The sequence below is a fragment of the Dreissena polymorpha genome, chromosome 12 (assembly GCF_020536995.1).
Source record: "Dreissena polymorpha isolate Duluth1 chromosome 12, UMN_Dpol_1.0, whole genome shotgun sequence".
Taxonomy (NCBI): domain Eukaryota; kingdom Metazoa; phylum Mollusca; class Bivalvia; order Myida; family Dreissenidae; genus Dreissena; species Dreissena polymorpha.
This window is the reverse complement of record NC_068366.1, coordinates 47,214,659-47,286,747: the sequence shown is the minus strand read 5'-3', so window position 1 is coordinate 47,286,747 and position 72,089 is coordinate 47,214,659. Positions and strand designations below refer to the sequence as shown.

Here is a 72,089-nt window from a genome sequence, read left to right as displayed (position 1 = left end):
TCTCCGGTCGTTCCGGTCCGGTGATTTTCAGAGAGTTATTTGTATAGCGACGGGGAAATGCCGTTCGCGTGCGAGGTATAGGGAGCTAAAAAGCAAAGTCAAGAATCGTTTATATGCCGTTTCCTGGTTAATTAACCCATTTATGCCTAGTGGACTCTCCCATCCTTCTTAATTGGAACAATTTATTTCCAAAATTAGGGATGTGTAGTATATTTATTTCTATATTTAGAATATTTCTTACAGAAATTCCTTTAAGCGAACAGCGCAGACCCTGATGAGACGCCGCATCATGCGGCGTCTCATCTGGGTCTACGCTGTTTGCCAATGCCTTTTTTTCTAGACGCTATGCATAAATGGGTTAAGAGGTCATATTTAAAGTTATGGCCCTGTGTCTTTTCAGTCTACTAATGCCATTGCCCGGTCACGTTCTAAATGGAATAAACTATTTTAATGATTCGTGCAAAAGTAAAAAATGGGAACTATTGTTACCAATTCCCCTGTAGTTGTTATTTGTGATATGGGACATAAGATGCATTGAATTGTTAACTCTTTCTTTAAAGAAAAAAGGGGTGTTTAATGTAAAATGTAATTTGTTAACTATGTAAGGGATGAAGTGGGATGCCCTCGACCCTTACATACCTATTGACGAGGATAATAAAATATATTGAACGGAAAACAAATGTCTTGTCGTGTTTATAATTAAACAATATATGATTTTAGGAAATATTTTCATTTACGAACGAAAATTTCTCAACACGGATTGCATAAATGTATGTCACACCAAAGCAAAGATCAAAGTTTCAGTTCAATGAAAAACAATCGCTTATTATGAAATATGTTTTATTTCTATTTGGGCTCTCATTAACTTACACGTCGAAATTATGCATTGAAAAAGTATAGCATCTCTATGAAGGGGACAGCGACTTTTGTCTGATCGTTTTAGTTTGATAACTTTGATCGGCTAGAATGAAAGTCGATCAAAAGGGAATTAGTTCGAAGAACTGTCTGCGTTCAATATGGTTTATTAGAAAGTTTAAGCATAAGAACTCAAACGCTTGAGTATAATTACGTGAAATCGCAAACAACATAAACACAATAAAACAAAACGCATTTAATCCCATTTGTGTTCGAACCCTTGTGTCTTTTCTATTATTCGGCCATTCCAGATTGTACAGTATATATAAAGGTTCCAGCGATCCACGTATCTGCAGAAATGTAAGCAACAACAACAAAACATGTATTTGTGCGTGTTTATAGTAAACAACGATTTATTATTTTTCAGTTTTTCAAAGGATTTTGACTCATCCAAAACATGTAATAATAATATTGTCTGTGTCTTGAGCGTTATTGTTCACTCTTTTAAAATGCTCTATTTCTTTATATTTTGGGAATTTGTTTCGCATATGTGACATTTTCATTTATATTTTTTCATTCCGACATTCTGATTAATTATCTGGCATACATGTTTTCAGCATATATTAGATCAAAAGTCAATGACACACACTTAACGAGTTTGTGCTCCAGCGGGTCATGGATTCAAACGACCTGATACTCGTTTGCGTGTTAAAGTCTTTCCGACAAAATGAAATGCATTTGAACCGGTTTAATATACGGAAGGGTTTATTGAAGTACATAAATACATTATTATGGTGCAGGATCACGTGACTGTGTGGGGTTTTCAATTGAAAGTTAATGGTTGTAAACACAGCGGTAAGTGGGTTTATTTTTTCCAAATAACAATTATTCATAACAATTTCAACTTGTGCATAAAAAACAGTTTTTATGCTGCTAATGGCAATGTGAAATACATTGGAATTACTTTAAATATTAAGCCTATGTTCTTGGCCAAACTTTCGATGTGTGTTGCAACGCAACGTAAAATTTTGGCATCGATTTCAGACGTATACAAGGATTTATTATTAAATCTTAAGATATCGACACAAACAGCAAGAAACACTATCTTTAATGCAATATTTTTTTTTACATATATTTCAATAACTTGAGATGTTTGTATAATCCTCCTCCTCCTCCTCCTCCTCCTCCTCCTCCTCCTCCTCCTCCTCCTCCTCCTCCTCCTCCTCCTCCTCCTCCTCCTCCTCCTCCTCCTCCTCCTCCTCCAGCAAATCTCAATCTCAAGATGGGTCTGTCACCAATTAAGATGGAAATGTGGTGATCTTTAAGGGTCTCCTGCATTATTTCCTCGAGGAAAAAATACATACGACGGTGCAGAGGAGACACCCTTGACGGATGCCCACTTATGTTTGCAGATGTCACCCATCGACCCATGAATTGTACTGCGCTGCTGGCGTTTCCGAAGAGTTTTTGAACGGCTTGCACGAGCCCTTCGTCTATGTGGAATCCTCTCAGTATCAAGCGTCATGCCACACGCGGTCGAAATCTTTCGTTAAGTCGATACAGTTGTGGAAGAGCTCACGTTGGTGTTGCAGGTGTTTCTCAATGATGACAGTTGCAGATTTGTTTCACTGCGCTCCGTCCAGCTCTTAATCAAGTCTGCTTTTCCTTCAGCAGTTCCTCGGCCTTACTTTTCAGGATGATTCGTAACACGACTTTACGGGGATGGCTGATGAGGCTGATGGTGCGGTATTTCTCGCACAACTTCATGTTTCACTTTTTTTGGTAGGGGGGGGGGTTGACCAGAGATTTGGTGAACTCCTTGGGTCACTACTTCTCAGAGATTTTCTGGCGTAGTGCCGTTCTTGCTGAAATCATTGCGTCACATCCGTGCTAAATCAGCGCCGAAGGGATGATAATGGTCGCCATACATTGATTGTTCTTCCTTCCTCCTCTCCCAAGAACTTCGGCCGATGACAACAGGAAAACATAATCTGACGACAGAAAAGTGAGCCGATCGAGAGGCTTTCCGTGCCACAATGAAAGCGAAAGTAGGCATTTTTTACGCAAAATTGATGAAAATTACCATAAAGCGAACATTGAACGTAAAGATTTGATCATAAAGATGACATCAATGACATTAGATAGTTGACACATTACGGAAAAGCTATGTTAAAAAGCCATCAAAGTGGCATGTATACACGATTGTTCCACCACCCTCGTCATCATTCCATCTTCGATAGAGTTTGTGATAAGTGTTTGGACCTGCGGAATACTGTGAACCTGTTGCTGGATATATGCTTCAACTCATGGACCACCTCTTTTTATGCACAAATGTGTTAACGAGTTTTAATTTAATTTTTTTTACCTGTTTTGTGAATTCCGAGCATCCATTTTTCTTGTTTATGGCAGAGAGGCAGCGAAAAATGAACAGATAGGCGACCGATATACTTCTACACCGTGGTTATTTATATTAGGCGAAATTCTCGTGTGTGTTTTTTCCGTTCTAAATGTATATGAACCGGAAAACCGGGAAACATTTTAATCAATTATCTACAGAAACCAACAATAACCCTGTATAATTCAAACATTTGACGTGTTATAACTGTTACACGGCCGTTAATCACGCGCGCCACCTCTTTTTTGCGATGCATTAATAAATGAGCCAATGCAACTTCCGAGGTGGCGCTCAGGCCCGAATGTTTTGAAATTTCATGGACAATTTTACAGGGTGATTAGGTTTTATATGTGTGTTTTTTTTCAACATAATTCGCATTATTTTTTAAATCGGGCAATGTAGTGCGATTCAGCGAAGATTGATTCGTCCAAAAATGTACAGACACGTACATTCTCAACCAATTTAAAAACGCGAGAACCTTTATAAGTTGTGGCATGGTTAAGTTTAAAAAAGCATTTCGATGAGTTTTTCTGTCTGACGAGAAAATGTCCACCCAATTAAATCGCTACCGGCATCAAACGATTGCGTACAACATACATTAGATGCTACATGCACACACAAAAAATGGCTTCTTGCCGACGTAGTAGATAATTTTGCATTTTTCCATAAGAGATGAAGCCAATGCTTAGGAGGTGGCGCTAATGATAGGAGGTGGCGCCAATGCAGGATGTGTCAATTAACAGTCGTATCGCAATGGCATTATCACATGACGTAGATTTGATAGATAATGTTATTTATTATATTAAATTTATTTTTCAACGTACATACGAAGACCCCAATCTTTACAGAACATAAACACAATCTATAATAAATAAGATGTAGTTTTTTAAATATATAAGTGATCAACTCAATTAAGAAGTCGCCAATATGAATAAAACATATTTTACGATGTATACCAAAAATTTGTTATACTCAATCAAACCAATAGTTTAATGTTCAACATTATCAAAATAATTCTTCGACATAAATAGTTGTATGCAGTATGATAATTCACGAAATAAGTATATGATAACACTTCTTCTTGAAACTATGATTTGTGGCCGTTAATCCAAATGCTCAATTTATTAAAAGGCCAAGGTCAACGAATCTTAATTAGGCTCATTTTTGTTGTTTTTCCCACTATCAACTCAAACAAAATTGAAGATACATGAAGCTCGGTCTTTTTCCGTTACAATTTTTTAATAATACATGTTAAATGACGAAGACGAACGTTTAAATCCATCAATACATTATTAGAAAACTTCTTTTTAAAATGAAAAACGCACGCGACTCAAATGTGCTGAAGTAGTCAACTTACAAAAAATAATGTAAGTCCTGTAAACATAATATCAAATATTTCACTTTAAAATAGCTATAAATGTTCATTGGCGCCACCTCCTTATTAGATCGCCACCTCCTTGGCATTGGCTCCATCTCTTTTTGAAAAATGCAAATTTATCTATTAGATCGGCTAGAAGCCGATGTTTTTGTGCACGCATCAACTTGTACAGGTTCAAAGCAATCGTTTTATGTAATGAGAGATTTAATTGGCAGGGAATTTAGTCGTCACACAGGCAAAATATATCGATTTACTTTTACGAATTCTACCATACCAAAACTTATAAAGGTCCTCACGTTTCCAAATGGGTTGTGATTGTATGTTTCTGTATATTTTTAGATGAATTTATAATCGCTGAATCGCACTACATTGACCGATTTTTTTTAAATATTGCGAAATGTGTTGAAAAACATATTAAACCTAATCACCCTGTTAAATTATCCGTTAAATTTCAAAACATCCGGGCCTGAGCGCCACCTCGGAAGTTGCATTGGCTCATTTATTAATGCATCTCAAAAAAGAGGTGGCGCGCGTGATTAACGGCCGTGTGTTACACGTCAATCTGTTTAAAAGATAATATAACAGCTAATCGGCGTGTACCCTTAATATGGGTTATCCTTCCTCTTAAGCGCAGGTACAAATATAAATAAGCGATAACAGGTGCAAAAGGAGTCAAACTATTATGGAAATGGTTATGATTTCATATTTTTGACGGACGAAATGCCACACGAAATCGACGTGATTTACGCAACTCTGTTCTGTACATTTCTGGTTACTGTTACTGGTAAGTCCTTTAATCAAGTAATCATGTAAAATATGCATTGTTATGAGTAGTTTCAATTTACCTAACTTTTAACTAATTTTGTAAAAATAACTTTACAAAATAAATGTAATCATTGGAACATCTGTTCGTGTATACATATTTCATTGAAATATGTTTTATAATTTTTCGGCGTAAGCTGTATTAAGCCAGCTTTTCACCCTGACTTGACCTTTGTAAGTGTCCAATAATACTCAAATAAAATTTCCCGCGGCTAGGTACGAATGAATACACTTCATTTATTCCATTGGCTGATTTGAGTATAACACCAGAACATTGGAAACATATCCGCGTCTTTGTAACACTGTTTTACTGCATGAAACAATTTTATCTCTTATGAAAAGGCTCAATAGATAGAACAGTTTTACAATCAATTTTCCAAATAAATACAGTTTGTGCGTTCACCTTTTATTTTCAGAGAATTACCAGCGCAAAAGCGGCCATTTGTGAAAGTCAGAGTTTATATACAGTTCATCACCGGAGTTCGAGAAGGGGTTGCGATCATTGTGTTACACCGGTCTTACTGACAATAACGTAGTGACTGTAATGCATTGCATTCAATCCGCAAGGTATCAAGGTCAGTTTGCGGTCAGTTGCAGAAATCTTTATATAAACGCCGTCTCGTAAACTTTGTGCACTTGAAGTCTGTTTTGATCAGAAAGATACTAAATAAAGATATTCGGCGATATTATTGTGGTATATCAATCATCGATTTTTAATATGGTTTCAACATTTGCATGATAAGGACCAATTTTGATAAAATTAATTAGAAATTTTTATCCATTTAGACCAGTTTATTAAGCATGAGCACAATAATTCACTATACTATAATTATTCAATTAAATAAGATTCGAGTATTGCCGGCTGACCTATATGCACTCGTTTATTTTCATGTTGTGTTTTTCTATTCTGTAAATATAGATATCTGAGCAATAATATCACATAAAGCAAAATAAGCCACGAAATCTGGCGCAACACCCCGTAATTGATTTGCTTATGATGTAGCTAAGAACTGGGCAGAAAAAAGGCATCCGCTACTTTTTATCTCATGGAGATAACTTTTGATCGTTCATAAACATCGACCACAATCAACGCCGTATATCTTTTTTAAAGATATTTCTTGTTATTTTTATACCTTATTTAAGTATTTATAATTTATAATAATTGCACGTACCATCGGACTCAATCTAGTTGCATTGCTTGTATTTTTTACTCGATGATATTTCATTAGTGCTGGTAGCCTTAGAGTTTACTCATAGGTCGGCGACGGGAGGTCAGATAGGTAAAATACATCGGAATCGGAACTATATGTTGGCTGGCTTTAAGCGGATGGTGACTTTACAATATTTACATTTTATGGTATTGTCTTGCCTTGCACTCACATGCGCTCATAAAGATACCAATCGATGTACAATTACTCATAAGAAATCAGTTTTGTAGTGATATGTTCATGGGCAGAATTCATTTCTGTTGAAACCAAAACGGAATTAAAATTTAAAAATATGCTTTGAATGTTGAACGGAAAAGTTCGATACATTTAATCGTATACTAAAATAATATATATACCGTGTTTAGGTCTCTTGATTGATTTCTTGCAAAATTCGTTTCTTTGTTTAATCCTTTGGTACAATTTGGTTTACCTATGAATTTTTGACATCGCAAGGAAACACATGTAATAAAAAATACATCACGATTGAAAACGGTTTTATTTAATATACCGCCCTTGAACTTTAACCCAGTACAAATGTACTTTATCTCCACAGTAATCTTATTTTTCACGTAATCAAAAATAAGAATACCCTTATCCGCGTTTTTATGAACATATTGATTATCTGATATAAGTGTTTCATAGAATTCGGGATCTTTCTTTAAATCTACGTCTCACGCAAGTCTACGTAGAAAAGTAAAGATTGTCTTCAGCGAAAACGAAAGTATAACCGAAACTAAACTTATTGAGTGTATTTCAAGCAACTTTATCAGCGTCGGTTACGTAAGCATTTTAAGCTGAAAGATCAAAACAACGACCTCATTGAGCGCAAATGAAATGCGTTTGCGAAATGTAGATGTGTCAATAGATTATAGAAACGGATATAAATATTCATGTTAAGTACAGAATTCAACACCTTATATCATACACTGTTGATTATCTTGATTAGCCAGATCAGCAATTAAAACATTGTACCAGCTTTAACATAGTTCCTCGTCTCAAATGCGTATCAAAACATGAATTAAATACATTGATTAATTTTCAATTAATCGAAAGAACTAGGAGGCAAAATATGGCAGAACATTTCTCTCAAAGTATGGTCCCTTAGTCCAATACCTAGTAAATGGTAAACTGTCCGGAACATTTATATTTTTTTTAAAATATAGGGATATTCAATTACTTTTACAGAAGTGATAAGCTTTGTAAGATGCCAGAATCCAAAAACATTGGTTCAAGATCAGTGTCCTGAGATTATGTTCTAAAGACTTTTTATCTCCAAACTTTTACTAAGAAATAAAAAAGTATTCATTTTCAGCTTTTTTCAAATTTGTTTCAAGGATTTATCACCAGCATTGCCTACGAGAGTAACACTAAACTCGATGTAGCCTAGCATAACTTGTCCGCTTGATTTAGTCTTAAGTTTACAATTTACAGGTTAACATTTATATAATATATTAGAAACTACTCAACTGCCACTCAGAATTTATCTTGTACTGTGAACTTTACTATAGTTCATACGACAAAATGCTGCTTTTTTTTCAGGCGTGGTGCCCAGCTGCAATGAGATTTCAAACAGCACAATACAAGGTAGTTCATTATAAAAATACGTAAAGTGAAAAAACAATATGAAAAAGAGCATATATTTGTATTTCAATTAATTACAATATTAAATTTGAATTTATGCTACGTTTAAACATATGTAATATAAGCGTTTGCTTTTTTACATGGCACTGAAGGAAAGAAACACACGTTTCAGGTTTGTCATAAACATGTTTAAGTGCCGGATAAATTATGCATGTCTTCAGACTTGTTTTATTCATATCTTGGAATCTTTGAAGTAAAAATTATTTTCAATAACGAGATACATATGGCACTTCCGACAGTTGCCCGGATGTGTCACAACAGCGTCGTGGTCGGTACGAAGGTCTATATCGAGGCCGACGACGCCGGCAACACCACTCTGTCGTCGGGAGTTTCGTGCACGTGCACTGTGACCACGCAGGTCGGCAAACAGATGGAGGTCAAGTTGAAGTTCAATGGAACCTCAAACCAAATGTAATAATGATATACAATAATTACACATCACCTGTTCCTGTATAATTATTTCACCTGAGGTGCTCTGTGGCTATATTTTAGCTCAACATTTTGAAGAAAACAGTATATTTATCGTTGTCACTTGATACAGCTTAAAAGTATATCAATGCAAAACAGACACGCAACACTTAGATATGTATTAACTTGTGATTTGTTGACATTTTCTGGTACATTTTTTACATTTGTGCTAAATACTTGTTTTAACATCTTCTAAACCATAAATAAACTTTATATAATAAACTATCAATTCTGTGCGCTACAATATTACATCGGCCGTTTACAATGCAGTCAACTGCAATCTCTCACATGTTTTGTATGTTCATTATGTAGTGTAAAACAGTCCAAACTTCCTGTTCATATGATCATGTTTGTTCTTACGTATAGATGCGGCACCACCATAGAGTTCACAGGTCTGGGCCTAAGTGACGGGCCTGAATCACACTCTTGTAATGACACAACTTTCATCGTAAACACGCACAAAAACAGCACCATGAACTTGGAACTACGGAAAACACAGGCACCACACCTGTCTGCCTACTGCATATCGTTAGAGTTGCGTAAGTACACACACATATTTTCGTTTTCGTAACAGTTACACTTGACCTCACACGACCTGCAAGAAAAATAGTTGCACAATATGGATTACATCTTCATAAAATGTACGCGTCAATAATTCTTGGATACTGAAGCTTCGATAAAGCAGCCATATTTTGGTGATCGAGTGTTAAAGCGAGATTATACGATTTTTAATATGTGTAAAATTGTAATATATTGATAAAATATGCTACAATAACACATAATAGGCAAGCAAAATTATACATTGAAGACGAATTTCATAAAATGCAGCAAAAACAAATTAGCGCCCCGAGCCGATTTTGACGAAGATATTTCGTACATATTGTCCTTCAATAACCGAAGCATTCGGCTTTCTAGTTAGTGTTCGTGTGACGTATGAATAGATATCGTTGCAGGAATTTATCTGCTGAAGGCACTGTAGGTGTTCGCTGTTGTAAGTTTAGACGCAACTCAGTTTTAAAAACTATGTTATAGCTTTTTATATTGCAAGTTTTAAATGAACGCAACCCATTCAAATTTATAAAGAATGTGTCTTAAAGCACTTGTCCAGATGTGTTTTTAAAATCATTAATAAAAAATACAATTTAAGCTTCATTGTGGGAAAACAGGGCTTAATGCATATGCATTAATTGTCATCCCAGTACCAGAGACTGTCTTTAAACGAAAAACACCATACAATCAGAAAGTGTCGTCCTTTATAAGCTTGTGCGAATTGAACAGCTAATTAGTGTGAACAGCTAATTTTATCTGACATGCATTAAGCCCCGTTTTCCCTGAAAGCAGCCAATATGTACAGATTTCAATGAAAACACCAGAGAAGTAGTATAAAAGGGCCACAAACTCACAAAATGTCTACTTTTAAGTTGTACACTAGTGTGTTAACAGCAGAAAACAAAAATGATTATTTTCATAATATTTAAGTTTGTATTTAATATATTCCAATGAAATTTGGCATACATATACTTTAGTATACAAACAATATGTATGTGTAATTTGGTGGTTGCAAGTTATATAGTTTTTGACTTAAAGAACAAGTTTTTTGTTGTCTTTTTGAAATTCAAATTTCCCTGTAAATGCACTTGAAAGGTTATGAACTGTACCAGTAGTTAGCGAATGACTCAAATCAAGTTTACATGTAAATACAGATTCAATCCTAAACCAAATAGCTGTCTGCTCAAACAGTGTTTCTATTTATAAACACTCTAATGTTAGCAGCAAATCACTGGCAAATAAACCCAGCCCACAAGTTAATGCAGGTTAACATTTTACCACCGCAAAATCAAGCAATTGAGATCCGACTTGGTGAACTATAAGCAGACAGATGTGGCGGTTGAGGCACGAATGACAACTCTGCTAGGAGAATGGCATTTGTCGTCTGCATTACAGGCAGTGGTTGTCTTTTGATAGCGTAGTTAAGCCTTCTAAGCGCATACTGATTTGCAAAATATGCTCTGTAAAATTAGCGTGAGCTAACGCTCATACTAAAAATTAACCGTTGAACTAAATTTAGATTCACATCGTGCATGTATGATTTACATGCTGGCGAATTCGACTGTACAGCCTTTTTCGATTTCAGAATAAAATATCTGGCTTATTTCGCATTTTTCGACACATGTTCTTCTTAACTTGAGTTTTTAATTTATATTGAAATATTTGTTTAATAAGTTTCTTGCACATTTTATATAAATTAATAAATATTTGACAAAATCGTATAATCTCGCTTTAATTGGCGTCGCCCTGAAGGGCGGCGACTAGTATGTAATGCATTTTTTTTGCTTTTGGGAGAAGTTATTTTACGGATCAATGTATATATTTTTGTTTTAAGATTATCTTGCATAGTGGTGATTTTTTTGTGTAAACAAGTGTAACAAGAAATATCTTTAAAAAAGATATACGGCGTAAATAGTTTAATGAATGAGATCAAGGATAGCGAATGTCTTTTTCTGTGCAGTTCTTAGCTGCATCACACGCAGTACGGGATGTTACGGGGAGTTTTCGCGACTTATTTTACATTATAACATATTGCTGGTCATAAACCTATAGATACAAAACAGAAAACCACAAGAAGAATGGAAGTGAAATTTAAACATATGAGTCAACCGGCCACACGAGAAGTATCCGTATTTATAGGCGCGTTCTTCGAACAAACCTGTTTTAGTGGTTTGTCGGGCATTGCTATTTGATTCGATTATTAACAGTATCAATTATCATCGTGCTAATGCTTAAAGTGATATTATGGGCATTTTGCACTGTTGAATTGAGCTGAAAAGAATTAACAGGTCAAAATAGTTAGTTAAAATGTGGTTACTGATTAATTATCTGCAACTCACCTTGCTACCAGTTGTTTATAAAAATATATTTTATATTCGATATTCTTACGTGACCCACCCAGTCCTGTAAGCTGAAATGATCCGTAAAACAATTTCGTGTCTTTGTGTCGTATGAACAAATCTGCACTAAAACTAAATTTAGGTTCAACTCGTAAACGCATGATCAGTTGTCAAACGAAAGTACGGTTGATATTCAAATGCATTATTTTTCTCTTTCTGGTATATTGTTTTAGTATGATGATGCTGCATTAATTAAAATAAGTGTATATGAAGTAGAAACATCAAAAATAATCAACGGTTGCGATAGACACCTATAAACTGTTACATGCTCATAATATCACTTTAGTACATTAGGCAATATGGACGAATAATTATTGTTAAATTTATCAACAATAATATTTATCATTGTATTGTTGAAAACACATTAAGAATCTATTATTTACATACCATAATTATATTGCTGAATATCTTCATTTAACATATTTCTGGTCTAAAGAAAATTCCAGGTCACCTAGTTCACGGATAGCGTCTTTATTATATAACGATTATTTTACTGGCCGCCAACTCCGGTGATGACCTGTATATAAACTCTGAATGTCCGCGAATTGACCCGATATACCTCGCGGGTTGAAATGCAATGCTTTAAAGTGAGGCCTCGCTTCCATTGCTCTTTATACTTTTACATGTTAACATGTTGACAGGAATAAGGAAGTAAGTACTAAATATGAGAACATAGCCTTTTAAGTATAAACGCTCTTGCGCTGGTAATACTCTGAGAATAAAAGGTGTACGCACAAACTGTATTGATGTCGAGAATTGAGTGTAAAACTGTTCTATCTATTAAGCCTTTTCATTCGAGATAAAATTGTTTCATACAGTAAAACAGTGTTACAAAGACGCGGATATGTTTCCAATGTTCTGGTGGTAAACTCAAATCAGCCAATGGAATAAATGAAGTGTATTCATTCGTACCTAGCCGCGGGAAATTTTATTGGAATTTTATTGGACACTTACAAAGGTCAGGCTAAGGTGAAAAGCTAGCTTATGCAGCTTACGCCGAAAAAAAAGTACTGCATTTGTGCATATTACATTTATTCCAACATTTATTGCCAATAATGCAAAGCTAATAGTTTTAATTAATAACTGATCCACAACTGATCACAGTGAGATCACAGGGGAGATATCACAGGGACTGGGCAAATACGCGAAACTTTCTTGTTTTGTATAAAAACAAATGATGTTTTATATAAAAATAAAACATAATCAAAATATATTTATTTTGTGTTTTTTCTAATTTGCTTATTTAGTGGAGAATCAATGTAGTACGATATTTGACGACCTATCGCGCAAGCAAGGAAGGCGTAGTGGTACGAAAACGTACAATGTATTAGTTATAAATAGAGATATAATAACGGTCGCTATACACAACTTCACCAAATAGCAGTTCATAAGTGAATGTCAGCCGAAATAGCTCAGTTGGGAGAGCGTTAGACTGAAGTTGTTTACGCAACAGTCATCTAAAGGCCCCCTGTTCAATCCCGGGTTCCGGCACGAACGGAACAGTTCGGCGGCTGACAATTTTTTCAGTCAGGTTAATAAATATAATAAAGCTTTATTTTATGTAGACATTTTAAAATCCATTTTTCTACAATTGGACATTTTTCTTAAAATTAATGGATTCAACGTGGTGACAACGTTAATGTAAATTTCTTCAACCCCTTAAATATATTATAAAATATACACGTGTTTTTATATGAACAAATAAATGCAAACAACACATCTCATGTATTTTTATGGTTGCTATCATAGGTCTATCCCTACCACATATAGAGCGCGAAGCGCGACACGTATTATTGATTGTAACAATTAGTTGCGATAAAGGAAGCAGCCGCTTATCAAGGAGGAGCTGTGTCCCAGCAACACGTTTCCCTAGAGTCAAGCACTCCTCGGAGTTTTTTTAAGAACCACATATAGAGCGCGAAGCGCGACACGTATTACTCTACAGGTGGTATTGGCCCTTTAGCATTATCCGACCATTACGTCCATAGTTATCTTCCTTAGAAGTTGAGAAAGTTTGAAATCCTTGTTCGAAGTCCAAAATTTTCATCCGATTGTTCCCAAACTTTCACATGTTTTTTTTTATCAATGAGGACCCAACCCAAACTCTATATGAGCAATATCGGACCATAAGTCCAGAATTATGTCTCTTTGAATTTAAAAATAAAAGTGAAAAACTGCTTGGTTAGGTGATTATGTCAACATTTTTATCAGATTCTTTCCAAATTTACAGTGTCTTCATATCGATGAGCATTTTTACCTCATTTAAAATGAGAAACATCGTGACAATAAGACCAGCATTTTTTTCTATTAAATTTGACAAAATAAACAATTTCCACTTGTTTTAAAGATTTCACAACTTTCGTCTGAATCTTTCCAAACTTGTTAAGTGTTTTTATATCAGTATAACTCGAACCCTATTGAAAATGATGAATATCGGAGCAATAAATCTATTATGATCTTTTACTGAATTTCAAAGTATTGTGAAATGCAGCTTCTTTATACAATTTACAGTTTTCATTCAAATTTTTTTTCAAACTTGTACAGTGTTTTCATATCAATGAGTACTCAACCCCTATCGTAAATGAGCAACGTAAGAATAAGTTCAGAATCATCTCCCCTTGTAGTTGAGAAAAATATGAAATTACGCCAACACGATGAAGCAGATTTTTTAAAACCTATACAGTTCTGTTCATTTTAATGAAAACTGCACACGGATACTAGTAAAAAAAGGAAACCAATGTAAATAAAATGAAATATGAAATATTTGGGGGGTTACAACACAAAATCATAGATAATGGCTATTTGGGGGTTATAACACAACATCATAAATAATGCTTATTTGGGGGTTATAACACAAAATCATAGATAATGGTTATACCAGTATCTTTTTCTATTTTGTTAAAAATGATCGGCCAATATATTAATATTTACAGTAGAAAAAAAAACGTTCCATGTAACTTCATTGAGTGCCTTTTACACTGAAATTCCCGACGCCCTTTGATGCTTTGTAGCTCTATGTAATGCATGTATCATATATACATATCTATAACCAATGTATCCTGACAGTTAAGCAAGCATACACATCAATAAGTATTATGGGTAATCATGATCACATGAATACTTTGTGCTATATTTGCTGTGTATTTCTTATAATAAATACTCGCTAATTTACCTATCAACATTCTAATCTAATTTTACAGACATAATCTTATGGTCGGATTGTTAGGTAAAGATTTTAAATATGAACAAGTACATGTATTCAAAATTTCTTATTTCAGACTACTGTAGGGAATATGAATTCCAGTGCAACAGTGGAGAATGTATACCGTTTAATGACACGTGTGATGTCAATCCGGATTGTCGAGATCATTCCGACGAGAACTGTACTAACGGTAATTATTGCATGTCATACAGTATTTACTACTCAGCATTCGCTCGTGCTATTTAAAAATAATAAACTGATATTAATATTTAAAAAGGGTATACAGTCACGTACAGTAATCACCATAATAGTCTGTTGGTCGGTCGGTTGGATGGTTGTTAGCATTTCATGCTGAATATAATTCGAAACTTATTGAAATTCTCACTTCATATTCAAAAGAACTTGAGCGTGCGTGATATTTTCGATTTAAGGTTCAAAATGGCTGATATCGGCCATCTTGGCAGATGCTTTACACGAAAGTTAATGAATTTGACGAGCAAAATGCAAAGAAATATTGAATATGAATGCCTAATGGTCGAATGGTCATACTTAATGATGTTATTATGCTATTTCGGCCAATTGTGCTATGAGAATATATATCCCTTACAGGCGATTTATGTAGTTGTAATAGAGCCTTTTCAATAATTTATCTGCTTTATCTTTACAAAATAAAATGTATGTTAAGAAAGAAAAAAAGTACATCAGTTTTCGTTTTTCTTTCAGGAATTGTTCATTGTATCGAGGGACTGATTCCATGCCCGAGTGGAAAGGGCTGTATGGGATCTGCGGGTAGATGCAACAATCAAACCGATTGCTGGGATGAATCTGACGAAGTAAACTGTACTTCAGCGGGTACGTTATTAGTGGGATACTGAACTTTTTCTACACCAATTAAAAAGTTCTAGCAATAATTTTGTGTGAAGCTATTCAATAATTGTTTTATATAGTATTGTTGTAGGCATTTGATAAAATGAATTACCAAGAGGTACACTCGTATTTGGTATCAGTGATATGTTTTCAATTCGTTTATTTCAGTTGGTGTGAAGAATGCTGAAGAACCCGGTCAACGTCAGTATATATTCATATTTTAAAAAACTTCAAAAGGGTTGAAAATATAACAAAAAACTGTTGATGAAGAGTACATTCGGAGTACGGTGCAAAATAAAATATAGACAATCAACTAACCGTCAGAGCTACTTATCTCAAAATTAGTATAACATTAATTGTCTTTCTGTGGATGATCAACCTCAAATGGGGCTGCTTGGTCGTTTACTTATTATAATCCATGCTCCTATTCACGGTACTAGTCTTATTGTCTAACCAATATAGTTTAACACACATGTTGTGAGTCTTCCTTTGCCGGTTGCCCGAGCTTGTCGCTTTTCCTGTACCATAGAATGCAGTCTTCTGTGCACATTACTCAGCAGACAAGCCTAACAGAAATAGCCAAACGATATTAGTTTGTATGACATAACTGTATATCGCAGGAGAACTAATCCATGTCTCGAGATCTTTCATCGTCAAGAATCAAATCACAACTAAACATTGTGTATGTATGTATGTTGTTAGTTCCTCCCACGCCTTCGGGCGCACGCTGACATTGAGTGTGTCCCTGCGCTACTATCTAATAAACTTACAAGACTCACGAAAGTGACGCTTTAAGAATTAAAGCTCAAATGCCAGCTGTTTAGCTTTAACTGAAAGATATTAAACTTAGGTGTGGACTTTCGCTGTGGGGAAACCGGAGTAGTCAAGGCAAAGCCATCTGTACGATACTAAGATCAACCAAGGCCACATGCGCCGGGAGTGGTGATTGAACCCGAGTCGCCTAAATGACATTCGGGTGTACCAACCACTGCGCTTACTGCCCCGTTTTTTAAAACATCGAACTCTCTTATACTCCCCACATGTGATGGTGCTAATACGTTTGTTAATGAATGCGTTACAAAGCGTTCATGGGATTGGATTCAAAACAACGGTCTCACTCAATAATATTGTATATGCCTATTCCGCTACATAGACTGTTAATTTGTCTTGTTCAAAAGTAATATACAAAATTGTAAATTTCATTCCGTTACTATTACAAAATAAGAAACATCGGAAATTCATCCTTTTGTTGGAATCAACCCGTTTTGTATTCCGGTTTTTCTACGCAGATGAGCAGTCGACTCCTCTCATCACAGTCACGTGCACTGAAAGCAAATTTGAAGCTCAAACGACAACCGCCCCTACAACAACCACAATCGGTGCGCCAACAACAGCACCTTCAACTACAACCGGTCCAACTGAAACGATTACCGGCAACACGGACGCGTCATTTTCTTCTCCAGACCAAACTCTGCTGGTGATATGTAAGTACACGTCTGTTGGAAATAATCCGATACATATCAAAATTCTTTTGCAAATCAAATAAAAATGACTCTTATGAATTTTATTATGAACTAAACTGACTGACTCTTTTACAGACAAACATCGAGGATGCATTTAAGCCTCGCTCTGGGAAAAAGGGACAAAATGCATGTGCGTAAAGTGTCGTTCCAGATTAGTCTGTGCAGTCCGTACAATGTTATCAGGGACGACACTTTCCGCATTTATGGACTTTTTCGTTTTGAACGAAGTTCCTTTTTTAACAACAATCTAGTGTAGGCGGCAAGTGTCGCACAAACAGTAACAAAATACGTTCGAAAATCAGTTTGATTTAGTTACGATGTAATTATGTTAAAGACATTAACTTTACAACACACCGGAACAAGTTAACTGTGAACATTCTCAAATCGAACAAACCATATTTAGAAATGCGCGTTGAACATAGTTCTTTATAATAATTACAATTATCATTGTGGTTTGAACATTATTAAATATGCTTTTCGTTTGCAGTTGCTGTCGTGGTGTGCATATGCGTGTCGGCACTCGTCGCGCTCTGTGCCTGTTCAAAGAAAATTGAAGACAAAAATAAGAAGTAAATGTTGTTAATGCTTTTGTTACTAATGTGTTTTTCTTAACTCGCGTATATTATTTGATTGGCGGTGTGCATTCTAGTTTGTGTATCACTGATAGGTGAGCCAATCTTCGTAATAACCGTATTGCAATACTAGCCTATAAGAATGACCGATGTAAATGTGTTCGAGAGAAATGCAAACATAGGTTTATATTCGCTTACCTTTGCGTAAAATGTATTTGTAAGATATATAATTGTTCTAATTGACTTGTTTTATCTTTTCAGACGTGATAAAAGCAAGGTGGACAAGTTTGGTCGACCGTTATAGATGAACGAAGCAATACACGTTACTTATCTTACAACCTCTTCTTATACTATACTTAATATTTATTCTTCTTAGTCACGGCAACCCAAGTTTAACCTTCGACATTGTCTCTCAAAAGTGTTACAGTTTTAAAGTATAAGATAACAAGTTATAAAGACAGTCTGCATACGAACTGACTACAAAGCCGATGTTTCAAACGATAAAGAGAGAATATTCTAATCCTATTACAATCATTACTGTCCACGAATAGTCAACATTAGCACATATTCCATATGACACGTACTAAACTGCATATTGTATATACTTTTTACCAAATATATATTATGCATAATATAAATAGATTATTTGTGATTTAGAAGTTTTTCAAACGCGGATGTACAGTTTTAATATAATATGCTGCTAATTTTAACTTTTTTATAATTGGGTTTGTGGGATCATTAATTATGTCAAGTGAATTCGCATTAAAAGTAAAATAAACATTTAAGTAGGAATTTTAGTAGGATTTTTGTGCATTTAGGCATGTGTATAACACAAGTATACCATTTGCAAAATGGTATAAAACCAAAAACAAATTCAAAAAGATAAAATATTATCCCTACTCGTGATGTGAACCATAGACCTTCGAGGAATGCACCGATTCGTAACCAACGGGTCATCTAGTGAACGTACATTATACACAGTCGGACTATGCAGCCTGATTGCGAGATTGCGAAGTATATATCGTGTTATCGTATCGTGATCCCGAGTTTTCGCATCGTGCTGTCGTATTCTCGTATCGTGATTTCTATCCTCAGCATCGTGTTCTCGCCCCACAGAGATCGACAACGCGAAATGAGCAGTCCTGACGAACACCGTATGAAGGTGCCGTGGTGACACATCTTTGTACGCTCAGCGAAGAATTCCCTGAAACTATGTACAATCCAAGCGAACACGTGGAACATATGTAACTATAAATAATCCAGAGCGTCGTGTGGTGCCTTAAAGCAAAGAAGACTAGTTATGGCAAAATTACCAAATAAAAAGTACGACACGTTTGATAGCCAATGCTGATTCAACAGTACCATGGGTCTTTGAAATAAAACCTTTACTAGCAATACATGTACCTAATGTGTGATGGCATTACTATTATGAGTGAAACACCCACATCATATAGTTGTATTATTAATTCACTGTTACCGGTATATCGTTTTTGCTTAGGGTCGGGCGTATCCAATGTCTGCACTTGTTTATGCAGCTTGGTTGCTATTGCGCTTGTATTAAATTTACGTTGTGCTTGGCCATGTGATCATAATGTTTTAGTACCTATCCATACACTTGATATTATGTTATGTTCCGCATGTGGCCTCCAACTCACTATTATGTTCCATTAATGATTTCCTGTGATTTTTTCTAAACTCATCAACAAAAGTTCTGGATCATACTGGTACCAGTACCAATCTCAACGGTTTCGGGTGAGGTTTAAAGAACGTTAATTGCATCGGAAAGTGATTGATCTTGTGCTCTGGTCTGCATATTACCATTATGTAGTTATATAGAAATATCGTTCAAAGGTAAAGTCTTTTATTGCTACTTAATTTGGAGTATGATGCTAAGAGGTTAATTTCAATGCATGCATACTTAAATGTTTTATTGATCGTTATTGTCCAAGTGTGTGGTTTCGGACTCTTCAAACCGGTTTTAAACTCCGGTACTTGTTCAATGACCATTCCGAGGCTTGTTTCTGCCATCTTAGATAGATAGACTTTTATTTTCCTCCATTCACGAAGAGCACAACATATACTACTAATAAAGATTATAAACAATGAATCACAATCGAGTATATACACATACAAGAGATCAAGATGGAGCAACTCAATACAGCCATTAGATTATTTACAAAGATAAGTAACAAGACTAGAGTATATATATATATATATATATATATATATATATATATATATATATATATATATATATATATATATATATATATATATATATATATATATTTATATATAATTGTTAATTCTTATGGAAAATAATCAGATTGAAATAATTATAGGAGACGGCGTTTTTTTTCTGTGTAACTTATTCGCTGAGGATATGTCTTAAAGCTAAAACGAAAATAAAGACATAGTAGGCGAATATACTTAATATAAGTCACACATTTTGCCTTCAACGGAATACTGCTATATAGTGTAAAGATACACTAACATAGACTCGATCGACATGTCAACATCATATGTGTAAAACAAAAACTGGCTCAGAGCGTCCAACACTAGTTCAGGATGCTAACAGCAGCTTTGCACATTGTAAATGCACAAAGTATAAGTCAACAGTTTCAGATATCATTTTCAGCAACAATGCACTTTGTTCTAAGCCATTTAAGTGGATGAAGCGAGAAAATTCCGTTATTCCGATGCATTCAATTAGAATTGTCAATTAATGTTTCCGCTTATCCTCTAGCAAGTGAGAATAACACATCTTATGAACTACATGATTAACTGTTTTCAAGCAACAATGTCTGCATTCTTGTTCAAATGCTAGCAGCACCTTGCTTGAGAACTTGAATATAAGTAAAGTTTTATACAAATAAATATACAGTTTTAACAACGAACATATTGCTCTTCTGTGGTTTATAGGGAAACATCTGTGATTTAAAAATGATGATTAACAGCTTCAAACAGTAAAAAAAAACAAATAAAACTATCGAAAATTGTCATTGTTTTACTATGAAATAATGCCGTTTTTATATAAGTCGAAATTCTCGTATGTATTTTTATTTCTAAATGGCAAATAAATTGCGGAAAACCATAGAATATTTAAATCGATAACCTATAGAAACCAACAGTAATCCTGTTTATATACAAACGTTTAACATGTTATAACCGTAACACGTTAATCTGTTTAAAAGATAATATAATCGACCGCTAAGCGTCGTGTACCCTTAATATGGGTTATCCTACCTCTTAAGCGCAGGTATTTATAAAAGCGATATTAAACAGGTGCAAAAGGAGTCAAACTATAATGAAAGTGGTTATGATTTGATATTATTGAGGGACGAAATGCCACACGGACTCGACTTGTTTTACACATCTCTGCTCTTTACAGTTCTGGTAACGGGTAAGTCCTGAAAGTAATAAATCATGTTAAATACAAATTGTTATGAGGTGTTTTAATTTACATAATGTCTAACTTATTTAAGAACAATCACTTTATACAATTAATTTTATCAATGTTACATCTGTCGGTGTGTACAAATTTCTTGGTAATATGTTTTTAATATCTATTTATATCATTTATTGAGGTCTTTACAATTTATAATGAGTTGTCATTCCATCGGTCGCATTCTAGTTGCGTTACTTGTAGTTTTTTTTTGTAATATGTTATTTGCATTAGCGTTGGTAACATAACATTTTACTCAAAGGTCGACTACGGGGAATAAGATATGTACAAATATATCGGGTTGGAAACAATATAATATGTCGGCGATGTTGGCTGTAATCAGTCGGTGACATTATAATTTTAATAATGTATTACATTGTCCTCCATAGCACCGACTTGCGCTCTTAAAGATACTGAACCATGTAAAACTACTTCCAATGAATAAGTTTTTAATCATATAACGGCATCGGGTTGCGCTTACTTTGTTCAGCGACGACTGGCCGTTTTGCATGAACGCGATGTCTGATTCCCTAAATTTGTCTTCTTTCCATCTCTTATCCTATGCATTGACCATCAAATTCTCATGTTCGCCTCGCATGCGTCATCTGACCATCGGTTGGTCACTCGGAGGTGCGTGTTACCATTTTATGTGTGTCAAAACTGTTCAATCGCCTATTTTCATAATCTTAGTTTCAAAGTTGGTAAACACCGACATCATATTGCGATGTGCTTTAAAAAGATCGGTTTGGGTGAAAAGGCTCAAAACTAGACAATATTTCCACTGCATATACCTGTCCAATAAATACCCTTGAACAATATTATCTTTTGATAACCGACAGGTCGTCTAAAACATTTGAAAGGCATATTGCTTGTCATTTTAAAGATAAAAATAAATTGTTCAATAATTGATAAAATCATGTTCTTATCGGATACACCTTGGTAATGAAATTCAGAAAGATCTCTTGAATCTCTTGATACAATATGTCATTTCATTTACGATAACTGCTACAAAAACTATTGACTGGCACCGTAATAAGCTTGAAAGAGGTTCGACATATGGAACACAATTTTTTTTTATCTAGACGCCATGCAATTGCTTTATTTAAATGACGAGTGTCCAATAGCGTATAATTGTGTAAGGATGTGAGGATAAATGCAACTGCACAACATTCTTGCTGGTACACTTTTAGACTTGGTGTTTCCGTTACAGGCCTGTCTGATGAGGGTACCTTCTTGCTGGTACCATGTTAGACTTGGTGTTTCCGTTACAGGCCTGTCTGATGATGGTACCTTTTTGCTGGTACCCTTTTAGACTTGGTGTTTCCGTTACAGGCCTGTCTGATGAGGGTACCTTCTTGCTGGTACCATGTTAGACTTGGTGTTTCCGTTACAGGCCTGTCTGATGATGGTACCTTTTTGCTGGAACCATTTTAGACTTGGTGTTTCCGTTACAGACCTGTCTGATGATGGTACCTTCTTGCTGGTACCATTTTAGACTTGATGTTTCCGTTACAGACCTGTCCGATGATGGTACCTTCTTGCTGGTACCATTTAGACTTGGTGTTTCCGTTACAGGCCTGTATAATGATGGTACCCTTTTAGACTTGGTGTTTCCGTTACAGGCCTGTCTGATGGGGGTACCTTCTTGCAGGTACCCATTTAGACTTGGTGTTTCCGTTACAGGCCTGTCTAATGTGGGTACCTTCTTGCTGGTGCCATTTTAGACTTGGTGTTTCCGTTACATGCCTGTCGGATAGGGGTTCCTTCTTGCTGGTATATTTTAGACTTGTTGTTTCCTATCAAGGCCTGTCTACTGGGGTACCTTCTTGCTGGTACCATTTAAGACCTTAAATGGTTCAGGCCTGTCTTCACGCGCAACTTGTCTATGTAACAAAGCGATGTTATGCAATCAGTTTCTTAACATGTAAGCAACAATATACATGTTAGTAAAGGTCGGTTACACCTTTTACATAGACAAAACTATTTGATGTTGGCAACGAAAGGAATTAAACTAGTACAAAATATGCTTCGAATTTCAAACGGAAAAACATCACAATATTGCGGTACATACATTATTACATCGCATATCCTGTACAGGTCCATTATTAAATTCTTGCAAAGTACGAACATTTGTATTTAACTCCCACAAGTGCAATTGGTTTATCCTCGGAATTGAATCTCGCCTGGACGATATTGCTCCACCCACTTAGTCGCATGGCTTAGCCGTAAGAAAACCCAGACAAGCTAACACCAAAGTGGCTTCTTTGCATATAGATTGCCTATTCCGGATGATTTTTATGGACTTTTTTCACCCCATATAACACTGGTAACAGGGGTTTGTGACCTATTTTTATTATGCAAATGCAAAAAAAAAATTAGTTAATACAGAACATAAGCTATGTATAACGGGTATTTCGGTACTTTAAACACGCTTACCGAACTCTAACATGTTACTACGTGTAATGGTGGTATTAGTAATAAATTAACACATCTTCACTGGTATTTACCCATGCTATTTACTTAAATACTAACGAAACAGTTTGTCCACATGTATTTGATACGAATAGCGCTGTATAAGGTCACAATATACTAAATTATTTCCTACAAAAATTCAATGTGAAAGCAATAACTTTAACAAAAAATAAAGTCAAACTTTTGCGCATAGACATCCCCATAACCATAAATTTTCTTAAAGAGCATTCCAAGCCGCAATGATTTAAACAATAAAAAAGGGCGGGGGGGTCATACGTTATGCAAGAAAGAACTCGACGCGAATCAGCGGTCACTGTTTTATGGCCATCTATTTACCGGCTTCGTACCAGTTGAGAAGGGTCTCCCGCCATCTGTCAAAGTCTCATGTAGTCTCCAACCTTCAAGAAAAATAGTGAATTTCTGTTAAACATCAATGTTTTCCTTACCTCATGCACAAAGAAACATTCTAAAATAAAGCCATGGCAAGTGCCCCTACAGAGAATTGTGTCTTCTTATAAATGATGTTCATGTTTTTAGAGAGTATAGCATTGCACTCCAAAATATTTTAGTATATTGTAACCTAAAGGAGAAATTTATTTTGATTAAAATGTGTTTTTCGTGCATATTATTATCTTCCTATGCATATTGCAGCAAAATATAGTTTGGCTGGATTATCTGTCCATTTGGCCATTTTGTATCATATATCACACGCGGGTGTTTTCGGTCCGAAGAAGGCAATTTTAGGCCTGTTAAAGTTTAAATGTCCCTTTAAGATTTAAAGTTGTTGTGTTCAATATATGCAACAAAATACCAAAACAAACCAAATGGACAGGCACGTGGAGCTTATGCGGGGTGGCGAAAGAATGAATTTGTTAGATATTTTCACTCAAAGCAATTTTGATAATGCCTTTTTTGTTCTTTTTTTAAATCACCCCAAACATGTCAATTTCAAAGCAAAAAAAATCCAATTTCATCACAGACAATAAGCGAATTGGTGAAAATGAGAGATCAAAGATACTTTGAAGTTTAGAAATCAATAAGCTTCCAATAACTTGTTGTTTCGCACCAAGAAAAGTGTGAAATCTTGAAAGCGCCTTGTTGCTCGGAGCCAATTTGTTTACCAGCCGCCAATTATATATTCTAGCATATAATGTCATGGGTGCCTTTAAACTGCAGAAGATGGTCAATATGCACTGCCAGCTCTCATTAAGAGGTTAAAGAGAATACAAAATTTCATATTTTGGCACAAAATAAGTACTTTTGACTATTTTTATGGTGGCAATCTGGTCAAAATGGGGCTTCATAACCGAGTCAAAGACAAAAATGCTCATTTTGGGGGTTTAGAATGGAAGGAAAGGTTAAAATGAACAAGACACACACATGTAGGAAAGCATTATAAGCTTAGAAATGAGGTTTCATGTTGTAACAGGGGCAGAAAGGCAGCTCAGATCAATGCAAGCTTCCTGAAAGGGGTTTCTGGTACTTCTTCTGAGGACACAGCTTCCCGCAGAATTCTCAACACAACAAATATCATTGATCCATGTCACCTTTCTATGCAAAGACAAGCGAATAAGGTCAATACTTGCCTTAAATCACTGAATTAGAGAAGAATGTACCAAATAAAAAACAAAACTGGTTGCTGAAATGCCAAATTTTGGCAAAAAGATCCCTCTAAGGTAAATGATGAAGGGGACACTTGCTACAACAATCCTATGTTTAAGTCGGACGCCACATCCTTTCAAGCCGGGACCATGACTGTAAGCATATTGTGAGAAAACAATACCAAACACAATCTTATTGTAGGGTAACAAGTAGCATATCAACTCAGATGTACTGCATACATGCTTAGGAACAAGGATAAACCTGTTAAATGCTAACTTCCGCTGCCAACAAAGCACGAGCTTTACGTGTCAGGACGCGGAGCTATCAATACAAACTGCACGGGGAATTGCACGACGGCAAGGATTTGAGTGACCACAAACCTTATTATGACAGTATTTCACACCTTAAGCATCATAACTATGCTTATTTGCTTGTGTACATGATAATAATTTAGTATTATTACCTGTTTTGCCATCAACAAACCTTCTCCAGTTGCCCTCGGCTAAGTCCCAGACATTTCTCTACCTGAAAAGGTCAAAATACCCAATAGAAATAGGTATAAAATGAAAAAAAAATGCATTTATGTATTTTATGTGTATTTCTATGAATAATAGCAAGTGATAAAGCTTGTTATGTTCATGATTGAACTCAATATGAAAGCTGGCTCAGTTAAGCGTCTGCTGCACTGTCCAAACTGTAAAAATGTCCGCCATTCCATGTCGGTGAATTCTGACTTAATGTTGCACATTAACGCTACACGGTCAACCAAAATGCCTTTGAATTTAAGTCGGAAAGCAATTTAGCCCTTATTCGGCTAGATCTATATAAGGGTGGAAGGTCAACTTGAAAAACAACTATTCCAGGTCAAATAATCTGAATTCATGCATTTAATGCACTTATATTCTTCTCTTTTGCTAAGAAATAACCAAAAATCAGCTTTCCCAGTCATATTTTGCACTTGCAGATGATATCTCATTTTTACCTAAAGTTAGTTTAGGTCACAATATACTAAAAGATTTCCTACACAAATTCAATGTGAAAGCAATAACTTAAACAAAAAATAAAGTCAAACTTTTGCGCATAGACATTCCCATAACCATAAATTTTCTTAAAGAGCATTCCAAGCCGCAATGATTTAAACAATCAAAAAGGGGGGTCATATGTTATGCAAGAAAGAACTCGACGCGAATCAGCGGTCACTGTTTTATGGCCATCTATTTACCGGCTTCGTACCAGTTGAGAAGGGTTTCCCGCCATCTGTTAAAGTCTCATGTAGTCTCCAACCTTCAAGCAAACGAGTGAATTTCTGTTAAACATTAATGTTTTCCCTACCACATGCACAAAGAAACATTCTAAAATAAAGCCATGGCAAGTGCCCCTACAGAGAATTGTGTCTTCTTATAAATGATGTTCATGTTTTTTAAGAGTATAGCACTCCAAAATATTTTAGTGTATTGTAACCATAACTGGAATTTCGCGTGTCTAGAGAATGGCGGACATGCCGTTGGCAACCGGCGCGCACGATTTATTGATCGCTGATTAGTCGATTGAGATTTAGATAAGAATCTGATTGACAGTTGGCGAGATGTCAATTTTGTTATTTATTTTATCGACGAAAAATGGACGAAAACCCAGTCATCATGTTTTCCGCGTTATCAAACATAAGAATACCTTTATCGCATAAATATGAATGATACACTTCGAATCAGTGCTCACGACGTAATCTTAAACATATTGATTATCTGATATAAGTGAAGTGTTTCTTTAAAATCGGAATATTTCTTAACTCTACAGCTCATGCAATCTTTAGTTGAATAATAACCTAATAAGGATTGTCTTCTGCGAAAAAGAATAGATTTAAAACCCATAGAAAGTTATTGGCTGAATTTCAAATACAAATATCAGCGTCGGTTACGTCAGCATTTGAAGCATACAGATACCGCTTACCACCGCATTCAGCTTAAATCAAATGCGCTTGCAAAGTATATGTATCAATGCATTACAGAAACGTATATAAATATTCATGTGAAGTAAAGAAGTAAATACAATAATATATCATACACTTTAGATTCTCTTGTTAAACCCAAATTAGTAATCATAATTTTGTGCTAGCTAAAACATATTTCTCACCACACTTACGTATCAAATCATGGTAAAATTCTATGATTTATTTTCAAACGAAGCGACGGAAGAAGGAAGAATATGACAGAATATTTCGCGCAAAGTATGGTCCCTAAGTAATATATCATGTTCACTTTAAACTTCTTATTGAAACAATCAAGAGGACCACAGTCCCTACACGTATGGACCAAGACAATATATAGTGTCAATTATAAGAAATCAAAACTTCAGAAATTGTCTTGAGCATTTATCTTTGTCCAACATATAATAATTTTCACTTAACTTTAGAAAAGTGATAAGCTTTGTTGGATGGCATGTTGCGTGTAAAAATCCCAATACCTAGGTTCTAGATCAATGTCCACATTTAATGTTGTAAAAGTGCATTCATTTCAAATATATATTATGAAATAAAAAACATTCGTTAACAGCAATGTTCAGGTAATCTAGCTTAAATATTTCGCTTGATCTAGTCTTAAGTTTACAGTTTTAAAGTAAATATTTTATATTATATATTACTGAACGGCAGTTCATATTCATCTTGTACTTTGAACTTTACTTTTTCAGGAGTGGTTTCCAGTTGCAATGAGAGTTCAAATACTACACACACAAAACAAGGTAACTAATTATAAGGAAATACGTAAACTGAACAAAAACATCTGAGAAAAGTGCATATTTCACTTAATTAACACATCACGTTTGAATTTATGTTACTTTTAAACATATGTAATATAAAGTATGCATTATTGTAATAGCATACAGACGAAAATAAATGCATGTTTACTGACGATAAGAAATACATGTTTATAAAAATGTTCTTTTAATTTAATTTGTCTGTACAAATTATGGTCATTTCATGGTGATGTTAAAGCATCATTAGTCTGATGCTTCTGATGAACAAGAAAATAAAGAAACACGTTTCCGGTTTGTTATTAACAAGTATATGAGCCAGATACATTTATCTCACGCTATGTGTGTCTTCACACGTGTTTACTTCATAAATTGGAATCTTTGAAGTTAAAATTATTTGCAATAAAGACGCATATGTCACTCTCGCCAGTTGCCCGGATGTGTTCCAACATTAACGTAACCGGCACACATGTTTATATCGATGCCGACGACGCCGGAAGCAGCAATCATTCGTCGGAATCTTCGTGCACGTGCACTGTGACCACGCAGGTCGGCAAACAGATGGAAGTCAAGTTGAATTTCAATGGAACCTTTAACCAAATGTAATAATTATTTACAATTTCACCCTCACCTGGTCCCGTATGCTCATTTCTATTGGCATGCTTCGTTACGATATTTTAAACAAAAAGGGTCGATTTATCTACGTCACTTGATACATTCAATACGTTTCGCAACCGAAAAACTATATCCTTTCAAAACAGACTAACGACCTTCGGATATGTATTCCGGATGTATCCGTATTTATGCATGCAACTTTTGTTTTTGATATTTTGTTGACGTTTTAATGTACAAATATTTTGACATTTGTGCTTAATACTTGTTTTAACATCTACCGAAGATCTTTAAACATGATATACGTAATTTTTGTGCGCCGACCCCATCATGCAGCCAATAGAATGTAACACATTGGTAATTATATTGGGTGTTGACATACACTCAGCTCGGGTAGTTGGCGTAGGGTCAAATTTTTTATACAATACATTTTCACACAGTAATTGCAGTTATGAAACCCGTCTCTACACACTATATTAGCTAACATTTATAAACGAATGAAATGGAGTTCATGTCTTATATTTAAATTGGACAATAAATAGGTTAGATTTAAATGTTACAATATCTACATACCTGTCAAGTCCCACGGTTTCGCCGTCAGTCTCACGGTTTTGGGCATGTAATGACGGTCTCACGCTGACTTAGTAATTTCTCACGCATTTCTTCAAAAACAAACAAAAATGAACAAAGTAATGTTTGGATTTCATAAAATTTCGTATAATTACTACCGAGACGGGCGGGCTTTTCTTAGTGGTTTCTAACCAAAATACAACATGTACCAGAAACTGTTTAACGGTGTTTATGTATCATTATCACTTCGTAACCGGTGTCTATGTAAACAAAAAAATCGGCTGCAAAATGCCAGCAAATGGCTCACCGGCGAAGAACAAAAGCGAAAAAAAGGGCTATTTTCAGAAAAAAATAGTCTTAATTTTGCTCAGGAAATAGCCCCAAAACGCACCAAAGACGATCTATGATCCAAAAATTGTATGGGGGAGGGGGGGGGGGGCATGCATGATCTGGTCTCACTCTCAGCCACTTAAGATCCTTGACAGGTATGATATCTATAACTTTTTTGGGCTTGGAATTCCATTGGCATACCAATATGTCGCGATGTTGCCACTCATTAAAGGCATTTTTTAAATGTAAACTCGCCGCCTGGAATCTAGGCAGCACTTGTATGGGTAGTATGAGCAACATACAATTATATATCCAACTGCGCAAAATAATACAACTTACGCAATATGGTGTACGTGTCACAGGTGGAAGTAACGTACCTTGGACAGTATTTTTTTTTAGGAGCACTTCTGTCTACGCCGCAGAACTAACTCTCTGTTAACGCAACGCAATTTGATTGGGTGTTGTGAAAATGTTAGTACATGCGCATTGCTAGTATTCTCTATATAACGATAAAAGCCGTTACCGAGAAAAAGTATCCGAATGTACAATACTCGATTCACACAGGCGATATTTTAGATTGTATGTTTCCCTTTAACTCTTTCCTATTGAAGCTGGTCCGAGACTAGTAACACACTAAACATCGCAGTGGCGAAGACAGGGTTCAGAAACTTGAATGTTTTTCTAAATGAACTTAGTTTCCTTTTGAATCAGGGCCACGTTGTGAGATTTCATGTCAATAATCCACCAGTACTTTCAGTGCTTTGATTAGGGGTAAGTGACTGACTGTGCGTTAACGGCTGGACAGATATTTATGAAGTTAACTTTTTTGGAAAGGTTGTCCAATTACCCATAGGAGGATCAAGGGATGCTTTGGATTAAAGCTATTTTTGACATTTTTGCGGCCCGCGAAGACAGGTCTATAATAGAGTCTAGTTAATGACCTTGTTATGATTCCAATATCAGAGGGTGGGTATTTTTTTCATGGCTCTTTGTCAATTTTTTTCTCATTAAACATGATTTAATACATTTATTTGAATATATTGGGCTCCTAAAAAAAATACTATCCAAGGTACGTTACTTCCACCTGTGGTACGTGTAAGAACAATAACATTAATAACGTCAACAATTCAAAACAACGTCTACTTTGTTCCAATGGAAAATGTCGAGATATTCCGAATTTGAAAATATGCAGATATACGTATTATTAGTTAGAAATATGTATAAAAAAAATACCGAAAAAAAACAACAATTTATTGTGTGCGATATGTATACACCATGTACTAAAACATGAATGTACACACACGTTTGTTGTTTCGTGCCTTGGAAGTTGGGTGGCTACAATGGAACATCATGCATTCAGCTGCACTGTTTCACAGTTTTTGACATGTACATATTGATGTGTGCTTCGGGCTAAACGTACTTTTCGTGTGATCATGTTTGTTCTTGCGTATAGATGCGGCACCACAATAGAATTCACAAGTATGGACCACATAAATGAAACACACTCGTGTAACAACGCCACGTTCAATGTAACCACGGACATGAACGTTGAATTACGGAAACCACAGGCACCATATCTGTCTACTTACTGCGTATCGTTAGATTTACGTAAGTACACACACATATTTTTGTTTGTGTAACTGTCACACAATATGGATTACTGCGTTATTAAAGGTACGCGTCAATAATTCTTGGATAATGAAGTTTAAAAAAATCAAATTTAGATGAGTTATTGTCTATTGCTCTATGTAATGGATTTATTCACAAGCTTACTTTTCTACAGTGTTAGTTAAACATACACAATATGCCTATATATTAGAGGGGCGATTCTGTTCACATTAATATTATCATACATGTTCCTTGTAATAAACCTGTACATCAGTGAGTGATTTTTTGTGTGGAATAAAGACCTTTCTCTATAAAAACTGCGAACATAAAAAATGGTGTTGGCTTTGGAAAAAAAGAGCAAATGTTCGTATACAATGAACATATTTAGTGTAGCCATTCAATAAATATGTTCTACATTAATGTTCTAACTATTTCATATACGTGTATTGAATCTTGCACATCATTGATGCGATTTTACTGCTTTTATTTCAGTTGATGTGAACATTACTAAAGAATCCGGTCAACGTCAGTACATATTCATATTTTAAGTAACTTATAAAGTGTTGAAAAAAAACAGTGTTAATGAAAGTTCAACGTGCGGATGGTGTTACTAAATAAATTATTGGAAATCATATTATTTGACGAAACTTTCGTCTGAGCTACTTTGCTTGAAAGTATTATAAGTATTATCTCTCTATCGATGGATGATCCACCGCAAACTGTATTCATTAAATTTTTCTCGGGACCACTTTGCCCTTTATTTATAATAATTGCATCTACTATTCACTGTCCTTGTCATCGTCTTTCTTTACAAATATTTCGCTATCCACATTTTTAGTCTCTTATCTCCCTTTGCCGGTGACCCAAACGCAGTCTTCTGTTTTAGTTACATAGCAGACAAGCCTAACAGTAACCGCGTGAATACCGGTACATCATTTCTAGGATATAAATGTAAACCGTTACCGAGCTAATCCATATCTCGAGATCGTTCCTCGTCGAGCCCTAAATTCACAAGTACCGTTATGGTGTGTGTATGTATTTCGAAGTTTTGTAGGTTTACATGCGCATTTTGCTGCCTTATGTGGGGATCCAGAGTATGCCCCTGCATTCCTGCCTAGTTAATTACTAGACACACTTACATTGGGACGAATTAAAGCTCCCATTTCCAGCGATTTATATTTTCCTGAAATATATTAACGTTAAGTGTTGTCTTTGGCTTTGGGGAGGGGAGAACGGAACACCGAGGGCAAACCCGAACTGTCCGGTACGGTGACCACCTACCAAGCGCACATGCGCCTTGAGCGTGGATTGAACCCGAGTTGCCTAGTTGACAAGCGCGTGTACCAACCACTGCCGTAACTGGACAGCAACTGCCGTTTTTCAAAACATCACGCTCTTGTATAATCTCGGCGAGTTATTGTGCTATGAATATCAAATTGAACGCCCGTTATCATAACTGAGCGTTTAGTAGATTCTTTTCAAAACAACTGTTTCACTCAGTATAATTGTGTATGCTTGTTTGGCTGAATGGGCTTGCGAATCAAATTTAAAGTTATAAAACACTATGTTTATACAATAGTTGGTTCCAGTACCAAAGTAGAAACCTTGCTCACTGCTTTCGATGTTGAAATGATTCAAACTGTCTCCTGGTTTTTGTACGCAGAGCAATCGACACCTCTGATCACAGTCATGTGCACAGAGAGCAAATCTGACGCTCAAACGACAACAGCCGCTCAAAGAACAACATTCAGTCCAACAACAATAGCCACTCCAACAACAACAACAACGAGTCAAACAGTAACGACAATCGTAAAAACCGACACGTCAGTTCATTCCCCTGACCAAACGCTGCTAGTGTTATGTAAGTACACGGCTCTAAGAAATAATCAAATACATATCAAATAATTTTTTAATTTAATGCACCCCCCACCGCCAGCTGCTGCCCTCCCAAAACCCCTTAAAATTGTATTATTATTATTATTATATAGGGACGATTGAACTTTACCGGTACGCAACACTTAACATCAAACAGCGTACCCTAACCCTAACCCTTAACACCTAACACATAACAACTAACGCAACACCTCATAATCCTTTTATCCTATATATTTCTTTAGTATCGGGGGCTACCGCCCCAAATCCCCGCTTTGTCGATGGTGGTAAACAACTGCGCACCGGTAAAGTTCAATCTAGCCATTAAATTTGCCGTAGCTTTCGACCTCTCGGTCTTCTTTAGCGGCATTTATTTGTGAAGCATATCATGCTTAGCGGAAGTGACGTTATATTATAAAACGTTAGATTGCGCGCCATTTTTATTAGTATTTTGTGTTTAGTCCATATGGTTTGAACGTCCTCAATTTACGCTTCCAAAGTTGTTCGATGGTCTTCCGGTACTCGTCTGATCCATTTAATTTTTCGAGTCCCATGACCCGGAAGTCCGCGACGCTGTGGCCGTTCGTGTAAAAGTGCTCGGCAACCGGGTCATTGTGTCGAGTCCGTATCCGGGACAGGTTAAGGAGATGTCGCTGGTACAGGGTATCTCCCGTTTCCCCTACGTATACAAAGATCTTACATCGTTCGAAGTGTACAGCGTAGACTACATTGGTGGATTTGCAGGTGACCTCGTTCCGCACATTGTAGCTTTTGTCGGTGGTATCGCTGAACTTTTCGGCCTCCATCATGTACGGACAGATTGCGCACCTCTGCGCCCCACAAGGTCCGCTCCTGTTTGGAACCCGGAAAAACATTTGGTTGTGTTTTTTATGAACCAATATGTCTTCCAGGTTGCAGTCTCTTCTGAATGCTGCTAACGGGGGTTCAGGAAATACATTTTTCATACGATCGGAAGTGTGGAGTGTGGGCAGGTGTTTCCGGAGGATATGGCCGACATTTGGTAGCGCTCTGGAGAAAGTGATAACGAGCGGTACCCTGTAAGTAATTTTTGAAGACACCTTTGTACGCAGCAGATCTTCTCGCTTCTTGCTATCAACTTTCTTCAGTTCTGTCTCGACGAATCGGCCATTGTATCCTCGCTGCAGTAGTTGTTCTTTGATCTCATCTCTGTGTTTTTTGTAGTCTGTCTCTTCCGAACATATTCGTTTCAGCCTCACACCTTAGCCGTACGGAATGGCCTCTGTCGTAGACTCGGTATGAGACGAGTCCTTGTGCAGGTAGGGGTGCCTATCTGTTGGTTTGGTGTATAAGTCTGAAACCAGCCTTCCTGTTCGAATTGACGTCATAGTGTCTAGGAATTCGAGCTGCTCTGTTGAGTAGCGGAGCTCGAGCTGTATCCGTGGATGGATTGTATTTGTAAACGCGTGGAATGTCTTTAGTGCCTCCAAACCATGTGTCCACAAGCCCCAAACATCATCAACGAACCGGAAGTAAGCTATTGGATGTTTATTTGATTTCGAAAATAATTCTTTCTCCCAGGCTCCCATGTAGTTCGACGCGTAGTTCATACCTAAGTGCGATCCTATGGCAGTTCCTTCATTTTGCATGTAGTGGTCTCCATTGAATGAAATGGTGTTGTTATTTAGGACAGTGTCCATCATTATGATCATGTCGTTGTTTGGTACTTCCGGTTGCACTCGCCGATTGAGAGCTTCAGTTACTGCAGCACGGGCCTCTTCTCTTGGTACGCTGGGGTAAAGAGCCTTCACATCCAAACAATATATGATGGTACCGTCTGGTAACGGCTGCTGTATCTGTGCTATTTTGTTTAGAAAGTCGGTTGTGTCTCTCACATACGACGGAAGTGACGTCACATGATCGCGCAGTTCATTCTCCACTATTTCCGCCATCTTCTCTGTCGGGTGATTACGGCCGTTTACAATAGTGCGGAGAGGCATTCCAGGTTTATGAAGCTTCGGGTTGCCCTAAAGCTTACCGGATGTTCCACCGCTGCTGGTGAGATACCCTCTAAGGCCACTGTCGATCGACCCCTTCTTGTAAAGAGTGTCGGTCACTTTTTTCACTTTGTTTTCCACAATTCTTGTTCTATCATCCGTCACGTCGACGTTTGTGTCACTGTCCGACATTTCACACTTCAGCTTTTTGACATAGTCTTCCCTGTCCATTATCACTATCCCCGACCCCTTGTCGGCAGGCCGAATAACGATGTTGTCGTCGTGGAGTAATTCTTTGATTGCCTGTTCTTCCGATTTACTTAGATTATATTTAAATTTTCGTTTTAATCCGCAAATGATATCGTCTTTGACCGCTTGTATATATGTGTCCAGCCATTTGTCGCGGCCAGCCTTTGGAGTCCACGTCGAGGTCTTCTTTTTGTATTGATGCTCATCTTCCCTGGTTCTACGTTCAGCGTCTTCTGCATAGAAAGATTCTTTTAAGCGCATACGGCGTTCCCACGCTGACAAGTCTGTAAGTAATTTCCCTTTGTCTATTGTTTTTCTAGTCGGTATGAACTTCAGTCCTTTCGACAGCAGGGATATTTGAGCATCAGTTAACGTCTTCTTTGACAGGTTGGTAACAACACTCATTATGTTTTCGTCATGTTTCGTCTTTGTTTTTGCCATGCACCGTGTGGTCTGCATTTCCTCCGAGGAGAGTGTTGTTTCTTTTGTAATCACGGACGTAGGTCTTTCATGCTGCCGAATAAAGTCAAAGTGCTGGTTTTAAAGCCGCATACAAATGAACTTCCGATTTGGCGATTCTCTTTCGACAGGAAATCGGAGCCAACTAAAGCATCCATTGCTGTATTGTTTCACGTATATGTCTACGTCGTATAATGTTGAAGCCGCTAATATTTCCGCCTCTGTAGCCCAAGAGCGAGAGTTGCCATCGCTTTGTTTCATGCAGCTTATGTGTAGACCGTGATCACCATCAATATAGTTTTTGTAAATGGATTCATTGTCCAGCATGTGATTAGTTACAGAAGTTCTTACAAGTTCATGTTTCTCGGGATCATCGAATATTCCTGCCGCAATACACCGGAAAAAGCAGCTTCCATCTTTTTCAATCAAAAGAAGACACATAAACATATACATATAGTTTGAAAAAAAAGTGTTTGCTTTGTTTTTGTGTATCACAAATTGACAATTGACAATTACAGCTGAGGGAGGGGGGGGGGCAGCTAATGCGATTGGAAACACATCTTTGTATTTGTTTCATTTGTTCTAAAATAGGAAACTGAGTATAACTATAATTTTCAAACAATATTTCGTCCTTACTTCTCAAACAAAAACTTGTATAATTCATATATGTTACCTAAATTTGACACAAATATAGCGTATGTTTGTTGTCAAGTAAACTGACTTACTGTAAAAAGAAGGCACCAATTATCATTTTTCGAATATATTTAATATTTAAATAGGAACAAAACATACGTTTGAAAATATCTGGATGTATCATTCTGGTGTTATTGTGTTAAAGCCATTAACTAATCAAACATTTAGGGATTATCGTTATAAGCCTGCCACAACAAGCAATTGTTCTCTTTGATTATCATCTTCATTTAAGCACACCAGAGCAAATGAAAATAAGTTAAATACATCCGCATCGAAGAAACGGAAACTGGAAAACGCGCATAGGAAATGCTTTCATATACTTAGTGAATAAGGAATATAATTCACTTATCGATATAACACGTTCCTTTTAGTTGCAAATGTTTATTAATTTCAGTAAGAATTTACATGTAGTTTTTTAATATACGTGTTTTTGTTTGACTATTATTCTGAACTTGAAAGAAAAAAAAAGCATTTACCATTTTCAAAAGTCAATTGTAATATTCGCATTGTAAGTAGTTATTTGGTGTTAAAGGGATCTTTTCACGCTTTGATAAATTGACAAAATTGAAAAAAGTTGTTTCAGATTCGTAAGTTTTCGTTTTAGTTATGATATTTGTGAGGAAACAGTAATACTGAACATTAACCATGCTCTAATATAGCCATTATATGCATCTTTTGACGATTTTAAAACCTAAAAATTATAAAGCGTTGCAACGCGAAACGATTGAATAATTTGGAGAGTTCTGTTTTTGTCGTTAAATTTTGTGAAACTACGAAGATTGCTTATATAAGGTATAAAATACGTCAAGAATGTGTACTCGGCGGAATAGCTCAGTAGGCTAAAGCGTTTTTACTTCAGGACTCTGGCAGGACTCCAGGGGTCACTGGTTCGAAACCTGCTCCGGGCAATGTTCTTTTCCTTTTTTTATTTTTTGCCTTGATTTTTTACTGGAGCTTTTACGATCCAATGTTTACATTTATCAATATAAAGCATTTAATGAATAAGTTTAAAAAATGCCAAAATCTGTGAAAAGGCCCCTTTAAAAGATGAATATGGGCTGTGCAATGTATTTATGATAATCTAATTTATATTTTACTGATGTGTCTCTGTCTTCTTCCTTGTATTATATGAGCCTTGTTCTGGGAAAACTGGACTTAAAGCATGTATGCAATCCGCACAGGCTAATCAGGGACGAGACTTTAGGCTTAACTGGATTTTCGCTAAGAACAGACTTTTTTGACCGAATAAATAAAATAAAAGCGACCACTTTCGTCCCTGATTAGCTAATCTGGAACGATATTTACACACATGCCACAAGCCCCAGTTTTCGGACAACGCGGTTGATATTTAAGATAGCAATGTGACTTTTAGTGGTTTTACCATAATGAAATACACTTTTTGTTTTAAGTTGCTGTCGTTGTGTTCATATGCGTGTCTGCACTCGTCGTGCTATGTGCTTGTTCAAAGAAAATTGAAGACAACAAGAAGAAGTAAATATAATTCAAGAATTATATACGAATCCGTGTTTTTTTTCGGACATATGTAACTATTTGATTGGCGGTATGCTGTATATTGTGTGTATCAGGGCTGATAAAAGAGCCAATATGCGTAATTATTTTTAAAATTCTTATATAAGATCGTTCGATACCATTGTGTTTGGTAGAAAAGCAAAGACAGATATATATTCACTTACCTTTGCGTAAAATGTTTTGCAATAAATAGTGCTGTTCGTATTTACTAGTTTTATCCTTTGTTTTCAGACGTGACGATCTCAAGCGCAAGACAGACAAGTTTGGATCTGTTATAATACGTAACAATACATAGATTCTGCTTATAGTTATACTGTACTAAGTATTTTATTCTTCTATGTCAAGGCAACCCAAGTGTAACGTTCAAGATTTCCTCTCAGAAGTGCTACAGTTTTTAAGTTATTTCAATAAAACAAAACAAAATGTGTGTTTTTAATATTTGTCTTCAGTTATATGAACACATATTGTACTCTTTATTCAGCATACTTTCTCATATTATCGTTTGAATGCGTACGAAAATCACGTTTGCATAAAAATTGTGTTAAATACCAGTTTTAGACCCTTCTTTTTTGTGCATGTTTACATTTAAGCACAATATGATACCTATTGACTTTTTGCAATTGCACGTTTTCCGTGTAATATACATGAGTGTTTGTTTATTACGATAAAAAAAGGTTAAAGGTTAAATATAAAGTGAAACAATGAACTTCTATGTGGCAGACGTCCCAGGAAACCACCGATTCATTAAAAAAATAATTTCATATCATACCATCCGAAACACCAAAACACCGTATAAAGCTGCCGTGGTGAAACATCGTTCAATGCACAATGCCCTGAAACTATATACAACACCAGGAAAGATACGCCGTTTGAGCCGTCGTGGTTACACATTAAAATCCAGAGGGCGACAATGCGATAGTATGATGGCGACAATGCGATAGTTCGATGACGACAGTGCGACAATACGATGTCGACAGTCCGATGGCGAAAATGTGATAATACGATGACGACAGTACGATAACGCGATAGTACGATGGTGATAATACGATGACGACAGTGCGACAATACGATGGCGACAGTGCGATACTACGATGGCGATAGTGCGATAATACGATGACGACAGTGCGTCAATACGATGGTGACAGTGCGATAGTACGATGGCGACAATGCGATAATACTATGACGACAGTGCGACAATACGATGGCGACCTTGCGATAGTGCGATGGCGACAATGCTATAATACGATGACGACAGTACGATAGTACGATGGCGACAATGCGATGATACGATGGCGACTGTACGATATGACTATCGCATTGTCGCCATCGTACTATCGCACTGTCGCCAACTCGCCTTCGTTTTGTCGCATTATCGTCATCGCACTATCGCGTTGTCGCATTGTCGCCATCGTACTATCGCATTATCGCCATCGTATTATCGCATTGTCGCCATCGTACTATCGCATTGTCGCCATCGTACTATTGCATTGTCGCCCTCTGGATTTTAATGTGTAACCACGATGGCCCTAACGGTATTCTGTAAAAAGATGGAACATATTTAACATTAATAATCCAGAGCGTCGTGTGGTGCCATAAAGCAAAGAAGACTAGTTCTGGCAAGATTACCAAATAAAAAGTAATAATACCACACGTTTGATAGCCAATGCTGATTCAACAGTACCATGGGTCTTTGAAATTAAACACTTACTAGCAAAACGTGTCATAAACATCATGAGTAAAATACCCCCATCATATAGTTGTATTATTAATTCAATGTTATATAGTATTTGCATAGAGCTGAACGTACTAAGTGTCTGCGCTGGGTTGTTTATACAGCTTGGTTGCTATCGCGCTCTGTATTATATTTACGTTGTGCTTGGCCATTTAATCATAATAATTTAGTACCTATCCATACGCTTGATCTAAGTTATGTCCCACATGTGGCCTCAAACTCACTATTATGTTCCATTAATGATTTCTTGTGATTTTTTCTAAACTTTTCAAAAAAAATCTGGATCATACCGGTACCAATCTCAACAGTTTAGGGTAAAGTTTAAAGAATGTTAATTGCACCAGAAAGGTACGGATCTGGTGCTCTGGTCTGCATATTACCATTAAGTAGTTAAATAGAAATAGCGTTCAAATGTATTGTCTTTTCTTGCAATTTAATTTTAAGTGTAAAGCTAAGAGGATAATGCTTATGCATGCACACTTAAATGTTTAATTGATCGTTGCTGTCCAAGTGTGTGGTTTCGAACTCTTTAAACCGGTATTAATCTCCGGTACTTGTGCAATGACCGTTCCGAGGCGTGTTCCTGCCACCTTTATGTGCGTGTATATTTCATTTGTTTTGTGCCTTATTGTTTGGCAATATGTTCCTTGTCCTAAATAATAGACTGCAATGTATTAAAAGGGGTTCTCTACTGCAGTCGCAGCTGAAGTGTCATTAAATGTTTATTTTGTAATGAAGTTAAAATATTTCCGTACTTTCACGTTTTGGTAAATTGACAAAATCGAAAAAAAATGGTTTCAGATTCGCCAATTTTCGTTTTAGTTATGATATTTGTGAAGAAATTGTAATACTGAACATTTACCATGCTCTAAAAAAGCCATTATATGCATCTTTTGACGATTAAAAAACCTGAAAATTATAAAGCGTTGCGACGCGAAACGTTTGAATAATTTGTAGAATTCTGTTGTTGTCGCTATATTTTGTGAAACTACGAGGATTGCTTATATACAGTATAAAATACCTTCTTCATGGTAAGAGCACGGATGGTCGAGTGGTCTAAGTGATTTTACTCCAGGACTCCAGGGGTCAGTGGTTCGAGCCCTGTTGATAGTTACTTTTTTATTCTTGATTTTTACAATAGTTTTTTAGATCCAATGTTTACATTTATCAATATAAAGCATTTAATGACAATCTTCAATACATGCCAAAATCTGTGAGAAGGCCCCTTTAAAAGAAATATGGTGATTTTAAAACGAATTCCATTTTATACATGATGCAAAATACCTTACGAACACAGTAAACACTAGTGAACAGTAACTTAATTTGTATTTCGAATCACGATTTTATGAACACGTCAGTAAAATCATTACATTTCATTGCACGAAGCATGTCGTTATGCATTGATAAAATAATTTACTCGAGTTTCGAATTGTTGAAAGCGGAAGTGAAAAACACAACAAAACTCATTAGCGGAATTAAACTGCATGGAGAAGGTCGCAATAATGTACGCTATATAAATATGTTTGGTGATGTGTTCTGATATCCTTTATAGTGTTCCGTTACATTTGATTTAAAAGCAAACTGTACATGGTTGTGAATGGTCATTTTGTATGTGAAATAATAATAACATATTCAATTCGCTATGCTGCTTATAATACTCGGATTTTTTTTTTTAAAGGTAACTATTTTTTGTTCTTTTAAATTGTAAATTGTATAAACATTCATTATTGTTAAATAAACTGTGGATAATAATGTGTTGAAAAAAATATATTCAAAAGTGTCGACCTTTCTAAAAAGGAATATTTATTTTGACTAAGTATTTACACAGGTTTACACGTAAAATAAACATTGTTTTATTGTCATGTTTAAGTTTCGGATAATTTTGTTAAAATACTGTATAATATACTATTTCATCAGCAAATTGTCATTTTCTCGTACTAACACGGATTTGAATGAGAACATTTGAAATAAGATAAAATAAACATTTAAATCAACCATTTTTGGAATGTTTTATGAACTATTTAATTACGATTTTGCTTCCTAGCGCAATACTGATTCTGACACTTAAAGCCCTAAACTACTTACATTTTTAGAACATTAAACTTCAGTAAACGGTTCTATTGAACATCTCGTCGGAAAAAATACCAGAGTCCATACTGAAGTCGGTAAGTTAATGACGGTTAACTAACTTTTTATGGGTTCATTTCCGTTAATGCGATTGTTGTGTTTCGGTATTTGCCAACGTGTAATCGATATTTTATTATTAATGATTATGACAAAATGATAAGATTGTACATATCAGTTTAAAGCTGATTATGCACGCCGGGTATGTGGATACTTTGATAACAGATGGCACTTCGATAACGCAACGCGCGAGAGGATAGTTTTTCAGTTTTGTTTGCATTTATGTTCTGTTAATTTGGTTTTCAGACACAAAACATTGTTTGGTCGATTAATGGTATAGAACTTCGTATTGCGAAGAAAGAAATTCGTGGAAAAACGGTGGATTATATCAAACAAAGGACACAATTACATCGATACTCATCATGAATTCGATGATCAGTACGTATTTCAACAAAATAAAAATAATTGGAAATAAATCAAGAACGTGCCAACTATTCCAAATAAAAGATCAATATGTCCATTGATGTTACAACATATCACATTTTAGTTAAGTAGCGTATTTGAAGAAATTCAAATGTTTAAAGAGTCGGATGCCAAATTTGCATGGAAACTTCTTTTACCGATCATTTCAATGACACTTCTATTCCAGATTACTCGACACTTTTTACCATATATATCACACTATATTTGGTTAATCAGAAATGCAGAATTTGCTTTGGAATACTGTTTTAGTAAGCAATCAATAAATAAAAATGTATGTACTGACGTAAATTAATCAAAGCGCTGAAGGCACTGAAGATGTTCGCTATTGCATAATTTAACACGCAATTCATTTTTGAAAATAAATCGCAAGTTTGAAACGAACACACGCCATTTAACTTTATAAAGTGTGTGTCATAGCGCACGGGTCGAGTTTTGTGTGCACTTTTTATCATCCTTATTATTTCATAGAAATAACTAAGATAAAATAAAAACAACTTGCTTTTTGGAAGTTCTGAAAGCATAGAAAGTATGATGAAAATGGTAATGAGAACTTAATATAAAGAAAATTTGCAGTCACCATCATATTAAAGGAATATTTTTTCTAATATCAAATGACTATCTCACCAAGAATATAAATTCATAATGAAAGTTCCGTGTACAAAACTTTTGATTTTTGACACCATATACATATTCAAAATATACAATAATCTTCGTATCTTGTATATGGAGGAATAAAACTATATAAACATTGCTGTTTATGCTTTACTTGTTACCCGAGCAGTTCACACGGTGTCAACAACGCTAACATAAACATAGGTATAGAGCACTAATGCGCTTTTAGGCGTAGCTGTTTCAGTTTTCATCTTAGTGACTTTTACATCACGTCAACAGACACGCATGAATATTTTCGAATATTTAATAAGCTGATTCGAGATACAACCTCTGAATTTTTGCTACATCACTGCGTATGTGCTCAATTCAAAGGATGTAGCACTGTTCAGTGTAAGGAATTCCGGACTACTCTCTGTATGCTCAAACGACACAAATTGTGGCCCTGTTACAATTACGCGTTACAATCCATCTCGCAGAATTTCACTTTCGCCTCCAAGATGAGAAAACAATCATTAGCGAAATAGTATAGTGTCACGATAAGAGAAAATCGTTTAATTATCATACCACAATGTTTGCCGTACTTGGTCAGCACGTCTGGAAATCATTCCTTAATGTGTGAATAGGCTGCCATTATTAACAAGTTTGCTATTTTGAATTCAATTTTGTATCAAAAAGCATTGTTCTTAAATGTGGCATTTTAAATTCGCAATGAGATTTGCAATGACCCTCGTCATGCGAAATAGGGTCTTATTCCATATGCGCCCATCATATAAATAGCCCACTCAGCTATCCCTCCTTCTGGTAAGGAGAAACATAACATATTGAGTGATTTTAAATAGAACAGCATCGCCTATGGCCTGACTGCGCAAAAGCACATGTTGGGTTTAACAAACGCTTGCCGAAACGCATAAGACCCATTTTTGCATGACGGCGCTATTGACGTGTGATTTAAATGTGTCGAAAGAAAACGCAAACTGCGTTTAAATCAAATATAAACATACGATATATTTCGATAGTGAAGAAAGATACTCATAACAAGGCATATGAGAACACATGTGAAGTGCTATCCCGTAGTATATTTTTTATTTACTCACACTAATGTGTGGTTTGACAATGCTAACACAGATTACATGCGGTGAATATGCAGCTTACAAGTGATAAACACAACACAATAGTTTAACTTTTGTTTAATTGTATTTAATTATTTAGAAAAGTAAATTGCTAACTTTATTTCAAAGTCAGCGTATACGCCGACTACATTTTTAAAAGACATTTATTGTTATAAATTTATTTAATATAATATATTAAGTTGTTTCGGTTTTAGCGATTAAAAAGCATTTTCGAGGTTGCCTATAGTAAGCCTGTACTAATTGATGAACTCATATCCAACTGTCTATGTATTGAGAACTGTGAATATAAACAAGCTAAACCTTCTACTAACCTTCTACTATTGCGTTGCTAGCACCCGTAAATACAAAAGATCGCCGCTATCTGTTGAGAACCAAAGAACGTTTTCCAGAAATACCCGCTGTAGTAGCATGAACGAGGTTATGAAACAGGTCATTCGTATTATTATTATAAATTGTTTGTTATATTCGGGTTTAGCGATTATGAAACATTTTTTTTGTCTATCGTATCGCTGAAGTTATTGTTGAACTTATGTTCAACGTTTTATAAATTGAGAATATAAATAAGCGTCAACTTTTTCCCGAATCTCTCAATTTACGACCTGTACTACGTCATTGAGTTGTATGCGAGAGCGTAACCTATTGCGTTGTTATAACCCGTAAACTTTCCTTTGTTTATCGGCAGTCGCATCTATTAATAGCCTCATATCATGAATGCCAAAACACCCGCGAAAAAGAACCACGTGACCAAATAGGACGCAAAACGATAATACCATGCGACTACGACTTTTATTATGTAAGAACGCTCCGCAATTCCTTTGAAGCCGGAGCCTTGTGATTGCTATTACGTAAAGAATTGACCTCTAACTGAAGTAAGCAAAGGAAACGCAGCACCTAATTGACCCATTCCTTCTTTGTGCGAAGGCAGATTGAATTTTACTAATTTATGGTTTGCCTATTATAACACACATTATAATGCGGTAAATATGCGACTAACGAGTAAAAAAACACTATAATTAAACTTTTGTTATGAATTAAGTTATTTAGAAACCGAAATTCCAAACCTTATTTCAAAACAGCAAGACTACATTTTTTAGAGAATATTCTTGTTATATTTAAATGTTTTTTAACAGTTTCAGCGATAATGAACCATTTTTTATGTTGTCTATCGTATCCCTGTAATAATTGTTGAACTCGTGGTAAACGTATTATTAATTGAGACCTGTGAATATAAACAAGCGTAACCTTATACTAGTGCGTTATTCTCACCTGGACTCCCCTTTGTTTATCGCCAGCCTCAGAGTCATGAATGAGATGAGCGAAAATACTACGTCACGCAGACGCAGCAGAAAGAGGACTATTTTAATCATTCATAAACAATCTCCTCCGCGACACGTACAATACGATCATTGTTTTTTTTATTATTTTCTATAAAACACCATTCGAAACTATTGCATTTAACACGATATTAATATAATGTTTCCATTTGTGAATAAACATAATTGGAGAACTCAAACTTCTTGCATAAATTATACAACTCTTTCTTGCGCGTAGTAAGCGGGAATTGGGTTAATCATACCTAGGCCGTACCGACCTGAATTTTACACTAAGCACTTTAGACGGTTGCTAAAGCGACCATCTAAAAACGAATAACCGAAACATTTTCTTATCCCTTTCGAATATGATTATGATTTTGTGTAAATGTGAAAGATAAATGTGAAAATAATTCGATATATTTGATGAGAACAGTCTATATGACCATACATTTTCCAGTTTTTGAGTCATCCAACAGAACCAACTGCTAAAACTGCAACTTAGAGATACAGTTCAGCAGCGATGCAGGTCCAAAATTCTATTGGAACTTATTGGCCCAATGCCAGTAAATAATTATTTTTAGCAATAATGGTATCATCAGTGTTAACCGGTATATGCTTGATTAATTTATGCGCAGTTTTTATGCAAGTAGCGACAGTTTTGTATTTGCAGCCTATTCACCAAGTATAGTGTTACTTTACATAAGATTTTATGAAAAACAAATGTGTATTTGCCGCTTTAAGATCCCTTTGCCCCCGTTATCTGGAGACCTGCTATAAGTAAAATTAAACACAATCGTGTTGATCCACATGGTCCGTTGTATTTTCATCTCTCTGAATCTCAAGTTGCCACTAAAAACAAGTTCATTATGTAGACAATTATTTCCGGTTGTCACTTGAAATATATTGCTTCAGAAATAAGCGTTTGAATCTTTTTAAAAAATTGCACTTATAATATTAATTGTAAAAATCAATAGTAATAAGAGTTTTGAAACCAAACAACACCATTGGTGATATTTCACATGTGTTTGTTATTACGTTATGCATAGATTCCAAATATGTCGCGCTATACTATGCAGATTGATTCGTACTTCAAAATGTTTGGTAAGAATAGCCATAATATACATAAATGAATTTCAGGTAGAAGACAAAACTCGGTTATCAGAGTGCCCAATGTATTGAAAGCCTCTGTTGTCCGAAGTGTCCTATATCGGGGATCAAAGTATCCGCAAGTTCATGAAAACCACCCATTAAAATATGCTCTATCTTCGTTTTTATTTCATGGAATACTATCAAAATGTCAGTGATTACACAGTGATTACTCTACATGATGAAATAGCAAACAATTTCTTGCAATATTTCTAAGCAGATTTAGTTTGTTGAGATGTTTACTGTTCACCCAGTTTATGCTGTTTTCCGACCGAATTTTCTATTTTTGGGGCACTAATATACCATTTTACCGCGAATTGCTCTTCTCAATACAAAGGGATACACCATTTATCAACTCGACCATGTGCCTTGTCTCAAAAACTAATCTTTAGGACATAACTTAAATCAAAGCGCTGTAGGCGCTGAAGGCCTGGGGCTAGGTTTAGTGTGACGTAAAATGCATTCAGGATGTTTTGTCCTCATTTCTTCCTTTGTCCGAATTTATACTGATTGACCCTAGCGGTTGAGTGCAGAAGCTCAAAGACTGCAAGAAATGACAATAGTTGTGTATATACTACAGTGTACATAGACGGTGGAGGACAACACGATACTGGTTGTGGGTACGATAACCTTTTGTTCAACTCTACAGATCTGGCAGAGGTTTGTCTACATAGGCGGTGAAGATATATAACAACAACATGGCCGCAAAAAACTGTTATTGTTGGCGTAAAATAAATGCCTTTCAATAGCCTAAATTAGTTTTCTATTACATAATTAACAGATCAAGAAAACACTCATGCTTCCTTTGTAATGTGTATACAAAAGAACATCCACTTAAGCCCAAGTCTCACTTTTGCCGGTAGAGCCCCGGTCCATCCCGGTTTGCTAAAGCCGGTCGACCGGCGAGGACCGGGATGATTCGTAGACATTTTTTAACGCAGTCACACTATTTCCCGGTGCCGCCCCGGTTGAAGCCGGTCAATAGCCCGGCAGAGTCCCGGTCAACCCGGACTGGCTACGGTTTATCCCGGTCAATCCCCGGTTGTCGCCGGTAGTGCCCCGGTGAAAGCCGGCAGCGTCCCGGCATAGCCCCGGTTGTCGCCGGTAGTGCCCCGGTGAAAGCCGGCAGCGTCCCGGTGAAAGCCGGCAGCGTCCCGGCAGAGTCCCGGTATACCGTAACACCGCCGGCACTCACCGTGTATATACCGGCATCAGACCCTGGCAGAGCTACGGCAACGCCCCGGTTTCACCCCGGTCGTCGCCGATAATGCCCCGGCGGAGCCCCGGTGAATGCCGGTGGCATTACGGCAGAGCGCCGGTTTTCTTATGTACCGCAGCTATACCGGGACTCTAACGGCATTCATTAAAATGAAAGAAAAGAAAATTTTATGAAAAAGTTAACGCTTTCTGCGCAGATTGAGGGTGTTGACATGTTGATTTTCTCTTCTTTCTTCGCATATTTCTAAGTATTGTGGTCATTAAAGTTTAAATACAATTTACCGTACAATAATTTTTTTTTTTTTACATTTTCAGTTTTGAACCCCCCCCCCCCCCCCAAATTTTTTTTCTCTCCATTTTTTGTGAACCATCTATTTACAAAATTCACTCTCATTCATTCAAATGATGAACAAACAACACTTTTTTAGTATGTAGTAATAGATAAATGCATAATATATACATATATGATAGTTTATAACATGTGACAAAAGGAATAAAGAAAAAATTAACAAGTGATGTCATTATCCTTCGAAAACGAGAAAAATTGCAATCTCTAGTCACGAGTCTTTTTTTAAATAAATTGTCCACAAAAAAAACATGGCAAAAGGAAATTACAATCTTCGAACATAGAAATCATCTACAATGTATGCTTGAATGAAAAATAAAGAAAACAAGAGCTGTCAGAGGACAGCGCTCTCGACTATTCGAGTGCTTGACAGTATAACATAAGCCATCATGGGGAAATAATTCAAATTATTCAATAAGGTCTAGGTAATAGTTCAGGTATATTTTCAACAATCTATTGAACATTTGTAAAGACATAAAACCAACTAATAAGATTTTTTTTCAAGTTTGATAGCAATAGCTTGGGTGGGATGTTTGGACGGTCCTTCAAAAATAAAGTAAATAAATATTTGTTTTTTTTAACCATGTTTCAAAGAAAAAAAATTCTTTTTGGGTTGGGTAGGGGGGGGGGGGGGGATTGAGCGGGGGTATAATGTGGGGCGTGGTCATTTATTAGACAATCGTTAAAAAATAAAAAGGGAAACAAAAAATGGAGGGGGGGCGGGGGGTGCAGGGATTCTGGGTTGGGGCGTGGGGTATTGTTTTGTTTAGGTGGAGTCCATTGTGGTATTCAGGTAAGTGTTGTATTGTCAAATTATGAATAAAATCGTATCATACATAAAGAAGTTATGACAATTTAACTAAAATGTATTATTGTGACCTTGAGAGTCAAGGTTATTCAAAGGTCAAGGTCAAATTTAACTTGCCAGGTACAGCACCCTCATGGTAGCAAGAAAATATTTGAAGTTTGAAAGCAACAGCTTTGCTACTTTAGAAGTCAGGTGGATCTATTCAAAATTTAAGAAAATATTCAGTTACTAAGACAAAAAGGGCCATAATTCTTGCAAAATGCTTGATACAATTGTCTGCTCTTGTTTATAGATTGGGGTCATGTTGGTTCAAATGTTTGCAAAATATGAAAGCAATATGTCAAGGGAAATGAAAATATTTGAGGTGGTACGCAGACTTTTACATAGATTTATCAATAATATGCATATTCTAAATGGAAAAAGGGCCATAATTCTTACAAAATGCTTGATACAGTTGTCTGCTCTTGTTAATAGATTGGGGTCAAGTTGGTAAAGAAGTTTGCAAAATATGAAAGCAATAGGTCAAGGGACATTGAAAATATTTGAGGTGGTACGCAAACTTTAACATAGATTTATCAATAATATGCATATTCTAAATGAAAAAAGGGCCATAATTCTTACAAAATGATTGATACAGTTGTCTGCTCTTGTTTAAAGGTTTTGGTCATGTTGGTAAAGAAGTATGCAAAATATTAAAGCAATATGTCAAGGGACATAGGAAATATTTGGGGTGGTACGCAAACTTTAACATTAATAATATGCATATTCTAAGTGAAAAAAGGGCCATAATTCTTACAAAATGCTTGATACAGTTGTCTGCTCTTGTTTATAGGTTTGGGTCATGTTGGTTAAGAAGTATGCAACACATTTAAGCAATATGTCAAGGCACATAGGAAATATTTGGGGTGGTACGCAAACTTTAACATTTGCACGCTCACGCTCACGCCGACGCCGGAGTGAGTAAGATAGCTCCACTAAATATATTTCATATATAATAGTCGAGCTAAAATTGGGGGTCACCAGTGAAAACGAAAAGTTCCCGCTTTACAACCAAGGTTACCCCCCTTTTCCAGAAACGCCATACTGAATTTGAGATTTTTATATGTGAGCATAAAGATGAGCTAAATGTTCAAAAATTATTCTAAATAGATAAAAAAGAGGAAAAGCCTATAATAAACTCATAAACATATAAACATACATACATCTCATATATCATGTGTGAGATGGAACCTACTCAGTGCAGTAAGATTTGCTAACCTACATTGTAGTTTGAAATTGCACGTGAACTGCGTTCTTCTATAAATAAGACTTGAAAATGTTACAGGGAAATAAGAACATTAATAATTAAGTAACAAGGCACATTTAATCATTCAATCAAACACGTTTAAGGAAAATAGATTTATCAATTTATCAATGACTAGTGATACTAGTGATATTAAACATTAAACTAATTATGACAAACAAAACAAATGCATGAGTGTCATGGTAGTTCTTTGAAGTACTTCGGCAGGTTGGAATAAGTGTCTCCAAAAGACGCTTGGCATTGGTGACCCTGGGCTGACCGTCAGAGTTATTCATTATGAAAATGTTCTTGAGACCATCGCGTTCAACGATCATTTTAAGATGCATAAGGTTGAGTCCAGAGCCAGCTATAATATTTATGTTGTTGCAGCATTGAACACATGACTGTAAACAAGAACACTCAGTGACTGCAAGTTCCTAGCTTTTTTCTGGGTTGAATTTGAGTCCATAATCTGTCTGGTTTCATTTTCCTCCTGCACAGGTAATCAGCATACAATGTATCACTGAGAAGATAACACCATTGTTCCTTTGAAGTTGATATTTGACTAGAACATGTAGTTATATTCAGGCAGGTTCATAAGAACTTCAATAAGTTTCAGTCGAAGAAAATTATGCATAATTGCAAATTGTGTATGAATAATTTTAACCATTTTTATTTATTAAAATAACAATATTTGGTCTTTTCTTATTTATTTGGCTTCAATAAGCCTTCTCAAAGTTGTATCTATAAATTGACAACATTTTCTTCATGTTATTTAACAAAACAATCATATACAGATGTCAAATACACAAGCACTTGTATAGGAGTAGGAACTGACATTAGTGTTTAAAGAGAAGTGTGACATAATCCATTATGATATGCGTCATCGTTTTCATTTATTCAGACATACACGACATAGCATGTCATTACTAGTATTTAATATGATACACCCTTTTAAACTGGATTAATAAGTAAGTGTAAACACCACATATATACATTCTTCATCCAAATGTTAATACCAAATACATGTTTTATCCCTACTGGATATGAAACTGACTATTAACGTTATATTTTATTTATTACTTTAAACATTGGTTCTACATTAACAATCACATAAATAAGTCAAATACCTACTTCGTTTCTATCTTATAAGCCTGTCTGCTATAAAGGAGATAGTTGAAACTTGATGAATGGTCATTTCCGCATGTATTTCCTTTTTCTTTAAGTTCAATTGATCATTGGAACATACAGTGTTGACAAAAAGTAATTAACCGTTCCTGGACCACCAATGTTGTTGATCATTGCTGAAAAGATAATAAATATGCAGCATTTTAATTTGGATAACCATAATACATAATTTAGGTGATCACACACGTTGCAGTGATTGGCATATCATTTTCAGAATAGTAATTTTAGTATTAAGGACATAATATACTTTTTTGTTGTTTGTTTGAGGAAAACATCATTACTTGGTCATAAAATTCAAATATGCTGTCCTTGATTTCATGCATTTACAACACAACTTTTTCCTTACATGGCTTATTTTCTTTTTCAAAATGAAAGCAAATATGAGCCTGAATATGTGGTAAAAATCACTGACAGGGTGCACTTTTCCAACAAAATCAACTTTACTCCAATTATGAATAATGAAACTGTTATACTTGAAAAAATATTGCATAATCCATGTACCTTCCTGTTCCGAGCTTTGTGTTGATAGCAAAACAAGGCATTCCTTTCTTGAAAAGTTGAAGACTCTTCTTTACGTGATGGGTTTTGCCGAACGATAACCCGTTCACATGGCTACATTCATCACACAAGCATAAATCCACTTTATCCCCTTTTACTACTCACCAACAATATTAAATTTTGTAAATGACACGGGTTCTAAACCTTATTCTTGACAGTGTCAGTGGTCAAAATTTTCAAGCATTTGACATTCGTATTTCCAGGAATCGTGTTCTTCATTAATATCAACACTGTCACGCATTAGTTGACGTTTTTATTATTAACTCCAGTCACATTAATATGAACAATAATAACACTTTTATTAATCTTTCTCTTTCAATATATATCTTTTAAACGACCCAATCTGTCAGGTACAATGTCGGCCATATTTGTTGTAATTGTAGTTAGCTTGCGGATCCTACATTTAGTATTTCATAGCGTATTTCTAGAATATTCGTAGTTTTCCGCACATTCTCGGATAACGTTCGGAGTAACGGATATGTACGAAAGAATGCGATATTGCACGAAGTTCATTAGAGTGCTAATACCTTAAAAAAATGTATCAAAAAAATTCTTCTTACTGTCTCCGGAGACACTCGAATATTTTCGGCCTAGACCGTCAAGTGAGGAACTTATTCTCGCATGAATATGCAAACAATAATAAAAACTATGTCGTACCCAATGCTTAGCAATTTTGCTTCAATAATATTTTTTTAAACGTTTTATGACACTGTCATGTTATATAGTGATGTTCTGTATTTACAATGCGGGTTATTGAGATCTGCGAAGAACTTCTTTGCAGGGACCTATTTGTTTGTATAGGTCCCTCTTCTTTGATTGCGCATGAATTACCGCCAAGTGGTAAATCGGACTTTTGGGAATTCATTCATTCGTGGAGGTTTTGGCAGCCAGCCAATTCTGACTGTCTCATGAATTTGTATCATGACTATGGCCTTAGGGCTTCGCCCCAGGCCAAAAAACTGAGGAACTTACCTCTCGCGCGTGGCTTTTATTGTTCTCTGTTATCGAAGTGCCATCTGTTATCGAAGTATCCGCATTACCAGCGGATAATAAGTTTCCCATTTATCAACGTTATCATTTCTGAAATAAACACATAGATTAGGTTGGTTACTTTCAAGATATAAAGTTGTTGTTGTTGAAATGCTATATTATGTTCAATGAGATGCGTAGTTAAATGTAACTGACGGACGAACAAACAGAAAATAGACGTGACGGACGGATGGTAAAGCTATAGTCCCTTCGTTGAAATATATTTGAAACTAATGTTTGTATATCAATATAGAGCAAAATAAATCAATTATCATGAAGTTAATGAAAACAAGCAGTAAACGTGAAACATAACCTTATAAATGAATGAAGTACACATAGAATTTTTGAACAACAACACTTTCTTATTAAATAAAGTAATTCTGATATATTTCACATTGCCATAAGCAGCGTATACATCTGCCGTTTATGCACTAGTTGAAATTCTGAAGAAAAATTGTTTTAAAAATTGATTCGAAAAAAAATCACCACTTACCGGTTCCCACAAAGTCACGTGATCCTACACCCTGGTTATGGGGATTTTACTGGTATATATTGTATTGTTTTAGTACAATATATGTGTGCCTCTTTAGTATATTGAAAGACATGTCGTTTACATAATACAAATAACGGTGTGTAACGTTTTTTGTACGGGCAGTACATTATAGTTGGTAGCACATTATATAATGTATATTGAATGACAAGTCGTTAATAGAATACACATTACGGTATGTTGATTTATATTGACAGGTAGTACAATGTAGTGCAGAATGGGGTTTGCTGAATCAAGATTTTCAAATTTTCAAAGTTATTCATGTTAACTTGTAAACAGGATAATTTGCATGCATGCACACTTAAATGTTTAATTGATCGTTGTTGTCCAAGTGTGTGGTTTCGAGCTTTTGAAACCGGTTTTAATCTCCGGTACTTGTGCAATGACCTTTCCGAGTCGTGTTCTTGCCATCTGTATTGTTATGTGCCTCATTGTTCCTTGTCCTAAATAAAGGACTTCATTGTGTAAGAAGGCGTTTCTCTCCTGCAGTCGCAGCTGAAGTGGCATTAAATGTTTATTTTTTATGAAGTTAATATATTTCCGTACTAAAAAGAAATATGAAGATTTTAAAACGAATTCCATTTTATACATGATGCCAAATACCTAACGAACACAGTAAACAGTAATAAACAGTAACATAATTTCTCTGTCTCACTATTTTACGAACAGTAAAATCATTACATTTCATTGCACGAAGCCGGTCGCTATGCATTGATTAAACGCGGAAGTGTTAAAGGGGCCTTTTCACGTTTTGGTACATTGAAAAAATCAAAGAAATGTTTCAGATTCGCAAATTTTCGTTATAGGTATGATATTTGTGAGGAAACAGTAATACTGAACATTTACCATGCTCTAAAATATCAATTCTATGCATCTTTTGATGATTTAAAAACCTAAAAATTATAAAGCGTTGCAACGCGAAACGATTGAATAATTTGTAAAGTTCTGTTGTTGTCTTTATATTTTGTTGAACTACGAGGATTGGGCGATTTGCTTATATAAGGTGTAAAAAAAAACCTTCTTCATGGTAAGAGCACGGATGGTCGAGTGGTCTAGGTGATTTTAACTCCAGGACTCCAGGGGTCAGTTGTTCGAGCCCTGTTGTAGGTTACTTTTTTATTCTTGATTTTTTACTAGAGCTTTTTCGATCCAATGTTTACATTTATCAATATAAAGTATTTAATGACAATCTTCAATACATGCCAAAATATATGAAAAGGCAACTTTAAAAGAAATATGGAGATTTTTAAACGAATTCCATTTTTTATACAAGATGCCAAATACCTAACGAACACAGTAAACAGTAATGAACAGTTACATAATTTCTATTTCGAATCACTTTTTCACAAGCACGTCAGTAAAATCATTATATTTCATTGCATGAAGCTTGTCTTTATGCATTGATAAAATAATGTACTCGAGTTTCGAATTGTTGAAAGCGGAAGTGAAAAACACAACAAAACTCATAAGCAGAATTAAACTGCATGGAGAAAGTCGCGATAATGTACGCTATATAAATTTGTTTGTTGATGTGTTCTGATATATGTTATAGTTTTTCGTTACATTTGGATTTAAAACCAAAATTTACATGGTTGTGAATTGTCATTTTGTATGTTAAATAAAAATAGCATATTCAATTCGCTATGCTGCTTATAATACTCGGATTTTTCTTTTTGAAAGGTAACTATTTTTGTTCTTTTAAATTATTTGAGTATTAACATTCAATTTGTTTAATAAACTGTGGATAATAATTTGTTGACAAAATATATTCAAAAGTGTCGACCTTTCTTAAAAAAAAGTAATATTCATTTGGATTCCGTATTTACACATTTTTACACGTAAAATAAACATTTTTCATTGTCTTGTTTAAGTTTCGGATATTTTCGCTAAAAGTCTGTATAATACACTATTAAATCTTAATAATGGCATTTGCTCGTACTAACACGAATTTGAATGTGAACATTTGAAATTAAATTAAATAAATAGTTAAATCAACCATTATTGGAATGTTTTATGAAATATTTATCTACGATTTTGCTTCCTAGCGAAATGTTGTTTCTGACACTTTAAAGCCCGAAACAACTAATATTATTAGAGCATTAAACTTCAGTAAACGCTTCTATTGATCATCTCGTCAGAAAAAAAAACATACTTCACACTGAAATCGGTAAATTAATAACGGTTTAATAAAGTTTTATGGGATGGTTTATATGATTGTTGTGTTTCGGTTTCACCAACGTTTTATCGATATTTTATTTCTATTAATGAGTATGACAAAATGATAAGATGGTACAAATCAATTTAAAGCTGGTCATAATAGGTTTCCCATTTATCGACGTTATCATTTCTGAAATAAATACATAGATTAGGTTGGTTACTTTCAAGATACATACGAACATAACATATCATAACATATTTAAATATATCCTTAATGATTGATAATACATAAAATTGTTGTTGTTGTTGAAATTCTCTTTTATGTTCAATGAAGTGCGTAGTTTAAATGTACCTGACGGACGGACAGACAGAACAATAGACGCGACGGACGGATGGTAAAGCTATAGTCCCTTCATTTGAAATGCTATTTAATAGTAATGTTTGTACATCAATATAGCGCAAAATAAAACAATTATAATGAAGTTAATGAAAATAAGCAGTAAACGTATAGGAATAGTTAATCATAAAATTGTGAACGAAATATTATTCTAACATGATTCTCGCTGAATACCATATGAAGGATGAACAAATTACACGAACACGCAATTTAAAATAGTGTTATGATAATGGACGAATATTTACAAAATCATGTTATATCGTCGAACGAGATATATCGTTGAATTGATATACGGCCTTGACGTTAGGTTTTTTAGTGAAAGATGACAACACAAAAAATGTTAATGTTAAGGTATGTTATATATGGTGAGATGCTTGCGGTGAAGATAATTATTTTTCAAGATGACTGTTGCCTCGTTTAAAACGAAATAGTTTGCTAATGGCGACCTTATCAAATATAAAATGGTTGAGTATATCATATCACTTATGATTGCACCTTATGATTAGCAGGTACTTTGTTTCATCTTTATTATAAACAAGGTGGCCACTGTTTGACTATGGTCGTGTTTCTATTGTAAACTGAGGAGAGATTACTGAAGCATTTCGAATGGACAATTAATGAAATGGGACCCGTTTAATAGGAAGTGAATCATCGAGCGGGAGTATGATTACCGTATTACAATAAAAACGGTTCGATTGTTTACGGCTGCTTATTTTCACGAACATTAAACTCCTTCAAAACGAACTTAATTAATTGCTTGAACCAAATAGAGGTTTGTCTGAAATATAAATTGAGCCACTGTTTTAATCTTAACCCCGGGGGGGGGGGGGGGGGGGGGGGGGGGGGGGGGGGGCGTGCGTATACGGGAGCTAACCGCGTTTAAGTGAGAAAGTTGTTGCAAAACTGCAAAGATGGCGTCGTTTTAGTGTTTTTCGTGAAGGAGTAGCGGATATTTTCACCCGGTAAGCCAGTTGTTTCAATACCGTAAACGTCGTAATAAAAAAAGTTATTGAAGCCAAACCGTCGACAAATTTGTTGTTTCATTTCTTGACCTTCGAGACGTTGGATGTTCGAATATCATTTTCTCTCATAATAAACAGTATTTGTGCATGTTTACAGTAAAATATAACATAAATCACGATTATTTTATTATCTCGACGCGTTTTTATGTCTATTTATTCATTTAATGCCAAATTATAACGGGTTAACCCCCATTTTTGGAACTAAACTTCCTTTTAAGCACATTTTGGGACCTGACTTCCAAATGATAAACAGCTCTTTCCTATGTTAGAAGGATTTATGCGAAATAACTTTCGTGAATGAATTCCGCATTGGTGCGAATTTTTTGGTTAAAATTTTCACTTGAGAAACTCAAGAGTTATCTTTTTTCTATTAATTGTTCTATTATTAATTTTTATTATTATGTTTATCGCGTACTTTACAGTAACATTTAGTGTGCGTAATATAAGACATTCGACGGTATTATTAACACAGTGTAATTCTTACCTGTTTATTTTAACACATATGGACATACTTATGTTTGAATATGCATGAAACGGAATACTATGCCTACTAAACGGAATACTATGCTTACTATTTCCAGATATCAAGACGCCAGTTATATATGTTGAGGATGCACATATTAAAAAAGACGGCGTAACGAAGTGTGTACCGCTCTAGAAAGCGATAGGTACATGAAAACCCACCAATCAAACAAAAAAGATTACGTCGAAGTACCATGCCAAACAATCACATATACGTGCAATAAAAGTGTAATTAAAAACAGAAAAGGGTAAAGCCGGTTTGATACTAGTATAATATTGATGTAACCAAATACTGCCATTGTTGCTATTCGGAATACATGAAGCAATTTGGAATACCTGAAATCTGCTTAGTAGATGCATATCGGTGGATGTTTTTTTTAATGAAAACTTAAATATTAATTGTTTATTTAATACAATGACATTTGACGCGTTTTACCATAACGATACTGATACATGTATGTGACTTTGATGTGACACATTTTGGAAGACCTTCTTTTAAACCAGTTCTGAGTTGGTCACTATATTATAATCGCAAAAAGTGAATTTGTAGTGGATAGAAAGATTTGTGCAAATGGAATACACGGTATGATTTCAGTAGAAGTGATCAATATATACATGTATTTTTTTCTCTTTTATACCTATGTGAAAACATATTATTTATGACTGTTGTATTGAGGGAATAAAGTATTGGTTCACTTAGAAAGATTATTTCGTTTGTTCCTAACATTGCCTTCTAAACGTAAGTAATGTTAATATGTCAAATGCATAACGAATTAAATCCGACCCAAATCTTTTTTTTATCATGTATGTAAGTGCTGAATACAATTGAAAATTTATGCAGAGACTTCGTAGGAAGAAATGACGTAACACAGATACTGGTTTATTTTCATAACAAAGTGAGAATCTTGCATCATGACATATACGGAACAAAACGTGTAAGTAAGTAGCACTCATAGCAATTATATGTCAGACGTGTCTATGTAGACTTAATAAAAATAAAACAAAAACACTAAAAACATCAGCTGTATATGTTTTGTCTGGTTCGTGTTTTTTTATTTGCTGTTTAGTCCGGCTCTGTTGAAGGATTCTTTCTTGCATATTCTACATTTAAACCCATGTGGTCCATGGATGGGGCATGGTATCTTCATCCTCCCCTGATGTAAAATTCCTCATTACATATACTGCAACGAAAGATGCACTTATTTTCGCCCTTTAACCTGCATCATCTGAAAAGACAGTAAAAGAATGGTTAAAAAAAAAAGTTCATATCAGAATAAGGTCGACACGTCATAAAATACATTAAATTAATTATAATATTGCTGAAAGGGCTGAAAAACGTTCTATTATCTCGAACATCAGCCACCACACAACCCATCTTGTTGAAAATAGGTGAATTGATTCAATTGGTCGGCAGGTTTTTCGTACAGCATTATTATTATTCTACAGTAAGTATCGTGATTAAGAAAACACTTATATTGCACCACATAACATGCTATAAAACTATAATATTGAAGTACACATATAAACTTTATTATAGATGGGTCGGTATATCATGTCAAGCTCTTTTACATATGAAAGAGCTGTTTGTCATTTGGAAGTCAGGTCCCAAAATGTGCTTAAAAAGAAGTCAGTTCCAAATAAGGGGGTTAAACCAATAATGTTTGCCAATAAATTAATCATCAGTGATAAAACGGCGTCGGTAGAATGAAATAATCATGATTTTATTTATATTTTACTGTTCACGTGTGTCAATACTGTGTATTATAAGAGAAAATGATATTTGTACATCCAATTTATCGAACGTCCCGTAAGTGGACAACAGATTTGTGGACGGTTTTCCTTCAGTAACTTTTTTATCCCGACGTCTACGACCTTGAAACAAAAACCGAGGGAAGCACAAACACCGGAGAGCCGAAACGGCGTATTCATTTAAAATAATTATAGATACAAAGGGGCTTATCGGGTGAAAATATCCTCCCTTCCTTTAAGAAAATCCAACAAACGACGACATCTTTCAAGTTTTGCAACAACTTTCTCACTTAAACGCGGTAAGCTCCCGTATACGCATGCCCCCCTGATTTATGCCTAATCGACTCTCCCATCCTTCTAAAGTGGATCGATTTATTTCCCAAATTAGGGATGTCTAGTATATTTATTTCTATATTTAGAATATTTCATACAGAAATTCCTTTAAGCAAACAGCGCAGACCCTGATGAGACGCCGCATCATGCGGCGTCTCATCTGGGTCTACGCTGTTTGCCAATGCCTTTTTTCTAGACGCTATGCATAAATGGGTTAACTTCAGTCAGGCAAGCTAACATATCTTTCACAGTGTAACTTTTATTTAGAAGTATATGTAATGCATGTACACGGATGGTTATATCATCCGTAGTGTTAATAATAGTCTCGAGATATAAACGCGACCTGCCATGAGATAAGCGGGGTAATTGTACTTTACATTCATCTCTTTTACAACGTTTTTCAATAATAATACTTGTCTCTAAAGCATCTCCCATTTCTACCTCGTTCTGTTATATGCATTTATGAAACATTTATCATACCCGACATTTTCGCTCGAATATTTTCAAACGTAATACTTTGCCCATGTCATCATAAGGCATATAATTTTTTTCTTGTAGTACATTATAATTTGAAGCACATTACATCAAACCTCTTCGCGTTTATTACATAATACACTTAACGTTATGTTGCTATATATTTATTGGTCGTATATTAAATTGTTTAAGCACAATATATGTGTGTCCTCTTAATGTCTATTGAAAGACATGTCGTTTACATAATATAAATAACGGTGTGTTACTTTATTTGTACTGACAGTACATAATAGTTGGTAGCATTCTATATAATATTTATCGAATGACAAGTCGTTAATTGAATACACATTACGGTATGTTGATTTATATTGACAGGTAGTACAATGTAGTGCAGAATGCGGCTTGCTGAATCAAGATTTTCACATTTTGAAAGTTATTCATGTCAAGCAATTATTTGAATTGAATGCGCATCGCTTAATGACAAAAGCTTATGCAACGAGTTGGTAAAAGCCGGCGAACGCTTAGACATTGAAATTTGAACTGGGTCGTATGAATTATTGACGTGAATATGTTCCATTTTTGCGCATTTTTTCATATTGTTTAAGTATGCGTATACGTAAAATCCGTATTTTCTGCCATCCGCTTGTAGAGGTTTCTAAGGAGTTATAATTATTACTGGCACTTCATCCTACATATCCTACACGGTCCAACCGGAAACGCAGACCTTTGCATTTTACTAATATTTTGCAACTATTTGAAACACTAGTGTCTCTTGTCCATTAGTACATAACAGTTGAAAGTTTTGATTCTTTTCAGGTGTTATGTCCAGCTGCAGCTCCTTCTCTGTCGATACAACAATAGGTAAACAACAACATCTTTTGGGAAATATTAAGCCGTCCTTGTGCAAACATTGACAACTTAATCATTCTGAATTTTCCTAAATTTAAATTGAAAAAATAACATTTTGAAAACTTGTACTATTCAATTTAATTTCAAATACATGTATGATGAATAAAATAGTTAATGAAAGCGTCAGTACTAGATAATGACTATATAAGAAATTTATTTAGGATGGTCACTCTCATATCAATTACGTTTTGCAAACTCGATGATACCAAACTGAGGTTGATTTTGCTAAAATTATTATTGTGCGATGTCTGTGTTGTTTATTTATCACCAGTTGCCAGGATGTGTCACAACAGCGTCGTGGTCGGCCCAAAGGTCTACATCGATGCCGACGACGCCGGCAGCACCACTCTGTCGTCAGGAGTTCCTTGCACGTGCACTGTGACCACACATGTCGGCAAGGTGATGGAGATCCAATCCAACTTCACTGGAGCTGCAAGTACAATGTAACACGGAAAACAGTTTATATCTATGTTGTCTAACCACTGCGCTTTCTTTTACTATTTTTGTGATCATAATGGTGTATCCTTAATGTTTTACCCAAACGTCATTTTAAACTTAGAAGTTTGAACTTAACGTTAAAGGAATATTGTAACCTTGAAAATGTGTGCACTTAAATATCAACCCGCGAATCAAAAAGCATTTTACACAAAACAGATGTCGCGCAGATTCTTAATTTTCCCATGCATTTGTTGTCATTACCAGATGTGGCACCTCCATGGAAATCACCGGTCTGGGTGTGAGCAACGGGACTGCATCGCACTCATGTAACAATTCTACGTTTGACGTCGCAACACACACGTACATGAACATGACCGTGGGAGTAAACAAAGTCCAGACTCCGTACCAGTCTACGTACTGCGTGTCGTTGGATTTTCGTAAGTAATATTGTTAAAATGAAGTTACGTCAATTAACATGTTTGAATATCGTCACTACAAAAATGATTATGTATGGAACTGGATCATCATGTACTGACTGTGTGTTTCCCAGTTATACCCTCGTTACAAATTTAAGAAGGAATACTGGAGTCACCATGGTCGTGTGTCTGTCTGTTGACACAATTTGGCAGAATCCGTTCTTCTTTACGTTTCAAGTGCAACATTCAAGCTTGCAAGTATTGTTCCTTAGGATATAAATTTGTGCAAAAACGTCTTTCACCATCCTGCGTTAAAAATTACAAAAGACATGACTTTTTAAACAAATTTAACATTATTAGTACAAGTTTCAGTACAACTTGTCCTAAATCAAAAGGATCACATGTGTTATTATTCGATATATTTGTTTGTTCGTTTGATATTTTGGTATTTCGCCCTATTTCAGTCGCACTTTTCTTATGAAAGCTTTTTTAGCTGTATTAAGTTCACATACTTATGCCATGACTTATAACTTATATCTGTCCTACTTCAATCAGCTGTAAGGGGGGGGGAGCATAAAAAGGATTTCCTGACCAATGCCCTCACAAGCTGTGTGGCCGGGCCGGGGATCGAACAAGTTATCCAAGGATTTGTAGTGAAGCATTCTACCAATCGAGCAACCGTAAGTCGGTAGCTAGTCGACGAAAGTGATCAAACACAGTTTTCTACAATTGGCTTAAATGGGGTTAAAAACAACTTACCACAATCTGACAACACACTTTAAAAAAAAGTTTCTTCTGAATCACACGATCCTGGAGCCGTGTAGTTGGTGTTTGACAGCATACTCATATCATCTTTACAGTTTGTTTAAATCATGCCCCGGGGTCAAAACTGGCAACACCCCGGGTGCCATGAATTATATACACTTGTATATCAAAATAACTTTGCAAATCTTTGTTTCTGAATTCACGATGTACTGTATTGAATGTACTATATATTTCAGTAATCATTCCCCGCTGTCTTTCTATATAAAATGCAACATGCGAATTTTAGCAAGAGAACCATACGTTTGCGGGCACGTGTGAAGGGATGATGAAAAGCAGCATTTCCGAGATCGATTAATAAGCATGGCCACTGATTTTAACAATTTAATTCTTAGTCATGTAGAACAAAATAACGCAAATGTTGACGCCATAGGAAAAAAAACATGTGAGATAAAACGAGTTCTTGTTTACATTTCTGTAAAGTTCATCCATTACTAGATTATAATATGTCTGCATTTTGTTTAACACAATAAACCTAAAGTGATAATAGACGCATCTGATATGTTTATAGGTGTCTATCGCAACCGTTGTTTATGTTTGGTGTTTTCACTTCATATACACTTAGATTTGTTAATGCAGCATCAACATACTAAAACAATATCCCGGAAAGAGAAAAATGATGCATTTGAATTTCAACCGTACTTTCGTTTGACAACTGATCATGCATGTACGATGTGAATCTAAATTTAGTTTTAGTGTAGATTCGTTCATACGACACAAAGACACAATTTTGTTTCACGGATCATTTTTATTTCCTGCAACGATATATATTCATACGACACACGAACACTAAATCCGATCCTAATAAAAAGACAGTTCCGCTCGGCTTAGAGGACTGGGACAGTCATGTAAAATATCGAATATAATATATATTTTTATAAACAACTGGTAGCAAGATGAGTTGCAGATAATTGGTCATTACCACATTTTAACTAACTCTTTTGACCTGTTAATTGTTTTCAGCTCAATTCAACAGTGAAAAATGCGTCTAATATCACTTAAAAAGTTTATGTGTAATAAAGTTATGTTCTGTACTGTTCTGTTCTATTTTTTGTCAAAAATGGCCACGCCTCATGTGTATTTTTTTCTTATCAACTTGTCACATATAACGACCCATGGGCATTGTTCGCCTTGACTGTGGAATGCTGTAACTGCAACTGACAATAATGTCTCTGTTCACATAATGGTCTTATTTTTAAATTGAAGGGTACTGCGGAATGGGTCAGTTCCAGTGCAACAGTGGATATTGTATACCGGACGCTAGCAGATGTGATTCTAATCCGGACTGCACGGATGCTTCGGACGAGGACAACTGTGGTGGAGGTTTAATTACCTTGCTCGCCTTTTGCACGGTTCAATTGAATGCTCATTCGTATCTTGCCACATATGTAACATGTGCAAGTTGTTATTTTATGTCGTTGCGACGACTTTGTATCCCATTCCTTCAACTTTATAAGTCGTTGACAAGAGATAACTAACTCGTGTGTACGACTGAGTAAGTTGTGCGATTGACTAAGTAAGTCGTCATAACGAGAATTTTTTTTTTATAATGGCATTAAATGCGACGAGTTGCCTATGTCGTCTCACGAGTTAGCTTTGCTATAACGACGACTTCCTTAGCCGTTCGCATGGTAACGACATAATAAAAACGATTTTTGTTGTTGAAGGTTTCATCCTTTCATGTTATGTACATTTCAACGCGTTTTCTTCCGTTTATGAGAAAATATAAACGAGCTGGGTGATAGCAGGGTGGGGCAGGTCGGAACTGACTTTGTTTGGTGCATGACTTTGCACACCAAGAATAGTGCAAATGTGATGCACATGATGATAGGTATTGTAGCGCCCAAGAACCAGGTCCAATCGTCCTAAGTGAAGTTTATGATTCAAGGTCAGATGCGAAACATAAAACATATACCACAAACACATAATCCGGAGAATACTTCAACCTTGGATGGAATGTCAAAATATCTTTGCAGAAGTGATACTCATTATGGGCCAAAGTGTCGCGCGCAAAACCCAGGCTTCTCGGTCTGGTCAATGTCACACTTTAAAATCAAAGATTATTTTGCAAGAGACTGCCACACACATAAACCGTTTCCTTATATTCAAAGTCAGGGTCAAAGATGAAGGTCAACACATTGTCGAGAATATAACTTGCCCTGCATAAATGTTTCACAAATTAACTTCGCGAGGTTACAGGTTTTTTCAATAACAAGCGTTCAGGACAATTACACATTTCAAATTAAACGACGAATAAGGGAAATCAGCCCATTACAGTTTGCAGTGAAATCAACTTTGTACAGCAATGTTTTAAATTACATTTCAGAAGCAACAGATCAATGTCAAAATTCTTGGACAAAAATTTCAGAAAATATAGAGTATTGATATGATTTTAACAAAACGCGAAGTATACTAAAATGGAGTGGAAATCGTAGCTACAATATCCCTAGGTCAAAAGGCAAGGTCATAATTCAATGCCAAATACTTCTTTGACGGGGGTATATATGTGAAATTAAACTCTTGTATTGTTTGATTGCACTGATTGTTCAATGCATACGCATTTGACCATATGTGAAAGTTATGCGTCATTTGACGCTATTGTTTTATTTTGATTTTTAATAACATACAGACTATCACAGCTGCCTTTTCAACTATTATTACAGGGAGTGTGAAATGTTCGGAGGGACTAGTTGTTTGTCCCGGAGGTCAGGGCTGTATGGCCCAGGCAGGCAGGTGCAACAACGTCACGGACTGCAATGATGGATCAGACGAAGCTAAATGCCAAAGTGTGTAACAAGAAAGAGATTAGTCTATAAAAGAGATATGGTCTTTTTTATTCCTGTATTTTAAGTCAGTTTAGAAACCAATAATCAAATCGCCATTATAACAAGCAACTTTAAACACAGAAAACGCACAGTTCTTGTATCGACTAAGAATAAATATGTATAAATGTATATTATTGTTTCTGCTATAATAGCTTATATCGATGAGAATGAGAAAATAAAATGGCACACGCTTGTTTTCAACGATCTGATTCGCCTGAACCCTCTGCGCTATTGTACATATTAAATATCTTCACATTGGATTTGTAATGTAGACTCAAAAACATGTATGTATTACCAACATTTTAAATACTATCATTAAAAATATCCTGATAACCATTTCAGCTGAGGTAACGACGACAGGAGTTTCGCCTACAAGTTAGTACACAGTCGTTTTCTTGCAAATAACTGTTGAGGATCGAATTATTAAGTTAAGAAGCGTCAAAAGGATAAATTTGTCAGTTCATGTGATCAGTACGCACGCCTCGCACTACACTTTGCCATAATGTTTTGAATACTAATAACAGTATATATAACAGCAATAACAGATGCACGCGCAAACATCGTGTTTTTAATCGCACCTATAAGTATTGTTCCAAGGCTCTAAGCTATTCTTGTTAATGTAAATACTATTGCATAATATCTTTTGTCGTCATGGTAACGACCCTCTATATTACTTCTAACGTACTGAATTTCCTTTGTACACAGATGACCCATCAAAGCCTCTCATCACAGTCACGTGTATTGAGAGTCTGTACCTACCGCCCGTAACGACAACACCAACAACAACTACTCCGACAACAACTTTTACTTCTACAACAATTACTACAATAATTACTACAGCTATATCAGCTGCCATGTCCACCCTTTCCTCAACTAACACACCATCGTTAGATACTGACATTCAATCATCATTTACAACCCCTACCGCGACGTATAACACAACAGGCATCGTACGTACTGATACACACCCTACTCAAGACTCAACACCACCGTGGATAAGTAAGTACAGACTGATACACATCCTCCCCAAGACTCAGCACCACCGTGGATAGTGGATAAGTAAGTACAGACTGATACACATCCTCCTCAAGACTCAACACCACCGTGGATAAGTAAGTACAGACTGATACGCATCCTCCTCAAGACTCAACATCACCGTGGATAAGTAAGTACAGACTGATACACATCCTCCTCAAGACTCAACACCACCGTGGATAAGTAAGTACAGACTGATACACACCCTTCTCAAGACTCAACACCACCGTGGATAAGTAAGTACAGACTGATACACACCCTCCTCAAGACTCAACACCACCGTGGATAAGTAAGTACAGACTGATACACACACTCCTCAAGACTCAACACCACCGTGGATAAGTAAGTACAGACTGATACGCATCCTCCTCAAGACTCAACACCACCATGGATAAGTAAGTACAGACTGATACACACCCTCCTCAAGACTCAACACCACCGTGGATAAGTAAGTACAGACTGATAAACACACTCCTCAAGACTCAACACCACCATGGATAAGTAAGTACAGACTGATACACACCCTCCTCAAGACTCAACACCACCGTGGATAAGTAAGTACAGACTGATACACACCCTCCTCGAGACTCAACACCACCGTGGATAAGTAAGTACAGACTGCTACACACCCTCCTCAAGACTCAATACCACCGTGGATAAGTAAGTACAGACTGATACACACCCTCCTCAAGACTCAACACCACCGTGGATAAGTAAGTACAGACTGATGCACATCCTCCTCAAGACTCAACACCACCGTGGATAAGTATGTACAGACTGATACACACCCTCCTGAAGACTCAACACCACCGTGGATAAGTAAGTACAGACTGATACACATCCTACTCAAGACTCAACACCACCATGGATAATTAAGTACAGACTGATACGCATCCTCCTCATGACTCAACACCACCGTGGATAAGTAAGTAAAGACTGATACACACCCTCCTCAAGACTCAATACTACCGAGGATAAGTAAGTACAGACTGATACACATCCTCCTCAAGACTCAACACCACCGTGAATAAGTAAGAACAGACGGATAAACACCCTCCTCAAGACTCAACACCACCGTGGATAAGTAAGTACAGACTGATACACATCCTCCTCAAGACTCAACACCACCGTGGATAAGTAAGTACAGACTGATACACATCCTCCTCAAGACTCAACACAACCGTGGATAAGTAAGTACAGACTGATACGCATCCTCCTCAAGACTCAACACCACCGTGGATAAGTAAGTACAGACTGATACTCACCCTTCTCAAGACTCAACACCACCGTGGATAAGTAAGTACAGACTGATACGCATCCTCCTCAAGACTCAACACCACCGTGGATAAGTAAGTATACAGACTGATACACATCCTCCTCAAGACTCAACACCACCGTGGATAAGTAAGTACAGACTGATACACACCCTCCTCAAGACTCAACACCACCGTGGATAAGTAAGTACAGACTGATACACATCCTCCTCAAGACTCAACACCACCGTGGATAAGTAAGTACAGACTGATACAAACCCTCCTTAAGACTCAATACCACCGTGGATAAGTAAGTACAGACTGATACACATCCTCCTCAAGACTCAACACCGCCGTGGATAAGTAAGTACAGACTGATACACACCCTCCTCAAGACTCAACACCACCGTGGATAAGTAAGTACAGACTGATACACACCCTCCTCAAGACTCAACACCAGCGTGGATAAATAAGTACGGACTGATACACACCCTCCTCAAGACTCAACACCACCGTGGATAAGTAAGTAAAGACTGATACACATCATCCTCAAGACTCAACACCACCGTGGATAAGTAAGTACAGACTGATACACATCCTCCTCAAGACTCAACACCACCGTGGATAAGTAAGTACAGACTGATACACACCCTCCTCAAGACTCAACACCACCGTGGATAAGTAAGTACAGACTGATACACACCCTCCTCAAGACTCAACACCACCGTGGATAAGTAAGTACAGACTGATACACACCCTCCTCAAGACTCAACACCACCGTGGATAAGTAAGTACAGGCTGATACACACCCTCCTCAAGATTCAACACCACCGTGGATAAATAAGTACTGACTGATACACACCCTCCTCAAGACTCAACACCACCGTGGATAAGTAAGTACAGACTGATACACACACTCCTCAAGACTCAATACCACCGTGGATAAGTAAGTACAGACTGATACACACCCTCCTCAAGACACAATACTACCGAGGATAAGTAAGTACAGGTTTCGGTCATCGCATGCAACTTACAGTTATGTCTTTTTCTGTGTTAATCTAAGTCATCTCATGCGACAAATAGTTATTTCTTTTTCGGTGGTTAATCATAATTCATCATTTACAAAAAATAGTTATTGTTTTTTTTCATGTAAGTAATAAGCAAGTTACTACTTTTAGGACTATAAAGATAATATAAACAATATCTTAAGATAACAATGAAAATAATACATTCCATTAAAAGTGATTTATGAGTCTTCACGTATTGAGGAATCTAAGTAATTCATTACAACATAAAAAGACGAATAAATAACGATATTTTTCACGAGTCTTATTTGCATACATCTGTGAATAAAAGAAAGCCGGGTTTCAGTCATGAGATCGAATTCTTCACATATTTAAAACTATGTTTTGTTCATTTAAGTCAAGTTAGGTAAATATGTTTGACATATTGTTTTATACTAATACATTTAATATTTAATGTCATAGTCAATAATACTCGCATGTAACATGTATACTTTTTTGTAGTTGCAGTCAGTATCGTAATACCAGTCGTCCTTATTGCTGTTGCTGTTGTTATTTATTACATTCTTTCGAAAGGTATTTTTGATTTCAATTGTTTAAATTGTGCTGTTTTTGTTGCTATAGCTATTTGTGTCCAATATGTAAAATGAATAAAGTAATATTCTGTTCTGTTTTGTTCTGTAATAAATCTTGTTATTATGTGTTAAATATGATTAATTCGAATATGATGACTTCATAGTTGATTACGTATCTAAATCAACAAAGGGAAAAATCCGTTAATATATATATATATATATCAATGTTTATAATGCCCTGTGTATTTCACTTCGCCAACTAGGGATGTATTAACGTATGAAAAACTGCAGTAGCTAATCAAACCGACTTAATAATTATTTCCCAGAAATCTTGCAATGGAAAAACAGGCTGACACTGGAAAGGCAAAACAAGATGATCCCCTTACAGTGTGTTAGGAACTATTCCTAACAATAGTATATTTAAGAAAATCTTGTTTAAAACAAATGTTGCTTTAATTCTCTTTTCCAGCTAAGAAAAATGACACTGCGAAAAGAAATCCAACCTAAAGGCGCAACATGTTTCCGATTGTCGACTGCGCCGTGTCCGGCATGCTATGTTATAAAAGAAATCCATGTGTGTGTGTGTGCTACTTAAATATCGTTTTCAAGTCTATTTGCAGATTTTTTAAAGACTATGGTGCAGCAAATCAGAAACACGTAACGCAGTCAGGTGCGTGTTTTTCAAGGGGTGATAATGCCCGGATGTTGGCAGACGATATAGATGATGTTTAATATAGGTGTTATGTTTTCGCAACAGTGCATGATAGTTTGCGTGGCACAGTGGAAGTGCACTAGCTTTTTAGGCAATCATATTTAGTGACATTTGAACAAAACATGATAAAATCTGTGAACAGAGTGTGTAAACGTCCACTCCAAACGTCACCTGACGCGATGTACGCGCACAGTTCTTATGCTAGATTTTTTCATGAAACATTTTCTTAGAATCGGGAGGAAGTCGAAGTATTTTTGAAATTAAATTTAATAAATGAAAGTGTTGTGTTTACACTAGGGCAGTCATCTGCTTCACTTTGCAATTATGTGGAAATTTAATGAAGATGACCAATAAAATGCATGGAATATTGATAACTTGGATTATTTCAGTAAACGCAAGATTTTGAAATGCAATTATATTTGGTATGTTTGTATATCTTTTCGAGCGTAGTTAGTGAAACAAAATACTCGGACCGCATGCATGTGACGTCATCACGAGAGCCTCGTTCTTAATGTCAACAAAATGATCGATATCAGGAGACGCTCGATATGAGGTAACCGTCCGATATGATCCTAACATTTTAAGCTAACTTTTTGCATACTTAGTTATGTGTTTTTAACAATGTGAATCTCGTCGTATTTGATGTTGTGAAAACATACTTTTTCAATGTATTTATTCATGGGTCGCGTTTCTTTAAATAAATGTTAACGGTTTAATAATTGTTTCTTACAAAAGACTGGCGAGTGTTTTAGGGCTGTAATATCGTAAACTTTGTGACGTCAAACATTTACCTTACGATTTTAGGGCGGCAAGAAAGAGGACAAATAAAATTATTTTGATATCAATTTGCAAATTATGTTGCATATTATCTGAAATTCTTTGAATAATTTAAATAAGCACGAAACACTTAAGAACGTGTGCTCCAAAAGACAGCGTGCATGTAATATTTTGCGTAAGTAACGTGGGCGGTAAGTATAACAGCAACAACAACAACAAAACAGCAGCAACAAATTGTTCCTTTCTGCTTAAATGACAATGAAGCGATCGTGACAGTATGATGAGAAGTAAAAAACAAAATTAAAAAAAATATATTTATTTTACCTTAGCTTCCGAATAAAAACGTCGTCCAGTCTCATGAGTAATAATGATGTAATAATACCGTTAATTACCACCTTGTACACATATCTCAAAGGAGAAATATTTACTTTATTTTTTTAATAAACAAACAACGGACAAACCTGTAATAAACTTTTTTCTCCAAATTTAAATAAGAGCATAAATAAACGTCGAGCCAATCAGAAATAACATCTACATCCGGGCATTTACTTGCTCTTAAAGCTCCCTGGATACGTGTTTCTGATTTTCCGATTGATATTGGATGTTTTGCAATGTTTCATCACATTTTGTTTCTTTATTTGTACTTATTCTTTATGAAACAATCTTGTTGATAGCCTTTTAGATCTTGTTTCAGTGAACTGTTCCTTTTGTATTGACTTTAGCATATTTTTCATTGTATCTTGCCAATAGCCTTTCAACGCCGTCGGTGCTTTTATTATTTATACCTTTAAGTGCGTATCTATATCATGTGTTTAAAAAAGCACTTGCTGTTGTTGGTTCCTACATCCCTGCCCCACACATACACACAATTTTCTAAAATGTTTCTTGGTAAGCCGGTGTCAATGACTTGCATGCCAACGTTGCAAATCTGTCATACTTAATCTGAGTATACTCATGCGTTGGGCAATGTGATTATATGTGTTCTTAACGAACAAAACACTGGCCGACATTCAAGAAGCGTAGCGAATAACCCAAATGACATGGTCCTTACCAAAACATTTACTGATATTGAGTCTATGCTAGAAAC

At 35.8% G+C, this 72,089-nt stretch overlaps 3 protein-coding genes across 7 annotated transcripts; all 3 read left to right on the top strand.

Annotated features, from left to right (window-relative positions):
* Nucleotides 1-5,205: 5,205 nt before the first annotated feature.
* On the top strand, nucleotides 5,206-19,465 carry LOC127852304 (low-density lipoprotein receptor-related protein 8-like). Its single transcript, XM_052386235.1, has 10 exons — nucleotides 5,206-5,412; nucleotides 8,198-8,242; nucleotides 8,539-8,710; nucleotides 9,134-9,306; nucleotides 14,994-15,107; nucleotides 15,641-15,769; nucleotides 15,953-15,985; nucleotides 17,074-17,268; nucleotides 17,795-17,876; nucleotides 18,141-19,465. Exons 1-10 carry the CDS (start codon nucleotides 5,349-5,351, stop codon nucleotides 18,181-18,183), a joined length of 1,050 nt encoding a protein of 349 aa, XP_052242195.1. The 5' UTR covers nucleotides 5,206-5,348; the 3' UTR covers nucleotides 18,184-19,465.
* A 1,622-nt stretch (nucleotides 19,466-21,087) lies between these two features.
* Nucleotides 21,088-38,472, top strand: LOC127852305 (uncharacterized). Of its 3 annotated transcripts, XM_052386236.1 has the most exons (8): nucleotides 21,092-21,282; nucleotides 28,084-28,134; nucleotides 28,577-28,748; nucleotides 31,112-31,266; nucleotides 31,759-31,791; nucleotides 32,930-33,127; nucleotides 37,925-38,006; nucleotides 38,277-38,472. In XM_052386236.1, the coding sequence occupies exons 1-8, from the start codon at nucleotides 21,225-21,227 to the stop codon at nucleotides 38,338-38,340; spliced, it is 813 nt and encodes a 270-aa protein (XP_052242196.1). In that variant the 5' UTR covers nucleotides 21,092-21,224; the 3' UTR covers nucleotides 38,341-38,472. The 3 variants fall into 3 exon arrangements, with proteins under 3 accessions (XP_052242197.1, XP_052242198.1, XP_052242196.1); XM_052386237.1 differs by lacking the exon at nucleotides 31,759-31,791 and having other exon boundaries at nucleotides 21,088-21,282; XM_052386238.1 differs by lacking the exon at nucleotides 32,930-33,127 and having other exon boundaries at nucleotides 21,089-21,282.
* Nucleotides 38,473-41,863: 3,391 nt separating this feature from the next.
* LOC127853618 (integumentary mucin C.1-like) lies at nucleotides 41,864-71,825 on the top strand. 3 transcript variants are annotated; one of them, XM_052388286.1, is made up of 11 exons: nucleotides 41,864-41,942; nucleotides 42,208-42,339; nucleotides 61,035-61,079; nucleotides 61,399-61,570; nucleotides 61,830-62,002; nucleotides 64,010-64,126; nucleotides 65,467-65,589; nucleotides 65,971-66,003; nucleotides 66,334-66,627; nucleotides 69,443-69,514; nucleotides 69,983-71,825. In XM_052388286.1, exons 2-11 carry the CDS (start codon nucleotides 42,324-42,326, stop codon nucleotides 70,018-70,020), a joined length of 1,083 nt encoding a protein of 360 aa, XP_052244246.1. In that variant the 5' UTR covers nucleotides 41,864-41,942; nucleotides 42,208-42,323; the 3' UTR covers nucleotides 70,021-71,825. The 3 variants fall into 3 exon arrangements, with proteins under 3 accessions (XP_052244246.1, XP_052244247.1, XP_052244245.1); XM_052388287.1 differs by lacking the exon at nucleotides 42,208-42,339; XM_052388285.1 differs by lacking the exons at nucleotides 41,864-41,942; nucleotides 42,208-42,339 and adding an exon at nucleotides 55,036-55,244.
* The last annotated feature ends 264 nt before the right edge of the window (nucleotides 71,826-72,089 follow it).

Coding starts and splice junctions, on each gene's coding strand:
- LOC127852304 (XM_052386235.1), top strand. CDS start 5,349: ATGCCACACGAAATCGACGTGATTTACGCAACTCTGTTCTGTACATTT. Junction 8,243..8,538: donor TTCAAACAGCACAATACAAG/GTAGTTCATTAT, acceptor CACTTCCGACAG/TTGCCCGGATGTGTCACAAC. Junction 15,108..15,640: donor CGACGAGAACTGTACTAACG/GTAATTATTGCA, acceptor TTTTTCTTTCAG/GAATTGTTCATTGTATCGAG.
- LOC127852305 (XM_052386236.1), top strand. CDS start 21,225: ATGCCACACGGACTCGACTTGTTTTACACATCTCTGCTCTTTACAGTT. Junction 28,135..28,576: donor TACTACACACACAAAACAAG/GTAACTAATTAT, acceptor CACTCTCGCCAG/TTGCCCGGATGTGTTCCAAC. Junction 31,267..31,758: donor CTGCGTATCGTTAGATTTAC/GTAAGTACACAC, acceptor CTTTTATTTCAG/TTGATGTGAACATTACTAAA.
- LOC127853618 (XM_052388285.1), top strand. CDS start 55,208: ATGCTGCTTATAATACTCGGATTTTTCTTTTTGAAAG. Junction 55,245..61,034: donor CGGATTTTTCTTTTTGAAAG/GTAACTATTTTT, acceptor GATTCTTTTCAG/GTGTTATGTCCAGCTGCAGC. Junction 66,628..69,442: donor CTCAACACCACCGTGGATAA/GTAAGTACAGAC, acceptor ACTTTTTTGTAG/TTGCAGTCAGTATCGTAATA.